General features: G+C 37.4%; 2 protein-coding genes and 1 pseudogene across 3 annotated transcripts; 1 reads left to right on the top strand and 2 right to left on the bottom strand.

The window, feature by feature from the left end:
* Positions 1–17698: 17698 nt before the first annotated feature.
* LOC145099549 (SART-1 family protein DOT2-like) lies at positions 17699–22243 on the bottom strand (annotated as a pseudogene). Its single transcript, XR_013704625.1, has 6 exons — positions 22225–22243; positions 21805–22171; positions 18610–18795; positions 18256–18482; positions 18093–18174; positions 17699–18004 (listed from the first exon to the last, which is right to left on the bottom strand). The product of XR_013704625.1 is annotated as an SART-1 family protein DOT2-like (transcript).
* A 1109-nt stretch (positions 22244–23352) lies between these two features.
* Positions 23353–30103, bottom strand: LOC145097361 (alpha-glucosidase-like). The gene is made up of 5 exons (XM_079034904.1): positions 29678–30103; positions 25865–26562; positions 25531–25761; positions 24497–25143; positions 23353–24387 (listed from the first exon to the last, which is right to left on the bottom strand). Exons 1-5 carry the CDS (start codon positions 29890–29892, stop codon positions 23497–23499), a joined length of 2682 nt encoding a protein of 893 aa, XP_078891030.1. The 5' UTR covers positions 29893–30103; the 3' UTR covers positions 23353–23496.
* A 3425-nt stretch (positions 30104–33528) lies between these two features.
* Positions 33529–36297, top strand: LOC145100695 (protein LIKE COV 3-like). Its single transcript, XM_079037868.1, has 6 exons — positions 33529–33709; positions 34369–34421; positions 34592–34701; positions 34831–34998; positions 35626–35850; positions 36047–36297. Exons 1-6 carry the CDS (start codon positions 33560–33562, stop codon positions 36151–36153), a joined length of 813 nt encoding a protein of 270 aa, XP_078893994.1. The 5' UTR covers positions 33529–33559; the 3' UTR covers positions 36154–36297.
* Positions 36298–72089: the final 35792 nt, after the last annotated feature.

Genomic DNA, 72089 nt, shown 5'->3' on the forward strand with positions numbered 1-72089 from the left:
AGTTACACTTTCCTGAAAGTCAAATAAGAGAAACAGATGACATGGCTTATTACCGTATCGGAAAAATGACTTGTTAGGCCAACGAAGTTTCCCAAACGTTTAAAAAACTCCAATCATGTTTTGATTGTTCAAAAAAAACCCAACGACTTAAACAAAACAAAATTGGGATTTTTTGAACGGTTTGGAACTTTGTTGGACTTTTTAGATAAAATGTTAAGTTCGTTGGGTTTTTTTGAATAGAAAAAACATGATTGGGGTTTTTTGAATGGTTTGGAAACTTCGTTGGGTTTTTAAGTCATTTTCCCAATTAAAAATTATTTGGGGTTTTACTCGAAATCTAGGTTCATTCATGGAGTTCATCCATGTGTACAAGAACAAACACAGAAAATGCTCTCGATAAAACCATGGGTGTTCTCTTCTTGAGTGTGTCTGTGTGTGTCTTTTCTTGAGTATGTATGTTCGTATGTGTCTGTTTTAGAGAACAAAACCAAAAAATCATGTGTGTATGTGTTTATGAATGTGTATGTTCTTGATTGTATGTGTTTGCGTTCGTAAACATGTTTTTGAATGATCATGAAAGTCAAACAGAGAGAGAGGGAGTGTGTGTCTGGGTTTTTCTTATTTTTTTAATAATTAAAAACATTAATATAAATATAAAAAAATAAAAAACAAATATAAGGGGCATAATAGTATTTTTTAAGCTAATAGGGACCAAAATCACAAAAAAGATCTAAAATCCGACCAGTGGTGCACCAACATTTCGCTTTGGACCAAAAGCACATAAATTTGCCAACCATAGGGACCATTTTTGCAATTTCGTCGAAATAGTATTAGTTGAAGTAAGTAAAGGTGTTGAACTCAAGGGGAATTGAAGTGTACTAAATAAATAAGATAATGTTAAATTAAAAAGATACCTTTGATTAGATTTTGGAATCACTATAGAAATATAGTTAATTCATATGAAGTGCAATAAAAATTTGATACATATTCACACTGAAACTTTATTTTTAAAAATTGGTTAAAACTAATTTTCCCAAAAGCAAACAAGTCGTTGTCACACCGACATACTTATGAACAATCTAGTATGCTCAAGGATCATATTAAAATGAGATTGCTATTAACATATGATATTAAAGCGTTACACTAACAACTTGATATAACTGATTATTTGTTAGAAATTGATTTTAATAAATATTCAATAAACTCTTATAACTAAATTAGAAATTATTTATTTCTAAGAAATAATAATTTTCATTAGCATGTAACATTATATATAATTCATATTGTCACGCCCCAAAACCAGAACGGCGGAAACGTTCGGGGGCGGAGGACGTCATGTGCGGTATCACAACAAAACATAATAGTAAACAAGCAACAACATCATCCATTGCATTAATAATGTAATTGAATACAAATGTGTTCTGTGAAGTTTATAAGACACCAAAAATGTAAATCGAAATAAGAGATGAGTCTTGAACGAACTCCATCTTCTCAAAACCTGACATTGGTACCTGTCTACTAGATGACCTGAGAATACAAGTTATTTTGAAAGAGTTTATCAGCTTTAAAGCTGGTGAGTTCATAAGCATTTTAGTGTCATTGTTTATATGAAAATGTTTGTAAATGTTTGATGTATAAGTTTGTAAATGCTTGTAGTAAATGTTTGCATTGCCTAGAAAATCCTATATTTTCTACTAAACGTAGCCTTCTACCAAGGCATCAAATGTTCTGTATGTTTGTTTCTTGTAAGAGTGTGTATTTTCCCAAGTATGACTATCATTAACCAAAAATATAGTTTATACATTACCGTTTATGTGAGAAGATCACAATTTGAATGTAATGGAGAAATAATAATAGTACTGTAGTGTTGTATTATAGTAACTACTGATGTACTAACTACCTTAAACCAATTGTTATTTAATGTATAATGTGATATGATTGCACCATACTATCGACTAATAACACGACGATGAAAGGCATCGGAAGAAATGACATTTGGCACCCGTAGACTTGCAAGTCTCACTGTAGTGAACAGCAAGGTGTAGGATAGTCAATCCAATATAGATCTATACACAAACTCATGCTCTCCCTCCAGGAGACTCTGTTTACAAAACGAGCCATGGCAGTGATGCCATGCCCCGAAATAATGGTTCACATTTATGTTATAGTATTCTTGTATATCTATTGTATGTACTAGTGTAATGTATGTTCTCTCTGTCTAGTAAGTAGTGTGTTCTCTTTGTTTCTCATCATAGTATGTTCTCTTGTATAATATATAGTATGTATTGTTTCTCATTACAGTATGTTCTCTTAGTTTCTCATAATAGTATGTTCTCTTAGTTTCTCATAATAGTATGTTCTCTTGGTTTCTCATAATACTATGTTCTCTTGGTTTCTCATAATAGTATGTTCTCTTAGTTTCTCATAATAGTATGTATTGACTCATGTATGAACTGAATCTTTGTATGTTTCATTATACTAGAAGTAATGAGTAGTGTCTTCCTAAACTATACCTATTATAGTTTACTAGTAAAGTTGTTTGTATAATTGAGAGTATTGAACTGAGATAAAAGCTTTTATGTCTATACTGATGGGTTTTATACAAACAATCTGTAACGCCTGTGTTTCTGGGCCTGTCATTAATGCTGATATAATAGTCTAGGTTAACCTTGGTAACCCGTTTTGAAATAATAGAAGTGTATTATTTGAGTATTATGTGTTTTGTGCTTAATTGCATAATTATGTGGTTGGATTAATTAAGAATAAAAAAAAAATAAGCGTCAAAATTTAAGTGTAAAATAAACTTGATATCTTTGGATAATGTTGTAGTAGTTGAAACGAGGTTTCCGAATATATAAAGAACGCCCAAATCTGACTTCATATGAGGAAGTTACGATTTTCTGAAGTTTCGACTTAGCGGTATGCAGCCTGAAATACTCGATTTGAGATCGAGTGGTTTTTAGCCAAAACAATCTAAACGAGGATCGAAGGTCTCGTTGTTGGTATCGAAGCGATGAAAAGTTAGGCGAGAACGGACGTCAAACGAAGAAGTTATGAATTTATAACGAAGTTTTTCTGTCCCGGCCTATTAAAAATAAATAATAAAAACAAAGTCAAAATTAGCCGACGAAGTCTAAACGAAAGTTGTAGAGCGTAGTCTCACCTACGCGTGGATATAAAGAACATCGAAAACGGAGTTCGTATGAAGAAGATATGAATTTTCGAAGTTTATTAAATAATTAATAATTAAATTTAATTATTAAATCCGGCATTATCCGAAGGGGAGTCACCGGGCTTATCCGAAGTACGCCCAGCGTTGACGACCTTCGCACTCGAGTTCTTCGGATGACGAACGCCATGACGATTTCGGACGAGTACACCCCGCGTACAGGCGTACGCCCCGCGTACTCCGAGGCTCCAGCCTCCTATAAATAGGATGCGAGGGTTCCGGGCTTATTTGCTCATTTCTCCTCGTTTTTGTGCCGAAGCTCTGCGCGTAAACCCCCGAAGCCATCCCGACACCCCGGATCTCATATCCAAGTTAAGAAGGAAGTTTTACGATCCCGAGATCCCGAAAAGTGCGATTCCCGAGCCGAAGCTCTGCCCGCGAGAAGTTCGATTTTTGTAGAGATCTTCCAGATCTGCTGAGGATTACTACTTCTGCAAGTCGTAGTGCTGTCCGATCATCTTCTGATCAAGTGAGTGTATACTACCTTTCATAAACACGATAATAATACAAGTATGGTTTGAGTGTATTAAGTATATTGTTGTTTATGTGTATAATTTTGTTGTTATATGTGTGAATGTATATTCATTCTCTTCTATCTCATAGATCTGATTTATTTCCTATGAAATACGTGTTACGTGGGTGTGCCTCATCTGTTATGTGGAATATGTATTGAATGAAAATGATATACAGGTTTTAAACTATGTATAAAAATATATATTTTTATCTACTAATATGTTGGGTAGAACATGGGTAGATAGTTGGTGTGTAATAAACAGATGAGAGGCCTCGATGTTGTTGTTGTTGATCTAGTTATTCAGCGGAGTATAGATAACGACCACGGACTCTTTCTAGACAGTCCAGTGGAACGCTAGCAGGTTCATAACCTGTAGGTGTTGTGAACGATGTGTTCACCGGTGTACTCTATCCCCCTCATGGTTGCCTTTAGGATATCTATTGTTGAGGAAACCCCTTAGCAGTAATGTCCGTCCCGATGAAAATCCTAGATTAGGTCCCTTGAGATAGATGTTATTTTAGGGACGTAAAGTGAGGATAACGGGAATGGGTAATCGGGATAGTGATTGGTTGGTGAAATTAAATATAATTTATTTATTGTGGGTTGAAAACCCTATATGCTCACCAGGCTCCCAAGCCCGACCCACTCAATTTAATTTGTATTACAGGAAGTGGCACAAGGGCGTAAGATGGATGAATCATCGAGTTGTTTTGTTTACAAGTCTGTATATGTATATATTTGTTGAATGACTTGTAATGTTATCGTTTATGCTTTATGGTCTGTATCGGAACATGACATCCCGAGTTTTGATTATATAATGAAAATGCATCTCTTGATGAAATTCTTTGATAAATATTATTTTATCATGTTTTGTTTTGGGAACAAATTCCGCAACACTTTTAAATCAAAAGGATTTACTCTGAAATTATTTTAAAAAGCATAAATGAATCGGTCTTTTCTGGCCGTGATTTTAGGGATGTCACAGTTGGTATCAGAGCATTAGTTTAAGCGAACTAGGAATTTGTAGGATTTCTAGACTTAAACTTAGAATGCTAAGTGGAATTTTGAGATGTGTGTCTGTTGGATTTTAGACACGAGCACTAGTTTATTTTAGGAAAGTTGCCTAAAATGCTTTTATGTGCTAAATGTTATATGTTGCCATATATGATATTAATTGTTCGGATCTACGGTCTGTTGCCGACCGGATCTGGAAACCTTATGTGTGTAGGATTCTAAGCGTATGTCTACATTATTAGAACTAGCATGTAAACGTTTCGGAGTAATAAGGATGATTTGAATATCTATCGTGAATGAGGATCTAATTTCACCTTATTCGGTGGGTAGATCAAAAATGGTGAGAACAAGGAGTGACGTTGGAAACGCAGATGAAAATAGGAATCAACCGCCAGTGATTGAGCAAATACCTGTTGTAGCAGCAGCACCAGAACCAATAACAATGGCTGGGGTGCAAGACATGATTCGGGCTATGCTAGCCGAACAAAGGGATGAGATGCGATAGATGTTGCATGATAATAGGGACGAACCTATTATACCTATTGAGGAACCCGAATTGATCCCCGAGCAATCGGAGGAAGGGAACAATAGTCGCATTTTGAGTCAAGTTGGGACTCAAGGAGAACGAAGGAACGATCCGGAAAAGAGAAACAACAAGGATGGGCGAATGTACAAGAACTTCTTGGGCGCCAAACCGCCAAGTCTTTCTGGGAGCCCAAAGCCTGTTGAGATAATGGATTGGATCTCCGAAATGGAGATGGTGTTTGAAAGTTGTGACTGTAGCAACAAACAGAAGACTGTCTTTGTAGTCAGACAACTGAAGACTGGAGTCTTGAGTTGGTGGAAGTTGTTGGCAGATACTATGCCACGAGGAGAAGCCCTGAAAATGTCATGGGAGGAGTTCTTGGAACAACTAAGGGTGCAGTATTGTTCAGAGATAGACCTGATTGATATGAACAATGAGTTCCAAAACTTAAAGAAGGGGAGGATGAGCATAGATGACTATGCTACTGCATTCACTAAGAAAATGAAGTTATTTCCGTACCTAGTGCCAACGGAACTATCCAAGATTGAGAGGTTTGTTAATGGACTGCCTGCCGACTTTGGTCTGACAGTCAAGATGGCAACTACTCTGAAAACGGCTGTTCGTGCAGCTAAGAATGTGGAGGCCCAACAGAAGGAAAAGGGTCTGGAAAGGATAGAAGTTGGTGAAAAGAGGAAGTTCGATGGAACTTCAGGGTCCAATAAGAAAAACAAGTTCTCGAAGTCTGGTTCGAGAGGAAGTGGAGGTGAAGCGAAATGGTGCGACAAATGTAAGAAGAAGCATCATGGAAAATGTGAGGTAGCGACCACGTGCTACAAGTGTGGAAAGCTAGGGCACCATGCCAATGAGTGTACCCTAAGAAGGTTTGCTATGGTTGTGGGGAGGAGGGACACATGTCGAGGGACTGCCCGAAGAAGAAGGAGGCAGCTAGACCCAACATTCCGCCAAAGCCAAAGGCGAGAGCATTCCAGATGACATTGGAAGCTGCTAAAGATGAAGCTGATGTCGCTTCAGGTACCTTTCTCGTTAACGAATTTCCTGCCCAAATTTTATTTGATTCTGGAGCCAACTACTTCTTTATATCACATGAATTTGGTAGAAAACTGGCTTTGCCTGTTGATAGACTAGATAATGCCTTATTAGTCGAAGTTGCTAGTGGCAAGTTTGTACCTGTTAGCCATCGTATGAAAAACATCTTAATTGATCTGAATGGGAATAAGTTCCACGAGGAATTATTGCTTATAGAACTTAATGGTTTTGACATCGTGCTTGGAATGGATTGGCTTAGCGCTAATGATGCCGAAATTTTATGCAAGAAGAAGATAGTTAAAGTGAAACCGCCTGGGAAAGATTCGTTTATGGTGTATGGGGAAAAACGCAGAGTAAATTCTGGAATCATTTCCCTAATGAAAGCCAGAAAATGTTTGACCAAAGGGTGTACATCATACTTAGCATTCGTGATCGATGCTAAGAAGGAAAAGAAGGTGATGCAGAGTATTCCAGTGGTGTGTGATTATCCGGAAGTATTCCCCGAAGATCTTCCTGGATTACCGCCTGATCGACACGTGGAGTTTAGAATAGACTTGTTACCAGGAACAACGCCAATTGCAAAAGCACCTTATCGATTAGCACCGACGAAGATGAAGGAGCTGATGATGCAACTTCAGGAGTTATTGGACAAAGGTTTCATTAGACCTAGTTCATCACCCTGGGGAGCTCCGGTGTTATTCGTGAAGAAGAAAGATGGAAGTATGAGAATGTACATCGATTACAGAGAGCTGAACAAGGCAACAATAAAGAATAGATATCCGTTGCCAAGGATTGATGACCTGTTTGATCAATTGCAAGGTTCGAACTATTTCTCGAAGATTGATCTCAGGTCAAGATATCATCAGCTAAAAGTAAGAGAGCAAGATATCGAGAAGACTGCATTCAGAACACGATATGGACACTACGAGTTTTTGGTTATGTCGTTTGGACTGACCAATGCTCCAGCAGCATTCATGGATTTAATGAACAGAGTTTGTAATACGTTCCTTGATAAATTTGTGATAGTGTTCACAGATGACATTCTGATTTATTCGAAAATCCAAGAGGAGCATGGTAGACACTTGCAAGAAGTGTTAGAAGTCTTGAAGAAGGAGAAGTTGTATGCTAAGTTCTCTGAATGTGATTTTTGGATTCGTGAAGTCCAATTCTTGGGTCACGTGGTCAACCAAGAAGGTATAATGGTTGATCCAGCAAAGATTGAAGCTGTGATGAAATCGGAACAACCGAAAAGTCCCACGGAGATCCGAAGCTTTTTGGGATTAGCCGGATATTACCGAAGGTTTATCCAAGGCTTTTCTTCGATCGCTAGTCCATTAACAACTTTGACCCACAAAGGAGCTACTTATGCTTGGAATGATAAGCATAAAGAAGCATTCGAGAAGCTAAAGAAGAAACTATGCGAGGCACCGATACTTTCTCTACCCGATGGAGTTGAAGACTTCGCTGTTTATAGCGATGCGTCTAGGGTTGGATTGGGTTGTGTTTTGACCCAAAGAGAAAAGGTGATAGCATATGCGTCTCGACAGTTGAAAGAACATGAAAAGAACTACCCGACTCATGATTTGGAGTTGGCAGCGGTAGTTTTCGCTCTGAAGATATGGAGGCATTACCTCTATGGCACTAAGTGCAAACTTTTCACTGATCATAAGAGTCTCCAATATCTCTTTGGTCATAAGGAATTGAATATGAGGCAACGACGCTGGCTACAATTACTTAAAGACTACGACTGTGAGATACTTTACCACCCCGATAAAGCTAATGTTGTTGCTGATGCTCTCAGTCGGAAAGTAAATCTTGAAAGGAAAAGGCCAAGAGCGTTGAGAATTGAAGTTGTCTCGACTATTTTGGAAAGTATAAAGAAAGCTCAAAGTGAAGCTTCTGAGAAGAATGACCAAAAGGAAGAACGTTTGGGCAAAACGTTGGTGTTCGGTGTAAACAGTCAGGGACTGAAGGTGTTCCAAGATCGGATTTGGATACCTAAGACAGGAGGAGTTAGAGATCTTCTGATGGAAGAAGCTCACAAAACCATGTACTCAATTCATCCCGGTAGCACAAAAATGTATAGGGACCTGAAACCCTATTATTGGTGGCCGACGATGAAGCTTGATGTTGCAAAGTATGTGGCTGAGTGTGTGACTTGTGTGAGAGTAAAGACACAACATCAGAAACCGTACAAGATTTTAGAACCATTGCCTGTGCCTATGGGTAAGTGGGAAGACATTGCTATGGATTTTGTCACTAAACTGCCTAGAACAAAGAATGGTCACGACATGATTTGGGTGGTCGTTGATCGATTCACTAAGAGTGCGCATTTCATAGCAGCCAAGGAGAAATGGTCTATGGAAAAGCTTGCGAATTCTTACGTGAAGGAAATTGTGAGGCTTCACGGTGTTCCGTTAACAATTGTATCAGATCGTGATAGTCGTTTCACCTCGCGATTTTGGAAAAGTCTACAAGAGGAATTGGGTACCAAGTTGTGTTTAAGTACAGCTTACCATCCCCAGACTGATGGTCAGAGCGAACGAACGATACAAACGCTTGAAGATATGCTGAGAGCATGTACCTTGGAATTCCTAGGTAATTGGGATGAACATTTACCTTTGGTAGAATTTTCCTATAATAATAGTTTTCACTCGAGCATTAAGATGGCACCTTACCAAGCTTTGTATGGACAGAAGTGTCGTACGCCGTCTTGTTGGCTTGAGGCTGGGGAAAAGCAGTTTATGGGACCGGAGATAGTCCATCAAACTGCTGAAAAGTTGAAAATAATTAGGGAAAGAATGTTAGCAGCTCAGGATCGTCAAAAAAGCTATGCTGACAAAAAGCGAAGACCGATGACTTTTGAAGTTGGAGATTCGGTTTTGCTTAAAGTCTCACCGTGGAAGGGACTTATAAGATTTGGTAAAAGGGGAAAGTTGAGTCTAAGGTTTATTGGACCGTTTAAAGTTCTTCAGAGGAGTGGGAACCAAGCTTACAAGCTCGAACTACCAGAAGAACTGAATGGAATTCATAACATTTTTCATGTGTGTTATTTGAGGAAGTTCACGGGGGAAGTTCCCGACATGATTCCACTTTCGGAGTTGAGAATCGATGAGAACAAAAGGTTGATTGAAGAACCAGAGGCAATCGTTGACCGAAAGACTAAGAAGTTGCGACGCAAGATGGTCGAGTTAGTGCTTGTCCGATGGAAACACACGAATGAGCCGAATCTCACATGGGAGACGGAGAGTGACATGATGTGTCGCTATCCGCAGTTGTTTGTTGATGTGTGATTCCGGGGACGGAATCATTCTAAGGTGGAGAGAATTGTAACGCCTGTGTTTCTGGGCCTGTCATTAATGTTGATATAATAGTCTAGGTTAACCTTTGTAACCCGTTTTGAAATAATAGAAGTGTATTATTTAAGTATTATGTGTTTTGTGCTTAATTGCTTAATTATGTGGTTGGATTAATTAAGAATAAAAAAAATAAGCGTCAAAATTTGTCACACCCCCAAACCAAGGATGGCGGAAACGTCTGAGGGTGGAGGACTTCATGTGTAGTATCATAACAACAATGGCAATAGTGATGAAAGTAAACACAACCAACATATATATAATTGAAAGAGTTACATCATTGTATGAATTACATGTTTCAAAATCAATTACAATATGTTGTCAAAATATGATAAGTTTGACGCCTCAACGCCCCATCCTCAAAAGTACTTTGTTACCTGTTTAACGATTTCCTGAGAATACAAGTAGTTTGAAAAAGTGTCAACACAATGGTTGGTGAGTTCATAAGTTTTTGTATATAATTATGAAAAAAAAAAGCTTGTCTCGTAATTGTATAGTTATTCCAGAAAAATCCAATATTTTCCTTAAAATGAATACTGTAGTCTTGTATCCAAAGACTGAAACATATGAGTAATCTTCCTTATTTACAGAAATAACGTGAGTTTATTTCAATATAAACGCGTATGATATTAGTGAAATTCTCGTAAATTCTTAAGTTTGTTAATACTTTCTGTGAGTTATTATAACCATACTTGACATAGACGGCCTCGTAATGCGACGTTCTTCAGGCGTCGCCGTTAAATGACACTTATCACCACAGACCTACCGGTCTAGCTGTTGCAAGCAGCTCTGGTGTGGGTTTGTCAAACCCAATATAGATCTATACACAACTATCACGTTCTCCCTACAAGAGACTCTGGTTACAATTTACAGGACTTGTCGACTTTGTTACTTTGGAAGTAACCCGAAGGGAATGACTCACAAATTTATTCATTAATAGATTTACGTGAACTAAACTGAAAACCTTTGGTAAATAAGTTTGAGAAGTAAATGATACATAAACTATACCTATTATAGTTTATCCAAAACGTTTGTAATGTATAAGAATTCTTTTATGAATGCTTTAATGCTATGAATCCATAAACTATGCTCATTATAGCTTAATATACGTGTTCTAAATGAATGATTAATCTTATCATGAATGACTATATTTCAGTTTATGATGATAAACTAACAAGGAAACACATTCAATATTTAGAACTTATCGTTGTACACTTTGCTCAACATAATACAAGGTGTTATGAAAGTTATAAGTTGTTAACAAAATTTCAACCTTTCTACACTGTTTTTGAAAAGTCATAGAAAAATCATACGAAGTTGAAAACTAAATCCGTAAATTCTGAGAGTTCCCAAAATGTGTCTAGTTTACTCATAATTTTTATCATGATTTTTAATGACCTACAACTTGGGTGAAAAAGTCCATAATCACAGATTGGTCCGGATTGGTGTTTGAAATGATATGCAGTTTTGTAAAAATCACCATAAATTGTAGAAAAATCGTATGGAGATGTGCAAGTAGTCATTTTAAAGCTAAGAACTGGAACTATTTACACCTAAAACAGTTTTTCAAACAAAAATGTTTAAGTTGTCCAAAACAGTCCGTGAATGGAGTCCAACTTTTCTGATGAAAGCTGTTAGAAAAATTTAGTTATGTTCTTGGTGTTTTAACTTGTATTCCCCCCCTAAAAACTTAAGAAAACATAAAAATGTAGGGGTATGAACTCACCTTGAGTGATTTCAGTAGGTAAGTGTTGAAGAAGAGAAATGTTCAACCCAAGAACACTTGAAGAATCACTTGAAGATTCGAAGATCTAACAAGAATGTGATGATGTTTGTGTAAGAAATATTTGATTTTGAGTAGGAGGATGTGTAATAATCATAAGAAAGATGATGATACTTACTAATTGTAGGAGAAGAGTCTTGGAGTATGCCTTGAAATTCTTGAATTAGAGAGAAAAAGATGAGAGAGTTTGGAGTGTGATTCTTGGTAAAAATGAGAGAATGATTAAAGTGTGAGGAGAGAGGATGGATGTTCCAGCCCTAAGAACGTGGGAATAGTTGTAAATAGTGAGAAAGGACCTATGGAGTGACTATGGATGAGCTGGTGGTGAATAGTGACATGGAGTGGGTATGGGAGTGGTTGCTTGTGTCATAGACATAAGTAAAGTCAACACTCTACCTTTGTACTTCACCCACTCTCTTTTGGATAAGGTTTTATCCTTAAAAATGTGATTAATTAATAGTTAAGGGTCCTTATATGTTAAAATAAAGTTTTGGGTGAAAATCCCATGTTAAAACAATTAAAAACGGGCCTAAAATGCGAATTTAGTCGAAAACCGGGAGAAAAAGCGTTCCCAGCGAGACCTCTCGGTCCTAGGCCGAGGTTCGGTCCCTAGGTCGAGGTTCGGTCCTTGCTGGTGCCGAGTCGGAAGTGGGTTGCGAACCAGAGGCGAGATGCGAAGGGTCCTAGGCCGAGGGTTCGGTCCGAAGCTCAGAAGCGAGGGTCAGAAGCGAAGGTGGTCAGAAGGGAAGGTTCGGTAGCCATTAGAAGAGAAGAGGTCAGATCCGAAATGTGCCGAACGTTCGGGTTCGGTTGAGGCATGCGAGGTTCGGGCCCGAGGACCTTTCGGGTTCGGTTCAGCAGCCTTCGACTCAGAAGGGTTCGGTTCCTAAGAGGGGTTTCGGTTCCTAAGAGGGGTTTCGGCTCCTTAAGTCCGTTTTTCGCGTAGACTTCCGTTTTTGGGCAGTTTTCGCCAAATTCGAGGGTCGGGATGCCCCGAGTGATTATAGAAAGCTGAGAGAGATTTTGAGAGAGATTTGAGAGAGATTCCACATACTTAGAGAGATTTGGGAGAGATTTGACATTCTTAGAGAGATTTCACATACAGAGAGATATTTGGGAGAGATTTCATATTCTTAGAGAGATTTGGGAGAGATTTGACATTCTTGGAGAGATTTCACATACAAAGAGATATTTGGGAGAGATTTCATATTCTTAGAGAGATTTGGGAGAGATTTGACATACTTGGAGAGATTTCACATACAGAGAGATATTTGGGAGAGATTTCACTTTCTTAGAGAGATTTGGGAGAGATTTCACTTTCTTAGAGAGATTTGGGAGAGATTTGACATTCTTGGAGAGATTTCACATACAGAGAGATATTTGGGAGAGATTTCATATTCTTAGAGAGATTTGGGAGAGATTTGACATTCTTGGAGAGATTTCACATACAAAGAGATATTTGGGAGAGATTTCATATTCTTAGAGAGATTTGGGAGAGATTTGACATACTTGGAGAGATTTCACATACAGAGATATTTGGGAGAGATTTCACATACTTAGAGAGATTTGGGAGAGATTTGACATACTTGGAGAGATTTCACATACAGAGAGATATTTGGGAGAGATTTCACATAATTAGAGAGATTTGGGAGAGATTTGACTTACTTGGAGAGATTTCACATACAAAGAGATATTTGGGAGAGAATTCACATACTTAGAGAGATTTGGGAGAGATTTGACATACTTGGAGAGATTTCACATACAGAGAGATATTTGGGAGAGATTTCACATAATTAGAGAGATTTGGGAGAGATTTGACATACTTGGAGAGATTTCACATACAGAGAGATATTTGGGAGAGATTTCACATACTTAGAGAGATTTGGGAGAGATTCTCGATAAGAAGAGATAGAGTGAAAACGATTGAGAGCGGTTTCGTGTGTGACAAATGTGAGTGTCCGGCTTCGCAATGCAAGGTCCGTAAACCCCGTTATGCCATGTTTTAGGATCTTACACACTCCCTATGAGTATGCAACATTGTTTTATTATTCTTGTTCATTGTTTAGCACTAAGGTTAAAGAAATTTAAACACACGAACTTTCCAAGTGATGTTTTCTCATTAAGATAGTGAGTTATACAGAAATTACATAATACAAACCCTATTATACAAGGTTTAATTGAGTTGACCGGTTTGACTCGTTGACCTTGTCCGGCTTAGACTTGACCCGAATTTGACTATTGTCACAAAATTTAAGTGTAAAATAAACTTGATATCTTTGGATAATGTTGTAGTAGTTGAAACGAGGTTTCCGAATATATAAAGAACGCCCAAATCTGACTTCATATGAGGAAGTTACGATTTTCTGAAGTTTCGACTTAGCGGTATGCAGCCTGAAATACTCGATTTGAGATCGAGTGGTTTTTAGCCAAAACAATCTAAACGAGGATCGAAGGTCTCGTTGTTGGTATCGAAGCGATGAAAAGTTAGGCGAGAACGGACGTCAAACGAAGAAGTTATGAATTTATAACGAAGTTTTTCTGTCCCGGCCTATTAAAAATAAATAATAAAAACAAAGTCAAAATTAGCCGACGAAGTCTAAACGAAAGTTGTAGAGCGTAGTCTCACCTACGCGTGGATATAAAGAACATCGAAAACGGAGTTCGTATGAAGAAGATATGAATTTTTGAAGTTTATTAAATAATTAATAATTAAATTTAATTATTAAATCCGGCATTATCCGAAGGGGAGTCACCGGGCTTATCCGAAGTACGCCCAGCGTACTGCTGTACGCCCCGCGTACAGCGAAGCATGACGACCTTCGCACTCGAGTTCTTCGGATGACGAACGCCATGACGATTTCGGACGAGTACGCCCCGCGTACAGGCGTACGCCCCGCGTACTCCGAGGCTCCAGCCTCCTATAAATAGGATGCGAGGGTTCCGGGCTTATTTGCTCATTTCTCCTCGTTTTTGTGCCGAAGCTCTGCGCGTAAACCCCCGAAGCCATCCCGACACCCCGGATCTCATATCCAAGTTAAGAAGGAAGTTTTACGATCCCGAGATCCCGAAAAGTGCGATTCCCGAGCCGAAGCTCTGCCCGCGAGAAGTTCGATTTTTGTAGAGATCTTCCAGATCTGCTGAGGATTACTACTTCTGCAAGTCGTAGTGCTGTCCGATCATCTTCTGATCAAGTGAGTGTATACTACCTTTCATAAACACGATAATAATACAAGTATGGTTTGAGTGTATTAAGTATATTGTTGTTTATGTGTATAATTTTGTTGTTATATGTGTGAATGTATATTCATTCTCTTCTATCTCATAGATCTGATTTATTTCCTATGAAATACGTGTTACGTGGGTGTGCCTCATCTGTTATGTGGAATATGTATTGAATGAAAATGATATACAGGTTTTAAACTATGTATAAAAATATATATTTTTATCTACTAATATGTTGGGTAGAACATGGGTAGATAGTTGGTGTGTAATAAACAGATGAGAGGCCTCGATGTTGTTGTTGTTGATCTAGTTATTCAGCGGAGTATAGATAACGACCACGGACTCTTTCTAGACAGTCCAGTGGAACGCTAGCAGGTTCATAACCTGTAGGTGTTGTGAACGATGTGTTCACCGGTGTACTCTATCCCCCTCATGGTTGCCTTTAGGATATCTATTGTTGAGGAAACCCCTTAGCAGTAATGTCCGTCCCGATGAAAATCCTAGATTAGGTCCCTTAAGATAGATGTTATTTTAGGGACGTAAAGTGAGGATAACGGGAATGGGTAATCGGGATAGTGATTGGTTGGTGAAATTAAATATAATTTATTTATTGTGGGTTGAAAACCCTATATGCTCACCAGGCTCCCAAGCCCGACCCACTCAGTTTTATTTGTATTACAGGAAGTGGCGCAAGGGCGTAAGATGGATGAATCATCGAGTTGTTTTGTTTATAAGTCTGTATATGTATATATTTTTTGAATGACTTGTAATGTTATCGTTTATGCTTTATGGTCTGTATCGGAACATGACATCCCGAGTTTTGATTATATAATGAAAATGCATCTCTTGATGAAATGCTTTGATAAATATTATTTTATCATGTTTTGTTTTGGGAACAAATTCCGCAACACTTTTAAATCAAAAGGATTTACTCTGAAATTATTTTAAAAAGCATAAATGAAATCGGTCTTTTCTGGCCGTGATTTTGGGGATGTCACACAATCCTATGTGTGCATGCAACCCTAGATTTGGATCGATTTTTTGACTATTAGTTATACAAATTTATGAACACAAAAAGAAACTTGACATGCTACTATTATTTTTGAAATTCATATATAAAAATAGAATACATACATTTTGTTGTTATATAGTAATAACAACTAGTTCCTTGAATTTCCTTAGCTCTTGAAAGCAAGTACCACAAGTGTAGTACATCTAATGGCTTACAAACACACTAGGTGAAAGGATGAATATGGGAGAGAGGAGAGAAGGGTATCTTGCCCTAGATTTCGTCCCTTTTAGGGTTTCCCAAGGCTTGGACGAAATCTTAGTGCCTTAGGGTGCTATTTATACTTAAGGCTAACTAGGGTTTCAAGGTGTAAACCCTAATCCCTTAGCTTAGGGCCTAAGCAAGTCCATGGACTCCTTTCCTTAATAAAGGTGATCCAATGGCCCAAAGCCTTAACTATTGAATAATTACAAAATAGCCCCTGCACTTTCAGTCAGTTCCTTTAATCCCAAAATTAATTCTAAATTAATTTCTGATTAAATATTAATTAATAATATGATTCCAAATTAATATATTATTCATATAATATATTAAAAAATCATATTTATACCCTAATTCATTATTTTTAACAATAAACCGGCCTCTCTCCTCAACAATCATCCTGTCTAGTCACCGGTGTAAAGACAACCCAAAAGGACCATGTACAATCGGGTCAAGTACATACCAAAATAGTTATGGACTTAGACACTAATCCAACAGTCTCCCACTTGGATAAGTCTAATAACTATTCTGCGTATAACTTCAGATCCTGATCTGCAATCGTAGCTTTCAAAAGCCGCTGTCAACTCTGGTCTTATCAGAAGCTTGTCCTTTAGATAAGGGATCATATATTCCTCCATTCTTGATATCATATAGACTTGAGACATGTATTTTGATCATTCTCTCAGTCTATGTTGTGTTTCCCGATTTCCGATTTATAACGATTGACAACAGACTATAATTGAACACATCAAATTAGTCTCGGCTTGGCCAAGCGCTTATGTGCCATCACTAAATCATCGAGGGGCCCACAGATATCGCTTTCATACTACTTTGGATAAATGGAACAGATAAACTTTGATTCAATGCTTGCTTGCACTCACTCACCGAATCACACACAATAATATGTTTTATGACACCAAGTTACTGGTGCGTTTACATATTATCAATGTGTAATCGACTCGCAAGATACAACTCACACATCTCGGTTTCAAGAATATTAGATATTATCGTCTCACCAATCACTCGTGATAAAATCCATGAAGTGATCCAAGTGAGTGTGGGTTTAATCCAATGCTTAAATCATATTCATAAGCACTCATGAACGTTGCAGCAAACATTTGCTTATGTCTAATACACTTTAGACAATCCACACACCAATTCATGACAGTCTTCATTCATACCTACTTCCAACATATGAACGATTGTGGTCCGTTCGAATAATTTGATTATTCTGAAATAATTAATTATTCAGGAAGTCGAAACATGCAAAGTGAAACACAGGAATAATACTAATACCGTATGGCCCCAAACTCTGGGTATAAATAAAACATTTTATTTAATCACCATATTGATTACTCATTATTTGTTGTTTCGGGTAATCAACTTCTTTCTTGAATTATTACTACACTTCTCCCATGCTCTCAGCATGCACACAATGTTTACTTATGGTCCTTACTTTGTGAAACAGATCAAATGAACACATTTCCAATCATACTCATTTCACAACTCCCAATCCTTATCACAAGTGTGAGAATATCAAATTCTTGCCACTTATAGAATATGCTAGATTCTAACATTTTATGCAATGATCCTTTCGTAAAGTCATAACTCAAAATCATCAAGACTTGGCCAATCTCTATCAGAAACAATTCTATAGATATGATGTCTCTTACTCAAAGTACATTCCTTTGAAAATCCTTCTTGCATAAAAGTTTCTAATCTAGACATAGATTCTCAATAATCAGCTCCCAATATGGAAACATTTCCATATTTGCCATATGACAACTCATTCTTAATAGAATCTTATCTATTCATAATAATGTCGATATGGTCCATCCAATACCATACTTCCAACTACTCACAAGCGACCAATCATCAGCGAGCTTTGGATCATCCATTTGGTAGTGCTTACAAAATTACAGAAACACAAATGTCAGTTCTTCTAAACCAGCAACGATTAATTAATCACGGTTTAGGCGGCTTCTTTGGTGGACCCATATCACCAGGCTCAGACTTCTGCTTTATCCCCAAGAAATGTTCAACCTTAAACAAAACAAACACATTATTTCAGATAAACCATCCAAATTTAAACTAAACTTACACCAAAGAAAAAGAAAAAATGAGTAAAAACCTTTCTGTCACCAAGCATGGGCGTCAAGCTCCCCGAGAAATCCTCCATTGTAGCAAAACCACTTCTAGGATCACTCGTTTGCCTAATAACCATTCAACAAAAATTATTTTAAAATAAAAATCATTGTGCAAAAAAGGAAAATAAAATAAAATAAGAAATGTACATGTACCCTGGTTTGACATGACCACTTAGAACAAGATAAGGTGTCTTCATCTTGGATTGAGCTTCCCTCATTCTCTCCACAGACAAAGACGGCGTATCTGACTTTCTCATTTGTTTCACCTTTAACTCCTCGTGGTATTGTCTCATTCTCTTTTCTTGCTTCATTTTCCCTGGACCCTTTCCATGAAACTTATGCGATATCAACCTAAACGCCTCCTTCGGTGTCAACTACAACAAATAAAAAAAACATTATTATTATTATTATTATTATTATTATTATTATTATTATTATTATTATTATTATACGATCAAAAAATAAATTTTAAAGATATAATATAACGACTAAAGTACTTACAATTCTTCCGTATTCATCTGTTCTTTCAATCCGTATCTCCTTTTTATCATCATTTTCATTCACAATCCCAACGAGTTTACTCTTTTTCTTATCCATATTCCTACCACCCCATTCCACAGTGTCTTTTAAATTCCCTCTGTTTTTAAGCAACTGAAGTGCTCCAGACAACCCTTTTCCAAGTGAACTCTCGTGTGTCACACCCCAAAACCACGAACGGCGGAAACGTTCAGGGGTGGAGGACGTCATGTACAGTATCACAACAGTGTAATATAATAAACAAGCAACAACATCATCCATTGCATTATAAGTAGAATTTTAATACATGTGTGTTCTTTCATTGTAGTAAGACACCAAAAATATACAATCAAAATAAAAGACGAGTCTTGTCTGCTCCGTCTTCTCAAAACCTGGCCATCGTACCTGTCTACTGTTGACCTGAGAATACAAGTTATTTTGAAAGCGAGTATCAGCTTTAAAGCTGGTGAATTCATAAGAAATTAAGTGTCGTTATCTTGCTTATGAAAATCTGCTATGAAGGCCATGTAAACCTTTAAATGAAAATGTTGAGGTAAGTATGAAATCCCTAGAAAAACCCTTATTTTCTATAAGTATGAAATGTAGTCTTCTACCAAGACCCGAATGTTCTGTAAGTATGAAGTGTAGTCTTCTACCAAGACCCGAATGTTTTGTAAGTAAAATGATAGTTTTCCTTTGGTTGTTTAGTACTAATGTACTTAGTCTAACTCATCGTTTATGTGAAGGTATCACAAAATAAAGTAAACAGGAAAATCACTTATGTACGTGTTATCCCGAGGTATTGAGGTTAACACGACGAATGTAAATGTTATCCCGAGGTACTAGGGATAACATATTACATATAACCTAATGAACATCCGAAGATTGTCCACTTGTCCTCTGTAGCAGCAGCAGGGCGGAGGAATGGTTAGTCCCTGTAAAGGTACTCCTAGTATAAGTATTAACCGTAGGCATCCGTAGATGTTCATCACCCACTGTTACTAATAGATGAGTTCCGGAATGGTTAGTCCCGTACGTATATCCCGAGGTACTGAGGGATAGAGGCCCATCTAGGTATCCCGAGGTACTAGGGATAGGGTCCTGTCTAGATATCCCGAGGTACTAGGGATATGCAGGTAGATTTACACAGAAGGTACTAATAAATCATCCTCGCAATTCGAGATACAAGTATTCATGTTAATGTACACAGTTAAGTGTATCTACGTAAAGGCACTCATGTAATGCGTTCATGTAAGCGTGTTCATGTATCATGTAAGTATATGTAAACGTACTCATGTATCATGTAATCAATTGTAAAGGTACTCATGTATCAGGTAATGTACTGGTATAGACTCATGAATGAACTGACTCTTGTGTGATTCCTTGTAATAGGAATTATGTTTGAAATCTCCAAATTATCCCTATGATAATTTACTGGAAGGTAATTGGTTGTTCAAGTATGTTTATACACTCTTACTACTCAAGAGTGTGAAAAACTAAATGAAAGTTGTAAACTATAACATCAATACATATATATAAGAATATAAGTGTACATGCATTAGTTCAAGAGTGTAAAATGGTTTTGTAAGACATCTTATGGATTTTGAAACAATAATTAACAATGACTTGATGTCAATTTAATATACATTTCAAAGGTAAAACATTTGATAACAATGTGTTTTTAAGATTTAAAACCATTTCTTGCGTCACATTTTGCAGTATGTGAAATCTGTTAAATGACAAACACAGTTATAAAATACATATCAATGATTTAATAACATGTTTGTTTCTACTTGTATTCCCCCCCCCCCCTTTAAAGCATTTAAAATCATTTAAAACATTTATTAGGGGTATGAACTCACCTGTAGTTGGTGATTGGGATGAACTGAGCGGTATAGGATTGTTAGGTGTCAAGCGAGGTCTTGTACACACACTACGATCCTAATGGACATATAATCACACATATATGCATTCAATTAGTCTTAAATTACTAATTGATAAATTTAAGACATCCTAGACATAATAAACACTTTATATAAGTGTTTTTAAGCCCTAAGGATTGCATCTAAGCTATTGTGGGACAAGGTATTTGTGTTTAGGGTTCCAAAGGACCCTATATGTGAGTTTACTCCCCATATACCATCACACATGGAGTTTACGGTCGTAAACTCTTGAGTTTACGGCCGTAAACTCCCAACCATGGGGGTTTGGTGTGTTTTGAAGTTCCAAATGATTCCTAGAATTATTCTAACTTGGTGGTTAAATTCTTGGAAGGGTTTAAGGTCTAGAAACACTCCATTTAGGAGTTTACGGCCGTAAACTCTAAGTATGGTGTGTTTTTGATGCTTTCAAGTCTCTTGCACTTATGGTATAGGTTCTAGACTTTTATTCCAAGCATATGAAGGCATTAGGCACACTTTGGTGCCCCTTTTAGGAGTTTACGGCCCAAGAACCATGTCTTGGCCGTAAACTCACTTTGGTAAGTGATTTTGATGTGGTTCAAGCCCTTGATTAAATGGGAACAAGTCTAGGTAATTGTCTAAGGCTTTAGGAGCCTTAAAAGTACCATTTTGAGTTTGAATTTGGAGTTTACGGCCTATGATATTCTTGGGCCGTAAACTCCCTAACTTGGGTGGATTTTGGTTGTTTTCTTGTCCTTAATACACCTACAATTGAGTCTAAGGCAGTTGTATAACACAAGGGTCGGTTTTGGCTTCGTTTCGGGAGTTTACCGCCCAAGAACACCTTGGGGAGTAAACTCCTAGATCTAATGATTTAGCCATATAAATCATGTTATAAGCACATAATAAGCATTCTAACACTACTAGAAAGAGTTACTCACGTTTTGGTATAAAAACTCGAAGATCCGTGAGAGAGAAAATGGCTTTTCTCTAGTTGGAAATGTGAATAATGAATGAATTTGGTTCAGAAATCTATTTATAGTCCTGAAATATTTTTGGCAGAAAATACTTTTATTCCTGAAATGATCTCTAATATAATAGAGTGTTGGAATAATAGTGTTGCACAAAACCCTAGTGCACCCACTCTCCTGATATTTCCTGAAGTGTAAACCCTGAATTACTCAAACTTATGTGAAAAAAGTCTGAAAATTAACAGTGACTACTATAACTTCTATTGAAGTGATATAGGTTGTACATAATGGAAATTTCGGGTTGTCACATCGTGAATCGTTTCATCCGGTTTCACATCTTCCTCTTCCTCCACCATTTTCACATCTTCAATTTCATCTTTCACTTCCTCCCAACCCCCTTCTTTTCCTTTATGTTCCCGTTCCGATGACGTCATCGCCACGTCATCCTCCATAAACACGTCCTCCGCATCCGGGTCGTGCGCCTCTTCGTCAAGCTGAAGACCCCACACAAATTCCTCCATCTCCGTGAACACGACTTTATTCTCTTGCGCCTCGCTGGATTCCACGCCAGCGTTTTTACTAACGGAACTTGCGAATAACGCGATCGACTGGGCCCGGAAGGTGCCACGTCATCTTTCTTCTTTAACGCGAGTTTTCTTGCATTTTTCCTTGAACCTTATGCATTTGAAACTCCCAAAAGTATATAAAATCATTTTTGCTCAAACTACATTCATTTGAAACCTCCATCCTTTAACCAATACAACTCAAAAGTCTTTTTAATAATGATTTACCACTCAAAGGTTTTATAACTTATATTATGATTAATAAGCACTTAATGAAAGTTTACTATAAAAAGATCAATCTTTTAGGAAGACATCCATAAAAATCACATATAAACTTCATAAAGAAACAAACTTAAAGGTTTTTTTTTATTGGTTTGAGGTCTTATGACCACTTTTCAAGATATATTATTGTGTTATAGCTTTTAATTTGTAAGTTTGTTATATACTAACTATTTATATATTTTTCTTGGTTTTGGATTCTTTTAATACAATTGTTGTATGTTGTGCTTTAATTGTTAATATATATTATATCAAATAGATGTTATCGATCATATGTTATATACTGTGATGTAGATAATATTTAATTAGATGTGTTAAATATTATCGTTTGTTTTATATCGCTTAAAAAAAGTAACTAAGTAAAAGTCGTGAATATTTTAAATTTTTCATAAATCTCAAAGATATATTTTTCTTTTTACCACATGTATTTGAAATTGTCATTACTTTTCAATTTCTTTATAATAATCATTATATATTGGTTAATAATGCTAAATAGGTGTAAAATGCTAATTGTAATCCTAAAATTAACTAAATTTGAATATTAAATTAACATATGTTTCTTATACTTAGTTTTGATATGTTATTTCTTAAATTGTTAGTTTAAAGTCACTTTGAATAATTTGTATAAAATACCTAAATTATTAATTTAAATACATTGTTAAAGTACTAACTTAAATGAAAAATTCAATTAAACTTAAAGAAAATCCAATGACTATTTTGTAAATAGTTATAACTTATAAGTTATAGTGTTTAATGTAAAAACTAAATTGTAATCCCAAATCAATTAAAATATTTCCTAAAACTATTTTTATAAACATTAATAATTTCTAAATAAGTATTTTAAAAATAACTTATAATAATAATAGTTAAAAATAAAATTATTATATTTAAAAACAAAAACAATGTTTGATGTTTTAAATAACTACAGTAATAAAAATAAAAAAGTTAAACAAATAAAAAAGTTAAACAAATATAGTTTTAAAATGACGATTAAGCATATATAATTTTAATAGATTTAGTTCAAAATAATTAATATTTTATACTAAATTATTATATCAAAGTTAATTATTATATCAAAGTTAATTATGACATTTTTATATTTAAACAACATATATTTTAAATTTTATAACTGTGCATTCGCCCAGTATTTTTATAAAACTATAATTTTCTTCTTGTTTCTTCACCGCCGCCGCCGCCAAGGTCCAACGTGAACTCGAACCCTTCACCTATCAACATTGACAAACCCATCATCTCCACCGTACGGAACTTCCCAGCACCACAAATCTTCACTGTTCCTGTATGTCCCACGTCGTCACAACCAGTCTTCTCTGAAACATTTTCCAACCCAATAAACGTCAGCTTCTCGATAATCCACTTCCGACTCAACGCAAATCCGCCATTGTCGACCTCTGATTTTAAAATCACAACTTTCCCCGCAAATCGCGTCGAAAATCTCACCAATGTCCAGTTCCCACCTTCCCCTCCAAACCCTAATTCCTCCCCATCATCCAAAAACACCTCCCCGCTGCTATTCTCACTCCCACTAACCGCCACCAGTATGTGAAACGGCGACTCCTTGACTATTTCCGTGGTCAAACCTTCTCTCTGCAACGCGATTATGTTCCCTTCGCGAATATGAACGTTTATATGGTCAGCAGGTGAATCGAGTGTGACATAACTCCCGGATTCTACACTCACCGAATTGGAATAGTTGAATAGATCGAACCAGTTTCCAGATGGAAAGTATGCGTCGATAGAAACTGTATTTGGGGTCAAAACAGGGGAGATTAATACACCTTTTCCGAGGAGAAACTGTGTGCTGATATCGTAAGTGTTGGTGTCTTCCGGGAATGAGAAGAAGAGAGGTCTGGCGATGGGAGTGCCATTAAAATGGGCTTCGTACATTAACGTGTAGAAATAAGGGAGCATTTGGTAACGAAGGCTGAGGACTTTTCGAGATGTTGCTGCTACTGAATCCCAAAGGTAAAGCTCTTGTCTTGTGCTTTGTTTGTCTGAATGGTCTCTTGCAAAAGGGTAAAAAGCACCCAACTGCAAATCATCAAACCCATGTTAGTATTCTATTTGAATTTATTTGTAATCAAGTTGCTATAATTAGGTAAATTTTTCAAAGTAAAATACTCTAATTTTCAAGACTTACCTGAATCCATCTCTGGCAGAGTTCTTCAGTAGTATCTCCAGAAAAACCACAAATATCGGCCCCCACCATCGGAATCCCAAATAACCCGGAATTCAAAATACTCGGAATGGAATACGCCAAATCGTCCCATGTGGCAGCATTATCCCCAGTCCAATGTGCTGTAAATCTCCCGGACCCCACAAACGTCGATCTCGAAAGTATAAACGGCCGTTTTCCCGTTATTTTGACCAAAGATGCCTTTGTTGACCTGGCTTCCATAAATCCATACAAGTTATGTGCATCATAAGCAGTGATGTTCCCAAAATGCAAAGAACTTGCGGGAACGGTTTTGTTATTAATAGGCATTTGGGTTCCAGAATTGTTGATTTTATATGGAGGGTTGTCGAGTTTTGAAGTGGGAATTGGAGGGGAGGAAATGAAATTTGATTCTTCATTCATGTCAAGCCAGATTCCATCGAATGGAAGAAGATTGTGGAATCTATTGATTTCATTGCCCCAAAAGATTCTTCCTTTTGGATTTAAAAAATCGGGGAAATTAACAATTCCAGGCCAAACCTCGCCTACGTATGATATGCCTTCATGTTTTATATAGATATCGGCTTTTTGTCCTCTTATGTAAGTTTCATATGTTGTGTTCACACTGATACCTACAAGAAAACCATAGATTACATGTACGTTAAACTAATATTCAAACTTTATTACAACACAACATTGCTTTATATACAATTAAGTGCAAGAAATAGTAATGTAACTTCATTGATTTGTTTATTATATTTATGACATCCTACTTTCATTTCTTTTCATTACAACATTGTATTTTGAAATATCTACTAAATTATAGCAATGTCATGCAAATATAAAATCGATGTGTGTAAGAATAATAATTAAAAGTACAATTGTGTAATTGAAAGAAAGAAAAGTAAGATGGTATAATAAACAAATATGTGAAAGTACATTTCTATTTCTTGCATCAGCCTTTTTTTTTGTCTAAACAGCCAGTTCTGTTAGAGAGAGAAGATGATGCGGATAAGTACCTGGATCTAATATGAGGACATATTTCTGACCATTTTGGTGAAGCATTTTAACAAATGCTGACATTTTATCCAAAGGAAAATTAATAGGGTCTAAAGTGAAATCTTTATAAGCATCCATATAGTCTATATCTGTCCACATAACCTCTAGCGGGATATTGGCTTTTGCATATCCAGCAACAACACTCTCAAGATCATCAACATCTTTGTAACCCCATCGACACTGATGGAACCCTAAACCCCACCAAAATGAATATTATTAGCTTAATTTTGTAAACAAAACATGTCAATTTTCAAATCGGAAGGGAGAATCCAACTAAAACGTAAATGAACTCACCGAAGGACCAATAGGGCATGGGAGTTGGTCGCCCGATTAAACGAGTGTACTGATCCATGACTAATTTAGGCGAAGGCCCACTAAAGAAGTAGAAATCAAGAACACCTCCAATTACCTTATACGTAATACTATCACCTTTATACTGAACATCCATCCCGTTGCTATTGAGCAACAGTACACCGTGGGTAGTTCCCGCCACCACTTTACCATCAAAATCCGGCGATCTGACATCCATATAATACGGATGTGAACCATATAGATTAAGATCAGGGTTAGCGCTTCCGATATCAGCATTCCAAAGGGTTAGGGTTTGATTGTGCGTTAATTTGAACGAACGCTTGGTGTGCTCTCCGATGCCGTAGATGGAGGATCGGTTAGCAGGAAGGGAAGATGTTAGTTCAAGGTATTGATCTTTGAAGATGAGGACATTGCCAGATGTGTCGAAGAGTATATCGCCGGTGGAACGACGGGTGATTGTGAATCCAAATTGGGTGGTTGTGCCGGTGGTGGTGTTGTGGAGGGTTAAGATGAGGTCGGAGGCGGGATCTGAGAGGAGAAGTTTTGACGGAATTTTTTCGTCGGATTTTGGGGGAAAATTGAAAGTCCGTGGTTGGCGTGGAAGGACGTGGGTTGGAATTTCCCATCTTTGGTGCTTAGCATCGGTGATTCGAATCCTCAAACAATCAGTTGTTTCAAAGCTTTACAAAAACATAAAATTTGAGTCATTCTGTGTTATGTGTTATACCATGAGGGAAAAAGAGAGAAAAGAAACAAAAAAGGACATAGCATTAGGGCGTTTGGGATTGTTTTATAAAATCCAAACATGTTTTTAGACAAAAATACTTATTGACGTATGGTGATGGTAAGAAAAGTTTTTAAAAAACTTTTGAATTAGCTTTTGTGGTGGAAAGTATAATAATTCAATAAATTAAAAAGTGTTTAGCTTAAAATCTTATTTATGAAGTTATTATAGTTAAAAAGGCAAAGATGATATGTACACAACAATTTCTTTTTTGTACGGATAATTTTTTTTCGTTTCTTTTTTGAAAAGTTATATAGGAGATGCTTTTCAAAATCTTATTTTTAATGTGTATTGAAAAGTTATTCTAGAATGTGCTTTTAAGATTGCCATTTATTTATTTACTTTTATTTATTTTATTTTTTTTACTTTACAAAAGATTAATAAATTAATAAGTTGTTTTGAAAAACAATCTCAAATCTTCATCATTTTACCATTTTACCAAGTATGAATCTCAAATCTTCTTTATTTTACCAAGTATGAATGTAGTCGTGGCTTATCACTACTTTCATCTTTGATAGAAAAAAATAATGACATAAAAATACTTCATCCAGTTGAAAAACTAATGATATTAAAAATTACGTGCTCTAAAATCTTACAAATATAAAATACGAAAAATCCAATATTACAAAAAGAAAAAATTACGACATGTCGAAAAATATATTATCAGTTCACTATTGTATCGTCATATCCCTATCGTATCGTCGTATGATGTGAAGTGGAAGAAAATCAAGAAACTCTAAAATTAAATAATGTATTGTCTATATATATATTTTTATAAGACAAAATTGAAAAATTGTCCCTCTAGTTGGCAAATTTCTACAGTTTTGGTCCAAAACGATACCTTGATGCATCATTGGTCCAATTTTGGATATTTTTATTGTTTTTGGTCCCTACACACTTAAAAAGACGATTATGCATTTATAATTTATATTTTTCATTTTTTTAATTGTTGAAATACATAAATTAATTTAATTTATATTTTATTTTTTTTTTCTCCCTAAAAAAACACACAAACGGTGAAAGACACGAAGAAAGAAACAGGGACAGCCAAGGACTGCCACCCTCAACCACCCACCGTCGTCAACCACCACAAACGGGCACCCTCTCTCCCTTGCTTCTTTTCTCAAATAACAATAGCCCTACCAGAGGTGGCATCAACTAGGGGTGTTCGTTTGGATGGATCGGTTTGATCCGATCCAATTAAATAAATCCAAATTGATTTCGGTTTTCAAAATATGAATCCGAATTGTCCAAACTAAATTCAAATCCGATCCAATCCAATCCAATTACAATTCTGTTGGATCGATTTTTGTAATTCGGTTTTCAAAAGTCAAAACAATTTAAAACATATAATTATAATACTATCCAAATTTTAATGAAGAAACAAAAATAAATTATGTAGTTGTGATTTAAAATTTATAAACAAGTAAGAAGGTACATTATAATTTAATATTTAATAGATAAAAAACTTTTGAGAGAAAATGCATATTAAATTGTTTATTATGTGAAACTTTTTGAACTTTTTTGAAAAAAATAAATTATAAAATTAATAAATAACTATAGATATATTAAAAATAAATAAATAATAAATTGTTATTTGGTTTTTTTGGACTATTCGGTTCTTATTTCATAAACCAAAACAATCCAAAATAATGATTCGGTTTTGGTGAAATCCAATCCAAAAATCCGAATATCCGAACCAAATAGTCCAATCCAAATTGTCCAATTGGAAAATTCAGTTTTATCCAAATAGTGAACAGCCCTAGCATCAACCTCCCAAGAACCACTGCTGCCACCCCGTCTTTCCCCCAGTGACGACGAGCAAACACCAACCCCTACCATTCGCCAACATCGATACCGCCAGAAACCTTCACACCCCACCGATCTATTCACACATTGGGGAAGGAGTGATGAACTGGGTCAATAGAGACATCAAGACCTCTTCTTTACCCACCACCAGCTGACTGCCACAACCAAACAACCTCCACCAAGCTTCAAGACCTCTAAAATCTACTGAATCCCCTCGCTCTCTCTCCTCTCGTTCTCTACACCACTACTGACTTTTAATTTTGGTTCCTGAAACAAGATTGGAAATGATTTTCGGATTCGATTTTAGAGGAGAATTTGAAATGGGGACTTCAGTTTTGGATTTGATTTAGGGATTTAAGTTCGTTTGGGGCAACACCATCTTGAAGGCATATGAGATGGAGGTCTCAGAGATGTAGGAACCGGAAAATGTCCTCCATCATAAAAAGGTGGTCCGATGAAATCATGCCTATGAAGCTAGTGTCCCAGTAGGTATGGTGGTGGTGTTGTGGGTTTGATTTTATATTGGTGGTGGAGATTCCGGTTGGGAGCATGACACACAGAAGAGAGAGAGAGAGAGAGAGAGAGAGAGAGAGAGAGAGAGAGTTGGGTTTATTTTGCTTTTGTTTTTCATTTTATTATGAGAATAAGAAAATAAATAAGAGAAATTAAAATATAATTATTTAAAGGGCATATTAGTCATTTTAGGTGGGATGTGGATCAAAAGCACAAGAAAATACAACCATAGGGACCAAAACCACACAAGGTATCTAAAATTGGACCAGAGGTGCACCAACATTTCGTTTTGGACCAAAATTGCAGAAATGTGCCAACCACAGGACCATTTTTGCAATTTAGTCTTTTTATAATAAATATATACATTTCATAATAAATGAATGATACTTCACATTGATATTATTTTTATATTATTAGCAATAACAGTATCTTTTGTTAAAATAATTTATTAAAATACAATGTATATTTGTAATGATTTATATCAGTCTTTTAAGTTTTAATACGACTGTATCATGAATAACAATTAAAAAAATAACAAAAACTGTAAAAAAATGGAAATCAAATTTGAAGTAAAAATATTTTAAAACCATATCCAAATAAGAAAACAGAACTTAAGATTGTTCTACACTTCTACCGAATGGAAAAAAAGCGGAATCGTAGGAAGCAAGATTTGACGAAATCAGAAGTACCTTGCGAAGAGTTTAAGCTCATCGATGTCAGGTCCAAACAACGAAGATTTCTTGTTCAGTTGAAGATCAGCGACCAATGATTTTCCCGATGAACCTAGGGCAATAGATCGGAGAGAGTACCCATAACCAATCGCTTCCGGCTGTTTAACGGAATCAGCGAGGGTTTTCCGATCAATCGAGAGTAATATCAACAGTATAACTGCTATCGTCGCCATTGTTTCCGGTAGAGTCGGTGCAGATTCATAGGGATGAACGTTGCCCCATTTTGATGGGTTTAACAAATAGAGAAATTGGAGTCGTCCTCTACTGTGAAGTCTACGCCAGTCATTGCTTGTTCTTAAATGCTTAATTTTGTATCATGTGTTCCATCAGCCGGCTGAAGGGGAAACGGCGATGGATATGCCGTGATTTAATTTTCTTTCAAACATAGTGGTCATTGTCAATAGATAAGAATTTGGATTTGTAAGTGTTCTATCAAAGGTTAGTTTTTTTTTTTTTTTTTTTTTTTTTCTTGATCTTTTAGCTTTTTTTAACGAAAGATAGTTTTAAAATGTGTTTGGTTTATTTGTTGACTTCATGACTTTTTTCAAAAGCGTATTTTTATTTTTGCCAAAAAAATTGTTTTAAAAACTTCTTGAAATACCTAAACATCTTTTTGAACTTTTAGTTTTTTTTATAAAAACTAAAAGTTTTAAAAATCATTTTAAAAGATTTTCCAAACACCCTCTATATATGGTATCAATATGTTTCATAATTGTTCTTTGATTTTTTTTTAATGATACTAATCATTTGATTTTTGTTTTGGTTAATGACATAAAGGCCATTATTTATATGGTTTAAATATGGTTTTGTTTTAATTTAATCTCAATTTTTATTTGTGTTATGTAGTCTTTATATTTTAGAAAAGCCTTTTTTAAGCAATTTGCCAGTCACCCATTAATTTATCTGACGTGTTTTTTTTTTCCGAGTTTCGAATATTTACATCTTAGTTTGTGTTGAACTTCAATATTTTTTTCCTCATTTACCATTATTTTTTGATTATTTATTTATTTTTTAGCCCCTTGACTCGTCACCATAAAATATTTAATACTATATTTTCTTCGTTCTATTTATAGAACTTGTTTTTATGTAAAGTTGTTGGCAAATTGGCTTTATCAATTTCTAAAAATAGGTTTTATCTAATTTTTTAGCACAAATTTCGAACTTTAGATGTAATCAAAATGGACAAACGATTACATATTCGTGTTCTCCTCCGTAACACCTGTGTTTTGATATATTATACGTTCAAAGCTGATAAAAGATAAATGAGAAATTACATGTTAAAGTGAAATGTTTGGAAGAGTATAAACAAATGGTTTATTGGGTTTACTTCATCCCATATTAGTGAGAGTATGAAAAGGAAATTAGTTTATAATTACAAAGCCTAGCTAGCTTTGTAAGGCTTATGGAACCAAGGCTTTCTTTTGCGTGCACATGCAAGTGGTGCAAATGCGAGCAGGTTTGGCTTCGGTCCAATGAACTTGCGAGCCGTGTGTTGCTTGTACGAATGCACCACTGGTCGACCAGAAAAATTCAAGGACCTTCTTGCAAATATTTTCTTTACGTTTAAATAGTTACTATAGGCCACGATTTCATATTAATCACATTTTTTTACCTCTATTATTTCGAGTGTAAATAGAAGCTTGAGGATATTGATGGAACAAACCGAACGAAACGAAACACTACTCTTCCTCTCTTACATCTTTACTTCATCATCTTCCATCTTTTTCTGCAACCGAGGTATTTTCCGGGCCAAGTGAGGGTTCGGGTGACCTAGAAGAGTCACCTTTTGTTGTTGTATCATGGGAAACAAACACACATATATGATGAACTTGTTTTAAGGAAATTGTGTTAAACACAGGCCTCAACCAAATTTTCTTTTCGTTTGTTCTGTCGTGCAGTTTTGGGTGATACCCTCCTAACAATCTTAAAACAAATCATTTATGTGAAATGAACAATTGAAAAGAAAAAAAAATTAACTGCTTATGTCTTCTGTTATAGTTCTCAAAGAAAAAGCAGAAATTTTTCTAAAACAACTTCTGATTTCTGTTTGTTTTAGTTTCCAATAATATCGTTCATGGTTTGCTTCTGTTTTCATAAATTCATTTCTAAAACAAATTTCAAAACCAGCTGTTAACAATTTTCAGAATCTATTTTCTGAAGCACCACTCATTTAACAGTTTTACTTGTTGTGAGTGAGTACTAATCTTTAACTGTTTTATTTTGGTTTAACTAAAACTGTTGTTTTTTATGTGTAGTATGACTGTTGAAAGCTCCTAACCACCAAAGCCGAATGGTACTCCTATTGCTCAAGGAGCTCCAATGATGACCATGTCGGTCAATCATGCTGATGATACTTTCAGTGCATTTTGTGCTAATAGAGTCTCCAAGTTCTTTTGCTCATCAGGGGACGATCTTCAGTTTTCGACATATGAACTTCCATCAACATACCTTCAGATTAACTTAACTAGAAAAGCTTTGATAGATCATCTTATGTAAGTGTATTATTTACACTTGCTTAGATAAGACTCGCTATTTATAATGAGCAGATACATTATATATATTTTTCATCATCAAATCTATACAAATATGTGACCCAACAGTGTCATATATTGAGAAAAATGTCACTTCCACCCCCTTTATCTTTTAAACTTCCATGTTTATCCCTCGTAGTATATGACATTTTCCACCCTTCTACTTTATAAAATGTCACTTTCACCCTCTCAACTTTTAACTTTCACAAATTTCACTTAATTTGACCCTCTCAATTTTCTAATTTTTTTGTGTCCACCGTAGTATATTTAATTTGATTTTCCTATAGTTACCACCCCTCAATTTCATAAAATATCATTTTCACCCCCATTGACTTTCTAAACTTGTGGTCAACGTCTCGATGTAAATTTAGAAATTTTATGTGTTAATTTTAAAAAAAATTACTTTCCTTTTGTTGAAGTAAATTTAGAAATTTCGTTCGTAATTTAAAAAAAAAAATTACTTGCGTTTTTCGATGTAATTTGTTTTTTACATCTTCTTATTTTTTATGTACGTTTTCTTCATGTAAGTCAGATTCAAGTTTCTTTACATTTGGATGTAAATTTTGTATATGTTTTCTTGTTTACTTTTATGTATGTTTCTTACGTATGAGTCATGTCATATATAATACATTATTATTCGATAGTATAAATTGGAGTTGGTCAATGGTACGAACCTTGTATATTTATCTATCAACAAATGCAATGATACCTAACTTCTATCAATACAATCATCAAAATTCAACCTACAAAACAAATTGGCGTTGCCGCAACACACATTGGGCAAAATCCTAATTTGTATGATACTCCATTATTAAATAGAGAGAGGTTGAGTGAATTAAAGGAACTAGGTGACGAGCACAATAACAAATGTTTATTGGATCTTTGGGTTTATTAGGTTGAGAATATACATATATACCCTAATATGGCATAAGAAGAGAATGTGAACATATACAAGTGCATAAAGAAGAAAATGTGAACATAGTTCATCTAGGGTGGTGGGGTGGTGTTATTGTTAGCGAGGAGACAAAGAGGAACAAATTCGCATAGGTCCACAATTGTGATAAATCAAACATTATTGTAGCCAATTGACAAAGTTAGCTAAATAATGGATTTGAAATGCAATTCAGCTAATGTAAAAGGAAACAAGTGTCAAAAGTTAGAAGGGTTGGACCATTATCATGATTGATCAATACTTAAGGGTCCGTTTATGTAATTTACTCTTATGTCAAAAAGAGAATGCATTTAGATTTTTAGAGTTCGTAATTACTCGCAGTCCGCCATAGCTTCGCGGGAAGAAACGGAACGAGAAATGGGATCGAGAGAGAAGGACAACGATATGCAACGTTTGATTCCTCTAAAAGGATTAACTTTACCGGAAACTAATGGCGACGCGAGAGCTTCATCGCCGGCGGACACCCCTCCGGGAGCTTCCTCCTCTGCACGTCGTTCCGGAAAAGAGGTCTCCGATTTTCAATCAATCATTTGTGTTTGCGTGTCTGTTTGTGGCCCATTTTCTCAATTTCTTACGTGATTATTACATATATCTTCGATTTCCATCCGAAACTGTGATTTCATTTACGCCAAAACATTTGTTGTTCATCCATGATCTGATGGATGCTAATGCTACGTTTGTGTTGTTAAAATCTGTTTATTTTACTTGCAATATCATAATTGTATTGATTCATTGATTCTTGTTAGATTTTATTTTTGTCGAACTTCAATTATCTCTCCCCCTATTTCAGAAAGCATTTGGGAAGGTTTATTTTTGTAATTTTGTGTAAGAGGAACAAGTGAATCATTCTGATATCCTCTAATAAACTAAATACCATAGATCTCTCTTAATTAGGTAAATTGAATTTCACTTCTTACAATCTTAAACATAAAATCTTGTGTGAAGGCAATCATCTGTCAGCAATTTTTCAAATTGTTTCTTGGTTTATCATTGTTACTCAATTTGAATTGCCAATGAGACCCTACATGTGAAATAGTAGTAGTTTAAATTAACATATGTGGTTTTGAAACATTAATTTATGTCGATTATGTTAAAATTCAATTATATTATCAGAAAAAATTGTATCTTGTCTTTAAAAAGTTTCTCCTTCTTGCTTACTTGTACAGGCATTAGTCAAAGTTATTCACAGTTGGGCTTCAAAAAAGTTCATGAGTGGATGGTTTGTTTTGTTCTCCTCTTTCACCAAATCTTATCTCATAGTATTTCAGTTTAATAAGCACTTGAAGATTTTGTCATAGCAATTATAAAATAAAGCAAATCTTATCTTATATCACATTACATCCAAACTTAACATATATGGTTTATTGCTAACATTTAATTGTTTTGCAGTGTCATTTTATTTCCTATAGCCATCACATTTTATGTAACTTGGTGGTTTATTCATTTTGTGGATGGATTCTTCTCCCCAATCTACACACTTCTAGGGATTAATATATTCGGTTAGTACTTACCACATCATCATTCTAATTAATGATTCAATATTAGTATATACATTCAACAACATATAAGGATTTGCTTATACAATTTATTATTTGTGCATCAATATATGAAAATGTTTTTATTCACAGGTCTTGGATTTGTGACCTCTATTTCTTTCATCTTTTTGGTTGGTGTGTTCATGTCATCATGGTTGGGAACAAATCTTCTTAGTTTAGGAGAGTTTATAATAAAGAAGATGCCTCTCATGAGCTATATTTACACTGCCTCTAAACAAATCAGTGTTGCAATATCACCAGGTAAGTCACTTGAGCAAAATTCAATACAAATATTTTCTGGTTAATTCAACAAATAGAAAATTACTTAAATGTTACAAGTCTATGCAACTATCTATAAATAACAATATAGAGTTAGGATGATATGAGAATGATAAGTATTGTGAGACACATTGATAAAATCAATAATTCTGATTGACTCTTTGAGTATTTTACATTTTTCTAAATTAAAGGGATTTAATTATGCATAAGGATTGATTGCAATTCTTATCAGAACCATTGATTTGTTCGATCCGACGCTCCATAATCGCTCTTACATTCTTATGATAGGTGTGATTCTCAAAATAAGTTAACCATAACAATAGATAGAAATATTTGCGTAAATTACATTTTATGTCCTTGTAATCTGTTGAATTTTACATATATGGTCAAAAAAAAAAATTCTTCATATTCAACTTTTTCTATCCATAAATGGAAGTCTATTGAATTTTATAGAGTATAATAAACTATAGGAATTAAATAACAGTTTTATGAAAAGTAGAATATTGAAATGACAATCCATATAGAGTTGAATTGATTGTGCCAATTATGTGTTGGTTCATAAACAAATTCAAGATATAATTAGCATATTTTAAATTCCGAATTTTCAAGGTCAAAGTTCAAATGCATTCAAGGAAGTTGCAATTATAAAGCATCCGAGTGTCGGGGAATACGCTATTGGATTCATAACATCGACTCTCATTCTTCGTAAGAATTCAGGTGCTGAGGAGCTTTGTTGTGTGTATGTGCCAACTAACCACCTTTATATGGGAGATATAGTCCTTGTCAATTCAAAAGACATTATGAGACCCGACATCTCGGTTCGAGAAGGTATAGGTAAGTAACTCAAAAGCATATTATATTTTCATTAAAACCATGAGTCCAATCAGTCCATTCCACATTGTGTACAACATATGTATTTGCTCTGATATCATGTTAGATATGTGAAGTTTTTAGGTTTTCTGTTAGACTCCAACATATATACAGATGAGATTGTGTCTAGCTGATGTGTGACATTGATGTTTTTATGCAGAGATTGTGATTTCGGGAGGGATGTCGATACCGAAGGTATTAACTACAACGAATCCACAAAGTGTTATTGCACCAAGAGTTGGGAAGTATGTGATACCACAAGTATGATATGAACGTAAAGTCCCGTGACATCCATTTAACATGAACTTCAAGCTTTTGCTTGTAAAAACTAAAATTTTAGGGATTTGATTTTGGAGGATATCTCTTTTTATTTGTAACTTGTAATTATTTAATGGGTTTTTTCTTTTTTTCTTTTCTTTTCTTTTATTTATTTATTTGTATTGCTTTAGCTTAAAAGTATATAAAGAAAATGAAAAGGATATTCTGATTTCTCTTGTGATTATATGTGTTGGTATAAGTACATTTATTTATTTTGTTATATTTTATACAAGCCCATTTATATATAGCCCATTGGCAATTCTTGTAATCTTAAGTATATTCCGATTAATGAGATGAGATAATATGGGAAAATACAAAGCGCACATGGTATCAGAGCCCTCCTAATTTCTTTCCAACCCTAATCGCCGATTCTTCGTTCTTGATTGGTTGCCTTCTTCTCATCTCCCTGCTTTCTGTTTTCTTTCTGTTATCTGCTTCCTCTTTGGTTACAATGGCTCCAGGCGATGAAGCAAATAAGACAACTCCTCTCACAGAGAAGCCCTACGAGATTGCTAATAATTAAGACTCCAAAGATCTACAACTAGATACAGAACTTCGCAATATCTCCATGGGAAAATCTTTTAACACTGAATATTGTAGTAAAATTCAAACTCTAGCTGATCTTCTCGAGAATATAAGGGTGCGTTTAGTTGCGGAAAAATGAGCCGTTTTGCAGAAAAAATTTCCAAGAAAAATGAGAATTTTGAAAACACGTTCTATTTTTCTAAATTTTTCATGGAAAATGAAAATTTTCCGTTTCCTAAAATTACAAATAGGTTGGAAATTTTTGGAAAACTGATAATCATTGTTTTCTATATTTTTCTAATTAAAAATTTTTCTAAAATATAAACACACACCCACTCCCACCCCATTCACCTCTACCTACCCCCACCTTAACACCCTTCACCCACACACACATACATACCCACCCCCCCACACACCCATCCGCGCGCGCACACACACACACCAACCCACAAACACACACACACACATACATACCCACCCACACACACACACCCACCCGCACACACACACACACACACCAACCCACAAACACACACACATACATACCCACCCATACACTCACCCACCCGCACACACCAACCCACAAACACACACACACATACATACCCACCCACACACACACACCCACCCGCGCGCGCGCGCACACACACACACACACTAACCCACAAACACACATACATACATACCCACCCACCCACACACCCACCCGCGCACACACACACCAACCCACAAACACACACACACGTACATACCCACCCACACACTCACCCACCCGCACACACCAACCCACAAACACACACACATACATACCCACCCACACACACACCCACCCACGCGCGCACACACACACACACCAACCCACAAACACACACATGTATACCCACCCATCCACACACACACACCAACCCACAAACACACACACATATACATACCCACACACACACACACCCGCACACACACACACACACACCCACCCGCACACACACACACACACACCAACCCATAAACACACACACATATATACATACCCACCCACCTACACACATACCCGCACACACACACATACATACCCACCCACCCACACACACACACCCGCACACACACACCAACCCACCTACACACACACCCTCCCGTACACACACACACACCAACCCACAAACACACACACACACATACATACCCACCAACGCAGCCACACACACACACACAAACACACTCACACACATACCCACCCACACCCCTACAAACACACACCCACACACACACAAACCCACACCTACCCCCACCCCCACCCCCACCCTCACAGACACACACCCATACACACACAAACCCACACGTACCCCCACAAACACACACATACACACACAAAAACACACACTCGCACCCCCAACCACCCAACACCACCACCACAATCACCGACCTACCACCACCACTACTAACCCGTCACTAGCACCACCACCACCGCTGCCGCCGTCATCACCACCACTACTGACACAATTGCCGCCGCCACCACCATCGCCTGTCATCACCACCGCCGTCGTCAACCCGCTACCGTCACCGCCCCCACCCACACCCTACCACCGCTACCGTTTTCTAAAAATAAAAACCGATGGAAAAATACACATCTAAACATGTTTTCTAATTTTCTAAAACTGAAAATGAAAAACGAATAAGTTTAACTAAACGCGTTTTCTAAATTTTTCAATGAAAAATAAAAACGAAAAATGAAAATCGAAAAGGGAAAACAAAAAACGGAAAATGAAAATTGTTTTTCCGTAACTAAACGCAACCTAAATGTTGAAGTCCCGTAGAAAAAATTGTCATCTACACAATCAATGGCCTCTCTCCAAACTATGATTATGTAGCAAGTTTAATTCGTCACCAACAGCCTTTACCATCGGTACGGATACCCGTGCTATGCTACAAGTAGAAGAACAACGTATTCAGTTAAGTGAGCAATGAAATTCTGGTTTTAATCAACATGATCACTCGTCATCGCCTTCGACTCTCACTGTTACTCAATCTCAATCTGGGCAATCTACTGTTCATCTAGGTCGTTGTGGTCGGGTGGTCGTGGCGGACGAAACAACAACAGGGCCATGGGTGGTGGCAGGCACAACAACTTTTCAGGCGGCAATGGTTCCTCAAATTTCTCTCACTCGCCACAGTCTATTCCCGTTGGATGGGGGTACGGCTGGTAGCCTCGCAACAACAGCCCTATTGGATCCTCTTCAAACTCGCAACAAGCTGGCCTGCTTCCCTCTCCAGCTCACTTACAACATGCATATCAACAACAGTCCCTCTGGCCAAATACATCGTAGCAACAATAGTTCCGCCGGCAGACTGAACCGACTCAGACGCACCAGCAGGCCTTCACAGCTTCCGCCCCCAACAGCCCACTCCTCCTTGGGCCTGGTTTGGTTCGCCTTCTTCTAATCAGCATCATAGTCAGCCCACTGCCTTGCTAGAACTCTTTAATACCATGTCCTTTAATAATTTGAGCAACAACAGAACAAATAGATGACGATGTTTCATCTCCGGTACCTAGTAATTACTCACAAGCATTTAGGATCCAAACAGGCATAGTGACTATGAAGGAGGAATATAATGCCCTTATCGCCAATCAGACATGGGTTCTTGTTCGGTGACCGGCCCGTGTAGATATTATTAATTGTATTTGGTTATTTAAAAAGATTCAAAATGTGGATGGTTCTTTGGCACGCTATAAAGCTCGACTTGTAGCTAACGGTCGTGCTCAACGATCCGGTATAAATTATGATGAAACTTTCAGTCTAGTGGTTAAATCCACTACCATCCGCACTATTCTCAGCTAAGCGGTTTCTTATGCTTGGCCGGTCCGTCAACTTGATGTGAAGAATGCATTTGTTCATGGTGATCTGCTTGAGACTATTTACATGCACCAGAAACACCGGGTTTTAGAGATCCAGATCAGGTATGTTTATTGCAACGATCTTTATATGGTCTCAAACAAGCTCCCAGGGCATGGTTTCATTGGTTTGTTGAATATATTTGCAAATTCAAGTTCTCTAACAGTCGATGCGACTCATCTATTTTTGTCTATCGATAGGGATCTCACACTTCTTACTTATTATTATATGTGGATGATATTGTTCTCACCGCATCGTCTACAAATTTGTTACAACATATTATCTTAGCACTGAGTTCTTTATGACTGACCTGGGTGACCTTAACTATTTCATTGGCATTGTAGTCACATGCGACAAGTCTGATATGTTCTTATCTCAACGACAATATGTCTTGGAAATCCTCGAACGTGCTCATATGTTGAATTGCAAGATCTCACGCACTCATACCGATACATCATCCAAGCTTAACCCAGCAGGTCCTCTAGTTCTTGATCCAACTTTATATCAAAGTCTTTTAGGTTCTCTTCAGTACCTCACGTTTACTCACCATGATATTGCATATGCAGTTCATCAGATTTATCTTTACATGCATGATCCATGTGAACCTCATTTCACTGCTCTCAAGCGTATTTTACACTATATTCGCAGCAATACTGATTATGGTCTTCAGCTCTATGCTTCTCCTACTCCTGACCTTGTTGCCTATTCTGATGCTGACTGGGCTGGCTGTCTATCCACACGATGATTACTGTGTTTTTCTAGGACAAAATCTGATTTCATGGTTATCCAAATGTCAAGGGACTATTTCTTGTTCTAGTGCAAAGGAAGAATACAAGGGGGTGGTAAATGCAGTAGCTGAAACTTGTTGATAAGAAACCTGCTTCGTGAACTTTTCCAACCTTCTACGCATGCTAAGATTGTTTATTGTGATAATATAAGTGTTGTATACCTATATTCAAATCCTATTCAACACCAACGCACAAAACATATCGAAATTGATATTCACTTTATTCGAGATAAAGTAGCCTTGGGTCAAGTTCATGTACTCCATGTGCCTTCATCTTCGCAATATGTTGACATCTTCACAAAAGGCTTACCGCTTACCCTCTTCTTTGTTCTTGGAGTTTAGGTTAAGCTTGAACATCAAGCTTCTATTGTTACAATTCTTTAATGAGAAATCCTAAAGCTTCATTGTTTATTATATACTACCTCCGTCCCAAATTAATTGTCCACGTTTGACTTTTGAAGTCTTTATTCTTCCACTTTGACCTTAAATATTTTTCTGTAATATCCATAAAATTTCGGTAAAATTTAAACTTTTCAAAACAATACTTTATCTATAGAAGTGTTTACTAAACCGTTATTTCCAAAATATTTATTAAAAACCAGAATCATAGTTTTCAAAATATAAACGTTATCAGAGTATCCCCAGAAACCATAAGTTCAAAACTCGAGGATGTGCACGGTCATGCCTTCGCCTTGCCAAAACATCTGGAGTACCTGAAACAATAAACTGAAACCGTAAGCATAAAGCTTAGTGAGTTCCCCCAAAGTACCATCACACAAACAGATAACATATACCAACAAACAACATACTATGAGTCCAATCAACCATCGAGTTGGAATACCCCAGGCCCTCAACCATCAAGTTGGAATGCCAACAAACTATGAGTCCAATCATCCTTGGGATGGAATACTCTAGGCCCACAACCATCGGATTGGAATGCTCACATACTATGAGTCTAATCATCCTCGGGATGGAATACTCTCGGCCCACAACCATCAGGTTGGAATGCCCCGGTCTGTTGGCTTACGCACAAAGAAGTAAAGCCTTAAACACCAATCACATATATGCACATATACTAGATAATCACATAACAGTCTACAGACAGTCAAACCGATCTACATATCACTAAGATAGCAACATCCTAACCACTAGGATACCGATCTAACAGATCATAACCACATAGAAACATCCTATCTACACGGATACTGATCTAACATATCACAATAGCAATAAAGTAGGATAACAATCCAAAGGGTTGGCCTTGGTGCCTTCGACCCTTGAGTACAATGAGGAAAACTCGCCTCGAATGCTGAAGCTCACTACACAAAGTCCTTAGCTGCAGCCATGCCGACTCCCCGAGCTATCAATACCAAAATGTCACCCGAGTAGCAATTAGGTTCCAAACCATGTTCCATAACCCTTACTTGGGGGTAAATTAACCACTTTACCCCTGGCCCAACAAGATTCATAAATAAGGCCCAAAACTATCATATCCATAAAAACCCATCAATGGCCTAATTTTCCAAATTGGGCCCAAACCCTTACATGGGCCTTCCCTTAAAACCCATTTACTTTTCTGAACCAATGATTTTACGATGACTCAAAGGTCCAAGTCCATTGGGTCCAATCAAGGCCTAACTACATTAGGCCCATTAAGGCCCATTTCATCATCCAAGGCCCATTAGGGCAAGTCCATTACTTCTAAAATCCTTGTCCATTATGAGCCCAAACCAAAGGATAAGTCTAATACCAAGCTAGCCCACAATCAAAGAGCCCAAAACTTGCATAGGTGATGCTCACGTCGTGAGCACCTTAGGCTCACGTCATCAGGTCGTGAATTTGGCCCAGAAACCTCCTCGAATACGCTCTCACATCGTGAGGCTTCATTCATCACGTCGTGAGTCCAGATCTGACCAAAAATGAGCATTAAGCTCCTAATCCATTAAGCCTTAACATGGGACAGTATAGAAGGTCTTCCTTGGCCCCAAGGACCATAAAAATCTAAGCTTTTCAGTCACATATGTCCAATACATGACTTAAACACCAACTTAGATCAAAATGAAGGAAAAAGGGCCAAGACTCAAACTTGGAGTCCAAAACCATGACCAAAGTCCAGATCCAAGGATTCTAATACAGTAAATGACTCAATGGTCCATAAAGTTGCTAACTTTATGGACCTCATGCATGATAATCCAAGATCTCATGCAAAGAAGGTAACCATAAACTAGATCTAGCAAGATTAGAAGAGAAAGATGGGATCTTTGAGACTTACAGAGGCTTATGAGCTCAGAAGTGCCACTAGGAGGAGCTTATCTCGCCAAAAGGAACCACCAGAAGAGCTTCTTCTTCTTCTTCTTCTTCTTTTACTTCTTCAAGGAAATCAACCACTATAACACACCAATACCACCAACAATGGCTCAAGGGCTAAGAAGGCCGAATCTAGGGTTTTTTAGTGATTTTGGGAGTGAAAGAGGCTGAAGAGAAGCAACCATAATCATCTCATACCTTTAAATACCGAAAAATTGGGGTTTCCGTGCATCAGGCGCTCCTCACGTCGTAAGCACTTCATGCTTACGTCGTGAGCCTTAAATGGGCTTGGCCAACAAGCCAACGATCGCTCACTCGAACTACTCCAACTTCAAACGGCCATCACTTCTTCATTTCAACTCTGTTTTTGTCGTTCTTTATATCCACGGAAATGTGGAGAGAAACTCTACACATCTATCAACTTATCCTCACCTCAAAACCTTCTGAACGAAAATCCAAAATTCATAAAGAGCTCGAACTGCCACTTTACCGATATAACCCTTGGCTCCAAGGCACAACTCGAACTCCCGTATCACCTCAATTACATTATCTATACCTAAATGGGTCTAGATATCTCTTTTCCAAAGGCCCTAAGTCTTATGATAACCTATCTTCAAGGCCATAATCCTGAATTAGGAAAGCGATTTGGAACATGGCGTTATATTTTCTTTTTGATAAATAATACTTTATGCAAAATATAGGAATGAATTGTATTTTAAATATCTTTTCATTGTTATAAGTTTCATCATGTAATATATAACACAAATAAAAATATTCAAGGTCAAAGTTGAAGAAAAAAGACTTCAAAAGTCAAAAGTGGACAACTAATTTGAGACGGATGGAGTATTTTAAAAATATGATATATATTACAAAGATATGATATATGTTTTGTATGTGCAATTTATTTAAGAATAATATTTTTTTATTAAAAAATATTTATATAAATAACATTTTTTTCTTTGTTTATTAGATTAATTTTATTTACTTTTTAATGATACATATCAAGCAAATATTTTTGAATGATTTATTTTATTGCTTCAAACAAACCAAACTTGATAATAAAATATAATGATCTATTCAGTTGTACTATTCATTTAATTACGTTTTCTATTTCATTTCATTTTGATTTTATTCAAAGTTGTTAAGATCGAGATTTTACCTAAGATCGTTTTGTTGTTTGCAACATTTTGATCGTTAGATCGGAAATCCAACCAAACTAATTTGTTCACTGGGTATAGTTTGATCAAAATGTTATTACAACTTAGTGTTGATTAGGACATCGACGACTGAATTAACTTTAATTTCTTAAACATTAATCATCATTTTTGTTTCTGCAACGAAATTAGGAAAAAGAACATATTAAGCAAAAAAAAACAAGATCCTCGTGACTATGCATTGCTTAATTTGTGATAAATTAATGAAGTGGTGATGCTTTATAAGACATCTGCCACATGCGGTGGTTGATTTCACGTTGAATGAACATATTTCTAAGGCTCAACAATATAATTAAGACTAAAATGTGGTATTGGATCACGTTAAGATCTTAAGATCCTAATTGGGATCCTATGATCTGAGTATAGATCTTACTTGAAATAGATCATGTTGGAAATTATGAAGCCATAATAACAAGTTGGCTATTTTCCTTTATTACACATTGGTAGGGGGAGAAACCTTTAGTGGGTTGATAAACCATTTATGTTGATAGGCCTTCAAAGGATTTAGTGGATCAAAGGAATAGGCCAAGCCCGCTCACTCGTCTAACCTAGCCTAGCACTAGCCGACGCCATGAGTGCACGAAATGGCATGATTTAGGCGTACTTGGCACTTCGCACGACGCATCGGTCGCTGGGAGCTGAGGAGCTTTTATTTTTGATGAGTTCGAGTCAAGTCGATTTTGACCGATCTGGTCAAACGTTTGACCGTCGTTGACTTCGTGGAGGTCAAGTCGGAATATTCTTGAAGGCCCAGAAAATGGCTTGCTTGGACAGCAAGGAGTCGCCCTAGGGTTTCTAGGGTGTCAGACTATAAGGTCCCTTTTACGGCCTTCTAGAGTTTCGACACCTATAAATACAACTCCTTAGGAGCCATATTTTACACACACAAAAATTCGAAGCTCTCTCTCTCTCTCTCTCTCTTTGCGATTTCTTTCCAGTTTCTCAGTATTCACTTTGCGTTCATCGTTTTCCATTGTTGTTGGAAACTCGGTAAATCTGCATTAAATTCTGGGGTTTTACTTTGTTGCTTACAACCGATAGAAACAAAGTAAAAATCTTTAAGGACAGGAGTTTGATCCGTGCAATTATTCCACAATCAAGATCCAAGATCAGCCGTCAAAAGGTTTGTTTTATATTATTGTTTTGTTTGTTAATTTCATCCAACAACAGGACACTCTTCTTCTACCTTTCTTATAATCAGATTTAATCGATAAGGATTAATATGGTTTCTAGTTGAAACTTCGTAATCATATTAATAATAATTGGATCTATTATTCGCAACTAATCGACATATAATTCTCAATATTATTTTGTCACACCCCAAAACCGGAATGGCGAAAACGTTCTGGGGTGGGAGACGTCATGTTTAGTATCACAAGACATGTATCATAGTAAGCAAGTAATGAACAACCATTTCATTAGAATGAAAGTGTTTACAAAGTATGTGTTCACAAAACATAGAGTACATAAGCAAATAACAAAATAAGACTCGAAGCTATATTGCTCCATCTTCTGAATTCCCAGAGCGAGTACCTGTCTACTAGTTTCCTGAGAATACAAGTTATTTGAAAGAGTTTATCAGCAATTAAGCTGGTGAGTTCATAAGATTTTAGTGATGTACGTACGTTGTAGAAAGTTGTTGAAAAATGTAGTTGAAATTTAGTAAGTTATACGTTCTGTTTTTAGAAGAGTTCGCATGTTCCTCTAGAAAATCCTATATTTCCTAATTTGATGAAAGATACATAAAATGATTCTACAATCCTTTCTATGAGTACTAAATGAATACAAATTATATAAAACTCAGAGTAAATAAACAATTGGTTGTGCGCATCTGCCCTAAGTCCACAACTAAACAAGGAACAGGAGGTAAGGCGGATAGCACACATCCCATTGTTTGTTAGGTCCTCATTGTATATAACCCTGGTGTATTCACTTGTTACTCATGGAGTTAATTGTAATAGTTCCTTTATATTTAATGAAAAGATCCTTTAAGAAAACCCTTATTTCTTATAATAAAATCGTGACCAGAGTGACTACTTCTACAATCACTTAGTTTATACTGGCTATATATAATCTAGTATCGAATAGATAGTTGATTGGATGAATCTGCCCTAAGCCCACGACCAAACAAGGAACATGAAATAAGGCGGAAAGCACGTATCCAACTACCTGTTGGGTATTAATGATATATAACCATGATGTATAAACTAAGGTATTATAGCTTCAATCACCTAAAGTCCTTTAAGTCTACACTAGTTTAATAAAATGGATTACGTCATGTACTGGTAAGTTTTTAGTTTTGTTTACCAAATGTTCTGTTTGAAAGGTATGTTCTGTACTAGAAAATAGTGCATTGAATTAGTCTCCTATGACTTGACCCATACCTGGTACCCCTTATGATGACTTAATGTGTATGGAACAAATATATAACTAAGATCGAATAGATAATAGGCTGGGTGAGTCTGCTCTAAGCCCACAACCAAACAAGGAATAGGAAATGAAGCGGAAAGCACACATCCTATTACCTATCAGATCCTATTAATATATATATATATATATATATATATATATATCCTTTGATGTATACATTAAGGAATCATAAGATTAGCATTATGGTCCCTTTCTACTGGTTGTACTAGACTCGAATGTTCTGTTTGTCATTTGTAAAATGTAAGTTTTCCCTAGTTTATAACTATCTTGACTCCAAAATAGTTTACGTTGACTTTCAAGTGGTACTGTCACTTTATGAAAGAAACGGGATAATGTAAGTGCTGTAGTATTGTACATAGTAACTATTGTTGTACTAATTGCCTTAAATTGATTATTAAGGTATAATGTGATTGCTAGATCCCATACTAAACGCTCTCCCTATCAAAAGATTTTGGGATCCAAACGCGACCTCTGCAAATAATTGCAAGCCGTGAACATCCACATTTAAAATTATATGATCATGTATACCCAATATAACCATCACCTTTTGTTTAGAACAATGCGTTAGTGATTCACTGGTATACTTAGATCCTGTAAGTGTTCCATGCTATAGCAACTTATTATGTTCGTTCTGTTATAGTACTTTAGTATCTTCTCTTGATATAGTGTCTTAGTATGTTCTGTCGTATAGTATGTAGTATGTATGCATAGTATGTACTAGCGTATAGTATGTTCTCTTTGTTATCGTGTATTGTATCTAGTATGTTCTAAATCCCTGAACTATACCCATTATAGTTTACTAGTATTCTACTTGAACTGTTATTAAAAAGACTCATTTTACTACCAAGTTATGCTTGTACTTTTAAAACGGAGTTTTGTTAAACTATAAAGCAACATAACTGTAAAATAGTTTTTGAAATGTTTTGACCACTTATAGAAGACATAAGCAACATTTTGAAAGATGTTTATAGCAAATAGTTACACAATTATCATTTTGTTCAACTTGAATTCCCCCCTAAAAGCATTTAAAACAAATAAAAGATTCATTACGGGGTATGGACTCACCTGATGTGGGTGATTCAATGAGTATGCGTATAAGGATGAGAAGTTCCACGAATGAAGTCCCGAGACTTAACAAGTCCTAAATGACATATAATGACATATACTGACATAAATATAGCATTTGGAAACAACCAGATGCAATGAAACACCTTACGGGACTAGGAAACACTTTGACCAAGTGTTGGAATCACACGTGATTCACTAAATGGGAGTGTATGGCCATATTGATGGGTGTGCGGCTAGGGAGTGTGCGGCCGCACACTCATGGTAAAGAGTGCACCAAACGTTTTCCAAATGGTAGGGAGGCTTGTGGGACTAATGCTCATCAAGTTTTGAAGCTAGAAAGGTACTTTGGAGGCCCTTAAGCACTAAACAAAGGGGTATATGGCCATATGGAGTGTGTGCGGCCACACACTCCTTGATGAACATGGTTTGGACGTTTTCTAAGGCTCATATCTAGTAAGTAACAAGCTTAGGGAATGGCACCTACAATATGGAAGCCTTTAGAGGTGTTTGAAGGGTGTTTTGAGGGTTGTTTGAGGGGTGTACGGCCACACACACCATATGTTCTTGAGTTCTGGTCAGTTTCAAGGCTTTAAGCAAGTGTTCTTAACAAGTTCAAAGCTTAATGAAAGAGTACTTACGATTCGGAAGCTCGAGAAGGCCCAAAATCACCAAGTCTTGGTGTTCTTGGTGAAATGGTTGAAGATTTGAAGATCTAGCCAAAACATGATTTCAAATAGATGAAATCAAAGGATGTAACTAGTTTAAGAAGATTAACAACAAATCAAGGGAAGAACACTTACATTCTTGAAGATCTAAGTTGAAAATCGGATGATAGTTGAGAGAGAAATCGAGTTATAGGCTTAGGAGGGTGAAAAGTGATGAAAAGAGGCTGATATCTATACTTATACACGTGAGTGTGCTTCCAGGAGAGGGGTGTGCGGCCGCACACCCATGTGTGCGGCCGTACACTCCTTGTGTTGGAGTGTAAGGCCCGGTTTTGATGCTAGAAGTGTACGCGATCCATTCCTATGTTCAATTCTTGAATGTACTAACCTTTGGGCCTTTAAATGAACTCTAAACAAGGCTAAATGATAGCAAGAACGAGTCTGACACTCAGTTGAGTTGGCTGGCGGAGCTTTACCAGGCAAAAATATTAAAAATTTTCGGGTTGTCACATATTTGTTTGTTTACTTACGTATCTATTGGTTTTATTTACAACAATCTTAAGGGTTTTTATTTATGTTTATAAATCAACAGACTAATAGAAACCCAAATCCCAACTGCTAGTCTCCACTACATGAACCAAGTGTTTGCCAAGCTTGACCGATTCGATGGTCAGAACTAGACCCGTTGGGCTGACAAGGTCAAGTTCATACTTCATGTGCTGAAGCTCGACTATGTTTTGGACCCAAAACTATCCCCAATTCCTGTTGATCCAATTCCCAATGTGGGGAAAACTATGGATCCAACGATCATCTCTGATCTGGAAATGCAAAGGGCTCTGCGTAGAGAGTCTGAGGAACTGTGTGTGGGTCACATCAAGAACTCATTGTTTGATCGGCTCTATGGTCTTTACACGTCGGTCAAAGATCCAAGAGAGCTGTGTAGTGCTTTGGAACTCAAGTACAAGACACATAAGGAGGGTACCAACAAGTACCTAGTGTCAAAGTACCTAGAGTTTCAAATGGATGATGACAAACCTATCATGGAGCAAGTGCATGAACTCCGGGTCATGGTCAATGTAACGCCCGGGTTTCGAGGCTAAGCATTTTTGACAATGTAATAGTCTAGGTCAACTATTGTAACTCTTTTTGAAGTAATAAAGATGAAATATTTGAGTATTATGTGAATTATGTGTATTTATATGCTTATTATTTAATTATAAATGTATAATTAATAAAGAATAAAAATAAGTGTCAAAATTAAAGTGTGAGATAAGCCCGATATCTCTACATAATGTTGTAGTGGTTGAAACAAGGATTCCGGGGATATAAAGAACACCGAAATCCGAGTTATAACGAAGAAGTTATGACCCGTCGAAGTTTCACGACGGAACTGACGCGACACCGGAAAGCGTAAAAAGTGAACTTACGATAGAGCGACTTTTAGCCTTAGAAATCTAAATGAAAGTCGTAGAATATGTTCAAATGAGAGTGTCCATAAAAAGAACGCCCAAATTTGACTTCGTATGAAGAAGTTATGAAATTTTAACGGACCAATCCTGTCCCGGCCTGTTAAAAATATAACTTTAAAAATAAAGTCAAAATTAGCCGACGGAGTCTAAACGAAAGTTGTAGAGCACGTCTCCACCTACGCGTGGATATAAAGAACGTCAAAAACGGAGTTCGTATGCACGAGTTACAAATTATAATAGCATATTTACATATTAAAATAAAGTACAAATCATGTATACGTACACACACACACACACACATATATATATATATACATATGTATATATCATTAGAAAGGTATCGACGATGCGGTCATTATAAGACTAATGTTGAGTTCTTTCGACATTATTTTAGTACAAGTATCATTAAATCCATTTAAAATAGTATTATAGAGGGGTGTTTGATTGTTTATATAACTAAAATGTCATTAAGTAATTATGGAGGGTAGTTTTTGAAAATTCAATTAGTATAAATAAGAGCCTTGGGCTCTCATATTTCTTACACCATTCTCTTGATTCAAGAGTCTTTCTCTCCTTATCCCCCGAGCATTTCGGTCCCTCGTGATTCGACTTCTCTTTCTGTAGTTTAGTATAGCAAGGTGAGCGCTGAAGCGCTGCACGAATCTTTCTTAGAAAGATTCAGCGATGAAGTTCTGCCCCTGCAGAGCCCGACTCCTAGCTAAAACCCCCTTGTAAGTAAGTTATGCTTACCCTATTTTAATATAGCTTATATTTAAAATTAGTATTGTTATTATGAACTTATAATAAATATTTGAGCTATTATTAAAACTTATATAAGTGTCGTTATAATATTTTTTTTAACTACTCGCGGTACGGGGAATCTGGTTTAAAGGTCCGCATAGGGTTGTTGGATTTTAGAAGTGTTATATGCCAAAATGGTCCTGCCCTCCGGTGTTTTATGTCTGGCCCCTGTCTGTAGATAGTGGTTGGAAAATATTGTTTAACGCTTATATAATAATAATAATAATAATAATAATAATAATAATAATAATAATAATAATAATAATAATAATAATAATACTAAGACTAATAGTTGGTTACGGTAAATATTAGACTAAAATTTAGCGATAATAATGCTAGGTTTCGTCGAAGGAAAATAGAATTGTTAGAAGCAAGCGCTGCCCGATTTTGGAATCATCACTTTAACATGTGAGTGCATAGTTACTTTCAGCTTACACATAGATATGAAATATTTTATATAAATTAAGTGCTATGTGTGCATATTATCTGAATACTTGCTATCTATGCTGGATGAACGTTTTCATACATGTTTTCAATGATTTAAACTGTATACGTATTTTCTATCTACGAAAATGTTGGGGTAAAACATGGGTAGATGTAATAGGTGATGTGTGATAAAATGATGAGAGGCCTCGATGTTGATGTTGTTGATTCTGTCATCTAAAGGAGTATGGATGGCGACCACGGGCTCTTTTAGATAGTCCAGTGGAACGCTAGCAGGCTCACAACCTGTAGGTGTTTGTGAACGATGTGTTCATCAGTGTACTCCATCCCCCACATGGTTGCCTTAAGGACATTTATTGCTGAGGAATCCCCTTAGCAGTAGTGTTCATCTCGATGATGATCCTTAGGCTAGGTCCCTTATGATAAGTGCTTAGGGACGTAAAAGTGAGGATAACGGGAACGGGTAATCGAGTTATTGTTGATTGATGAATTTAATAAACTTATTTATTGTGGGTTGAAAACCCTATGTGCTCACCAGGCTCCCAAGCTTGATCCACTCAGTTTTATGTATTACAGGTAGTGGCACTCGAGCATAAATGTGATGTTTTGGATGAGGGATTACGGATATAGGCCTGTAGTTATGAAATAATGTAGCAAGGCTTATGTTGTATTGTTTATGCTTATGATCTGTATCGAACATGACATCCCGATTCTTTTTAATGAAATACATTTCTATGGAAATGCTTTTGATAAATCTTTATCATATTTTGTTTTGGGACAAATTCCGTAACACTTTTATTTAAAATGTTACTCTGATTTTCAAACAAAGCATAAACAAAATCGGTCTTTTCTGGCCGTGAAAATGGGGATGTCACAGTCAACAAGCTGATCGTGCTCTACATCTCAATACCAGAACTCTTTCAAGTTAGTGCGATCATCGCAAAAATTCCACCCTCTTGGAAAGACTTCTCTAAGAGAATGATGCACAAATATGAGGACTACTCCTTGGATGATCTGATGAAACACCTTCACATCGAGGAGGAAAGTAGCATCAAGGACAAGCATGGTAAATTTGGATCGAGTGTGCACCATGTATCAGATGGGGGTTCTAATCACAAGAACAAGTTTGGGGGACAAAACAAAAGGAAATTGGGAGCCAAGAAACAAAGCTTCGAGAAATCAAGTCATCAGAATTCTAACTCAAAGCCGAAGAGGATCTGACCCTTCCACGTCTGCAGAGAGTTTGGGCACTATACAAGAGAATGCAAAGATCGCAAATTAGGACCAATAGCACATGCAGTTGAGCAAGTTGCTTATATGGTGGCAAGTGTGAACATTGGAGAGATTTTCATGATCTCTTCGCTTACCCAAGCAATATGTGCTCGAGGATGGTTCATAGACACTGGAGCCATTGTGCATGTTTGTAGGCAACGAGAGAGCTTCCACACTTACCGTCCAATGCCACCAGGAACGGTAGTTGTCTGTGCTGATGGTCACATACCTGAAGCTCAAGGAATAGGTGATGTACGTCTGAATTTCACACGTGGTGAATGGTTTACCCTTCAAGATGTTCTTCATGTTCTACTATCTCAAAGAGGTTGCTTTCTACAGACAAGTTTGACAAGGGTGGGTTCAAGATGATGCTTGAGAATGGAAAAATTACGATCACTAAAGGCAGATGATATGTTGGGAGGGTGAACAATTGTTTAGGGATGTATCGTTTGTGCCTTAGTGATGAGGGTAGTGAGAGTGGGCCAAGTGTTGAGAGTAATGGTGCTATTGCAAGTGTTGCAAGTGTGTCTAATGTTATTGGTAATGATGTAATTGGTGGATTGGTTGTTAATTTGAATGAAGTGAACTTTTCTGGTTATTTTGTTTGCTCAATTTCTTTATGGCATAAACGTTTAGCACACACTAATGTTAAAAATATTGAAAAAATGCAAACTAAAGGAATGCTAAAATATAACTCAAAAGATTTTGAAAAATATGAAACTTGTGTAAAATAAAAGTTAACAAAGAAACCATTTTCATCAGTTAAGAGAAATACATCATTACTTGAGTTGATTCATTCTTATATATGTGAATTAAATGGAATACTTAATCTAGGAAGAAAAAGGTATTTCATCACATTCTGTGATGACTCCAGTTGATATCTACATGTTTATTTGCTGAGATCAAAAGTTGAAGATTTTGGTGCATTTAAACTATATAAGGCTGAAGTCGAAAATCAAGTTGAAAGACACATCAAAATTCTACGCTCAGAAAGAGGCGGAGAATACTTCAACAAAGAGTTTGACACATTCTGTGAAGAGAATGGAATCAAACATGAGAGAATTTCACCATATACTCCCCAACATAATGATTTGGCTGAGATAAAGAATAAGATCATTTGTGAGATGGTTGTTATGATATGGTATAAACGATTTGATTGAGGTTGCATATGGGCTCCGTGCAGGTTCCGTCTCCTGATACCACAGTGAAAAAGAGAAAAACGATCGTTAGTCGACGTCCGGGAGGAATTCCCGAGACGAAGCTCCGACGATCAAGTTAGAGTGAGATCTGAGAGAAGTAAGGGTAAATTAGAAGAAAAAGATTTTGTACCCTCTTCGTGAGGAAGAAGGATCCTTTTATACCTTTTAGAGAGTCATGTTCCCCTCAACTGATTTTGTTGAGCATTCCCTCGTGAGGTGCGACGCAGCGGACCCATATTGGAGGATCCTCCGTCACGTCGTTTGCCTCATCCCCCAATTGGCTAGAGGGGAATCTTATGATATTATGATGATCATGGCTATCATGAGATGGGCATGTGGGACGTGGAACACTCTGATTGGTCCCACATGTGTCGGGATGTTATTCCTTGGAGAAGAGGTTAAGACACGATTATGTACATTAACCTTCATGCCAGTGATCTTTACGTTGGCGAAGGCCTGGCCTTGGACTCGGTCTAAATCTAACTGGGCTCTAACCTGGCCAAGCTTGGCGTTAGTTAGTCTTTTCCTTTTTGACATTATCCCTGAGGGATACGGTAACAATTCCCTTAGGCTTGTAGGTGTACACGTCGGCTTGATAGCGTCACCGTTCGAGCCTATATATCAACACGTGTATGTTTGAGATTGTTTCTAGCATTTGACAGGCTTTAGACAGCGCTGTCAGTGTGTGTCAGATCCTTCGAGAGACGGTTCATGATGCCAGTGTTGCCTTTAAAATCCCCCCTTTTCCCAAGACTTTTCGTCCTCACATCCCTACTTTGCCTTCACTATATCAATCCGGGCATTCTGTGAATTTTTCTTTTCGATCGCTCATCTTTTTTCGACAATGGACTGTTATGGTAGAGTCGCTACTACAGAGGGATTTTGACTTCTGCGACATCGCTTCGGCTTCTTACCAGAGCATGGTGTGATGATTCCGGAAAAGGGTGTATCGATCTATGATTGTCCTCAAGAGAAGGTGTGGGTTCCGATCCCTTTATTCAAAGCAGGGTTGCGCCTACCCAGATCTAATTTTTTCAACATAATTGTGGATCACTATGACTTTCCATTGACGATTTGACCCTGCGCGTTGTTAATAAGATTGTAGGCTTTGAACTGATTTGTCGATCTTTGGGTTGTATACCCACTTTTTGGGTTTTGATTACTTTTTCTGTTCAACTACGAATTCTGGCTTCCGCACTCTAGCAAAAAGGCGGGGCATTCATCAGTTGATCTCTAAACAAGATGCTTCAGAGAAAAATTGGCAGAGACAATGGCTTTGGGTTAACCGAAAACTTTTAGGGCATAGATTTCACAAAACACGAGACTTTCCTGACCGTCTTCCCAAACTGTTTGGGAGTAACCTAACTCTAGGCAAACGACTAGGAAATATTACTGTCATTGGGGAGAACTGGGAAGATTTCGTTGTTGTCGTGGCCGGTATGAGTGCCGCCTGGAGAGGTTGTGGGAAGATGGCATAGTTATACGTCGTGAGATTCAGTATTCACTCATCTCCTTCTCCCCCCCCCCCTTAAAAAAAGAGAGAATTGGAACAAGGTATCTTGTTGGCTTATGAGTTCTAATACTTGGAGCTTATTTGAACAGGTGCTGAAGCTGAGATTTCTTTAGAGATGGCGCTGCACGGTCACTATCGGGGTACACTTTATCACCGGGAGATCGATCTTGTAGAGGCTCTTCCCCCTACTGTATCTGAAAGGCGCATGCGGGAGCTCGTCGGATTGCTCTTGGTAAAAGGAAGAAATACTAGTTCAAGCGGGCTTGCTTCGCCTTCCCGACCGGCGGCTGGGGTCATTTCTCTAGTTCATTTACCGGTTTCGGCTTCTTCCACCATGCCTGCGGGGGTACAAGCAGAAAATGGTACTGCCCCTACTCGGAAAGGATGAAGTTTACGAGTGGTGCCATCGTTGGACGTGGAGATTGAATCATATGATATGGGCCTCCGTCCTCGTAAGGTGCGTAAGACTGTGTCCGTGGCCTAGCTTCTTGGAGGTATCGGAGATGTTCTTGGTGATAGGTTTTCTGTGCCTGGGCAGAAGGAGAGAGTGGTGGTGTCTGGTTCTTCAATGACAACACCTTCACCGTTGACTGGTTCACTTACAGTTGATCCTGATTCTGACTTTATGTATGGGCGTGGACGGGGTTCACCTGGAGGTTCTTTCCAGTCGGAGAAGCCTTCCTTATTTGACGAAATGGGGACTTCGTCTCATTCCTTGTCTTTCAAGGCCTATGTTCTATACTGGGCGATTACTAGAGATTCCTTATTGTCGGAAGACATCAAGACCCAGGAGTGGAGCAATTGTGCTCACCCCTGACTACAATGAATTTTCTTGTGGGCCAATCGAATGCTCGTATGGCCGGTGACCTTCGTTATTCCGCGGCCCCGGCTTCTGCCCTCATGGTTTCCATCACCGACCGGGTTAGTCGTGTCGACATGAATGAAACGCAGGTAAAAACTTTACAAGGGGTCATGGCAAGCATAAGGAAGGAACTCTGGGATTCAGAGGCAAAGCGCCAAGTACTCTCTGAGCAGAATTGCATTGTGGCCTGCAAAAAGGCCGCTTTGGAAGATCACGTGTCCACTTTGAAGGTTCAAACACAGTGACTCGAATGTCAAGTGAGTTTTCTTACTCGGGAAAAGGGTGTGCTAGCGAGCGAGTTGGCTATGTGCCAACGTCAACTGGCTCGTGTCCGTGTTGATGGTGTTGTTGCCCGAGGCGGTTTACGATGGATGTTGGGGAAGGGAGTGGCTTGCGTAATTGATAAATTTATCGAGAGCGCGGAGTTTGCCAACGGGATTCAGGGTGTTTGTAGGGCATGTGAGGCCCTTGGGGTTGAGAAGGGGAAACAACTAGGTGTTTGTTCCACCATTTCCAGTAAATCCGAAGCCCCAGATCCTAAACGTGTCACGAGGAGGGCTGAAGAGGTGGATATTGCTCTTATGTCGCTTGCTGAAATGGATTTTGCGGGCCTCTTCCGTCCGGGGGAGCTGGATTATGATAGCTTCCGCCAGTTTTGTCGTAGGCCGGGTCCAGGAAGCTCTTCCTTGGACTTCGAGGACTAATTTCTATTTGTCCCTCTTGTTAATTCTATTATGTATTCGCATCCCCTTGTACTGTTTGTGTGGGGAAAATACTAGTTGTTAATAACTATGAACTGTATATTTTGTTTTGTATTTGGCATGGAAGTGTTCTCTTCCTTCTCTTTCTTGTATGTATATATATATATATATATATATATATATATATATATATATATATTTGGATTAGTGTCTAAGTGTCTAAGTCCATAACTATTTTGGTATGTACTTGACCCGATGGTGCATGGTCCTTTTGGGTTGCCTTCACCAAAGCAACTTGATAGGATGAATTATGGAGAGAAATGATTAAATATGATTTATTAAAATATTATGAGAATAATATATTAAAGGAGAAATCATATTGGTTAATTAATATTAGTCAAGAATTAATTGGTAATTAGTTTTGTGACTAAAAGAGATTAAATAAACTTAAGGGACTGGAATTGTAATTATAAGATAATTGCAATTTGGGCTATGGATTGCCTTATATTAAGGAGTGGACGAATTCTATGGGGAAACCCAAGAAGAAATCGTCCAAGGCCTTAAGGAAAGGAATCTATGGGTTGCTTAGGGCTTAAGCATCCAATTTAGGGTTTCCTTGTTAGATAACCCTAATAGCCTCCTATATATATATATATATATATATATATATATATCCCTTATGACCCAAAAACGTGGCTAAGCATCCTTCTAGGGTTTCACACGTTTTTGGGAAGCCTCCATCCTCTCTCCTCCTCATCCTCTTGCTCTTGGTGTTTGTGAACCATTAGAGGAGTGACATTTGTGACTCTAAGCTTTCTAAAGTCAATACAAGGAGGAATTGAGATTGTTATTGCTACATAACAATCAAGGTATGATCTAAACCCATTCTTATGTTAATATGATTACTTGTATGCTAGAATTAGGGTTTATAGTCTTGGATAACTTGCATGTACAATAGAGAAACCTAGATCCAAGCATTAGGGTTTGTATGAGCACATAGGATGTTCTTAGAACCAAAAACCCATCATATATATCTTGAATTGGCATGTGGTCTCTTTAGGCTAAGGTTATTCGATGTTTATACTGTGATTCTTTTCTGCACAATCTTTTGTTCTAGGGCTCGCATTAATTGGTTAATGTGTGCTTCAAACGACGTATATCCGCTACTTTTGACTCATATTGCATTGATTTGTATGTTGTAATCATGATTTTTTATATCAAGTCAAGATGTGTTGGTTAATTTTCTTGACTATATTTTGAGGTCTAACTGCCTGCATACTGGCCGAGATCGTCACCTCAAGACCTGTTATTGTTCTATTATCAGGGGAAAGGTTATGAATATTTTAAAACCCCTTTTTCTATGTGATTAGTAAGGATTTATATATTCTAAGCTCTGAGATGTTATTGGCACATTGTAGGTAAAGATTATGACTCTTTTAAGACCTACGGTTGCATCCTTGCATAGATTTTGCTCAATTAGCATAGGTGATCAGCCATTGTTGCTACTTGGAAAATATGCACAACCTCTTTACTTTGCCTTTTTGCAATTTGTTAAACAGAATTCTAGAAAGCTCTTTCGAAATGCAAATTATATTAACTCTTAAGAAAAACAAAAGAAGTAAAACATAAAACAATAGACTCTGAATGTCTAATTATCAGGGCACATGTCTAGTTTTTATGTTAGCACCTAGAGTATGCTTATCTTGTGTGAAGTTTGACCATACTCCTTTTTCTCGGCCTCCACTTTATTTTTCATTGAGTGTTCTACTATGACTACCTCATCACGGTTGTGCGCTTTTTCCTTGTTTGTTGCCAGTGCTTCTTGACATGTTTGGGTCTCCTCTTGTTTCTACCACTGGGGCCCAGCGTGAGAGGGCGGAATTTCGTCTTTCCTGTTCTGGAGGCGCTTGCACTTTCCCTTCTTGTTGACTCGGGGTGTGTTGGGACCATGGGGAGCGTCTCCCCTTGGTTGGGCGAGGGTACCACCTATGATTTTCTACGCGCGTGTCGACCCTGCGTGTCACGCTGTCACCTGGGGTGTTGTTTAGTTCATCAGAGGCCCTTGTCCGTTCTCTTCTATAGGAAGGCTTGTTTGTTGAAATGAGTGGCACTTTGCCTCTAATTTTGTTGTGCCATGCGCTTATTTATTTTGATCCACGAGATTTTGGTTCACATTCGACATCGGCCAAGATCTTCTTCGAGTCTTTAATCGCTCCCTGGTTGGGCATGGTTCGGTCGTCGATTGTGGGCCAGGCTGGTACTCTTGCTCGTGGATAGGCGCTTCTTTGCTTTGTGATTTTGGCTCCATACTTTGGTTGAGCCATCCTCAGGTCAACACTCATTTCTTTCTATGGGGGAATTTGGTGATCCGACTGAACACATCTCTTTGTCTTTTCCTGGACTCGCGGTCCAACACTTGTGCTGTCGCAGACCTCCACCGTGGATCCTCCACCTTTTGGCAACATTCACTTTTACACAATTGGGTTTCTTGCTTCCTTTCTCATTGGGCATCGCGTCCATTGTCTGGATTGGTTGCTACTATCGTTGCTAACTCGTCACTCGTGTTGAATTTGAGGATACCATGAAGAGTAGCCGGAATTGCTTGTAGTTAGAAAAGCGTTGGCCGGCCTAGTAGAATGTTGTGTTCAGCTGGGCGATCAACAACCGAGAATTCAAGAACCCATGTTATTTGTTGTGCCCCATCATGACTAATCAATGTAAACGGGAGTGTAATTGTTCCTGTTGGCCAGATGTCGTGATCGGTGAACCCAACTAGGGGGCCCTGGCATGGTGGCTGAAGGTGCTTTTCCATTCAATTGGTAACCGCCGAAGGCAGTGTTCATAAATAATGTTGACCCTGCTTCCTATATTAATGTACACTTGATCAACACGGTTTTGGCTAATGAATTCGGTGATGTGCAATGGGTCATTTGGATCCCAGTGCTCTGGCCTGGGGTCGCTCATCGAAAATGCTATGTTGAGGATGTTTTGATGGCGGTTGTTGTATGAGTGGGGCCTTGTGATGGTAAGTATCTCTGCCCTCCTTTCGTGATCCTTTCCCCCATCCTTTTTATTTTTGGGTTGGTTCTTATTGATGGATTATGAGCATAACATCATTCCTGTGGTGTTCATGCAACCCTAATTGCTTTGATCTAGGTTTTTCTAATTTGAACATACAACATTGAATACCAAAGCAATAAACCCTATGAACTAGCATATAACTCGAAATTGACATATGATTAAGGTTAGAAACATTACCTTGCTTGTTATGTAGCAATAACAATCCCAATCCTTCTTGATCTTGACTTCCGAAAGCCTAGTGCCTCAAATGTTGCACCTCTAATGGAGTCACAAACACCACTAACAACAAGGAAGAACAAGAGAGAGAGGAGAGCCTCAAAATTGGTTATGGAATCCATCTAGGGTTTCTCATGGCCGATTTTGGCATGCCCAAGGGTTCCTTATATAGCAGCAATTAGGGTTTCAGTTAAAACCCTAATCCAGTTGCTTAGTCCTTAAGCAGCCTAAAGGATCCTTCTAGAAGGCCCCTTGGACGATTTCTATATGGACTCCCATATAGAATTCGTCCATTGCTTCCTTATGGATCCTAAGCCCAACTTTGTAACTATCTTATAATTACAGTATCAATCCCATTGATTTAATTAATCTATTTTGACCATAATACTAATTCTAATTTAATTCTTTATCAATATTAATTAAACCATATGATTTCTCTTTTAATATATTATCCACATAATATATCAATAAATCACAATTAATCCTTTTTCTCCATAATTCATCCTATCAGTTGCTAAGGTGAAGGCAACCCAAAAGGACCATGCTCATAATCAGGTCAAGTACATACCAAAATAGTTATGGGCTTAGACACCTAATCCAACAATCTCCCACTTGGATAAGTCTAATAACTATTTTTCAAGTACGACTTCAGAACCTGATCAGCAATCGTAGCTTTCAAAAGCCGTTGTCAACTCTGATCTTATCATAAACGCATCCTTTACATATGGGATCATATATTACTCCATTCTAGATATCGTATAGACATGATACAGGGATTATAATCATTCTCTTAGTCAATGTGTTGTTTCCCGATTTCCGATTTATAATGACTGACAATAGACTACAATTGAACACATCAACTTAGTCCAGGCTTTTCCAAGCGCTTAGGGTGTCATCACTAAATCATCTAGGGCCCACAAATATCGCTAATATCCCTCTTAGGGTAAAAGCAACGGATAAACTTTGACTCAAATGCTCGCTTGTACTTACTCATCAAATTACACACAACAATATGTTTTTTTAACACCAAGTTACTGGTGCGTTTACATGTCAATGTGCAACCGACTTGCAAACTACAACTCACATGTCTCCGTTTCAAGAATATAAGATATTAACATCTCACTAATCACTCCTGATAAAATCCATGAAGTGATTCAAGTGAGCATGGGTTTAATTCAATACTCAAATCCTATTTCAAGAGTACTCATGAACACTGCAACAAACTTTTGCTATGTCTAAACGCTTTAGACAATCTATAGTCAGATTCATGACAGTTTAGCTTCAATAGCTACTTTCAAAGTATTTATCGACTATGGATGGTTTGAATAATATTTTTATTCGGGAAGTCAAAACATGCAAAGTGAAACCCAAGAATAATCGAATCCAATATGGCCCCAAACTTTTGAGTATAAATAAAACACCTTTTATTTAGTCACCATATTGATTACACATTATTCATTGTATAATGTTTCCGATAATCAACTTATTACTCAAATTATAACAACAGTTGTCCCATGCTCCAAGCATGCATACTATGTTTTTCTATGGTCCTTACTTTGTGGAATAAATCAATTGAACACATTTCCAACGATACTCATTTCACAACGCCTAATCCTTATCATTAGTGTAAGAATACCAAATTCTTCCCACTACTAGAATATGTTAGATTCTAATATTTTATGCAATGATCCTTTTGTAATGTCATAGATTTAAAGTCACTAAGACTTTGCCAATGAAATCACAAAGTGCTCTATTAGAGATTGTTACAAGACAACTCTATAGACATGAAGTCTCACATTCAAAGTACATTCCTTTAAACATCCTTCTTGCATAAACATTTACATATTTGCCATACGACAACTCATTATTAATAGAATCATATCTAATCATAATAATGTCATTATGGTCCATTTGTTACTATACTTCCAACTGCCCACAAGTGACCAATCATTGGCGAACCTTAGATTGTTCTTGACAGTTGTTTAATTATTTTAGTCATATCCGGTTCTGGTCCTTTTCCCTCTTAATGCCCTAGGCATTTGGAAAATTTAGAACGGTCGAATATTACAGCATATGCAATCGATCCTATACAGGAAGCGTATGGGACACGATTCATAAAAAAACGTGATACTTTACCGGTTTCTTGCTATAATATTGCCATATATAGAATTCTTTTAAGTTGAACCTTTTCAGCATAACATCCATATATGTCCTTTGACTAAATTTGATCAAGATTTCTCGATCCAAGTTTTTAGATTTTGAAATGAAGTATAATATTTTCTCCCTTAATTGTAGCAAAAAAAACTTTTCAACCCCTGCAACTTTGCTAAGTGAAACTTTTGTTTTCTATAATTAATATTGTCAGCTTGCAACATTCAACATAATAATCATGCTCCCACTAACAGGATAATTATATCCTTATCAACATAACACTTATGCTCCTACTAGCTTTGACATGTATTCAGAAATTAGTTGGACTTCTAGAGATCAATACTTATTGACTTCCTTAACCAAAGTTCATATTTCTGATACGAAATGCTTTGATAAGCTTTTATCTAAGCACATACACCTTTTAGAAAGCTCGTATGTGTGTCTAAACAATTTCATAACTTACAACAATAAGTTTTAATTGTTCAAACTAATTGCCAAATCTCACAATTCGAACTATGAAGAGGGATGTCGTAATCATAATCGAATTTGAGAATGCAATTTACATAATCGCTATCTCCTTAAAATCTTCCTAGTGAAAACGTTTCCTCACAATCATTTTCATGAAATGGAGAGAAACCTTATCACTTAGATTTTATGGTGTATGTGTTCCTATCCATGTGAATTTGTCATAACCATGATCAAAATACAAGGTTTGTGACAAATCCAAACTCATATGGACTGAACTTGTTCAATCTTAATTTCTTGCCACCTGGCAGCACAAGGGCCTACCATTGCTTCCAAGTAATTGAGCAACTCGCCTATACAGATCAATGAACTTTCATTGATTAAGGTGCTTTGCCTTTATGCATTCAAATGAGAACTCATAGGACTCACATGCATAGTCAACTTTAAATGGAACGGGCACAAAAACAAGAATGTGTCAACACGATAGGTTACAGACCTCAAGTCGTGTGCTAGTGTTTAACAATAAGTTTACTCTTGATTAGTTCTTGAAACTTTTCAAGATCATTTAGACTCCCACTGACTTCTTGACATATAAGATTCTCTTGTCAAGAAACATTCCTTGACAAACAAATATTCAAAGTTAGTGTGGGTTCTTATCAAGATAAACACTTTACACAATTGGTCTTAATTGGTCTTTGTCTTATCCAAGACATCACAACTTACCAACTTCAAATGTGCAAGAGTATGAAACTTTTCTACTCCACATTTGATGAGTGTTATAAACCTTCTTAAGATGATGTCACTCAAGTCACAATCTTGGAGTACGACTCTAAGATTTGATTTTGGAACAAAGTATGGTTCACCTTTTGATTTAACCATTCCAACAACTTCTGATTCCTCTTCCTAGCCATACTAGTGCATTAGAGGATCAATTGTGACACGGTTTCATAATCACTAAGCTAATCATAAAATACGATACTTAAGTACTCTCCCTTCTTTTTAGATTGGAGAAACTTTTATCTTTCTGCCTAATTGATTCTTCTTATTCGTTCTGCTATACATTGAAACTTTTTCAATGATTCAGAATTACACTTAATCTTGTAAGCATAACCATATATACTAAACTTTTAGTAAATAATGACGGATATCCTTATTGTTCTTTGTGGTGGACTTGACCTAATGCACAACAATGAGTACTAGATCTCCTAGTCCTTTACTTGACTCACATACTTTTGTGAACAAGGAATTAGTCTTAATTTCTCAAATACGAAGCTTCTTATTCATCATACAATACTAGTTGCATGATTCCAAGTTTCTATCCAATTGAAACTTGGGTGACGAGAATCACTCCTTATTTGGTAAATTTTTGACATTACCACAAATAACATAAATAAGAATCCTTTTCAATATTGCTATCAATAGAAACATACAAACATTAATTTTCATAAATGTCATTGCAAGGATATATATATATATATATATATATATATATATATATATAAATAAGACAAAACAAAATTTATTTTATTTATAAAAGTGCAGAAAAACTTGTCCTTACAATGCAATTACAAATGAAAACTATGTTACTTAAACATTTTAAAGCAATTTATCCTAACTCTTAAACAGCAGCTCAAAAATCCGATCTTCAAACCATGCGATCGAAATTTATTTCTTCGTGATCAGACTCAGCTCACTCTTCTTTTAAGCTTCCTTTCTTTTCTTCGATCCTACAAAACATCAAAATGCAATCTTATCACATAATGTATTGAGAATCTATAAATAGGAACTTAATAGAGTTAGATAGTGAATTTTACCTGAATTAGAGTCATACAGCTTGACTCTCCCATCTTCGCGATCCTTCAGATAACTTCGGCAGCTTCGTAACCAATGCCCCTTCTCTTGGAAATAGAAACAAGTGGACTTCTTTGAAATAGCACACTGGACAATATCATACTTAGCCTTTCTCTTGCGTAGAGAAAACTTTTCTAGACTTCCAATGTTGCCATCATCAATGTCCATAGAAGTTTGGGAGGTTAACTTACCAGACACATTTGCTAGACCAGTGCGCCAAATCATTACTGATTCAGTAGCAATAAGCAAATAGGTAAGATCAATGAGGTTCACGTCGTGGTCCATCATATAGTACTCTCTAATGAACTCACTATATGAGTCAGGAAGTGATTGAAGAACCAAGTCAACAACCAACTTCCTTGAGACAACGACACCCAACATTCCCAACTTGTCAATATGTAACTTCATCTCCAAAACGTGAGTACATGTAGACTTTCCATCTTCGTGTCTGCTAGCCAATAAGGATTGAGTGACCTTGAACTTTTCAAGTCTTCGAACACGTGGGTCAAGGAGAATTATTGAAGGAGGTGGAGGAAGTGAAACATGATTTTCATTTCCATAATCCAATCGTGAAACATCATCTTCATGTGGAAAACTTTTTCCAAAGAATTCAGGAAGACCATAGTTGTTAGATTTTGACATCTACAAAACGGGAGAAATTCAAGTTAGTTGATTCAATCCTTAATATAACACTTAAATGAAATATTAAGGTTAGGACCCAACATAATATTCTATAACTCGAAAGAGGGATGCCATAATCCAACTGCAGAATATTTGAAGGTAGGTAAACAACGATTTACCAATTTCCACCATGAAAAATGAAAATGAGAATTAGGTTTTAAATGAATTGAAATTCCTAGATCTTTTGAGATTTATTGCACTTTTCAATGGCATGTTTAATCTCGATTATGCCCTTCAAGTTTGTGACTGGGATGCCGAGGATCACAAACAAGGTGTGGATAACCATGCAAATTAGCTTGGTACTCTCAAAGATGTCTATCACCTAATCAACGTGTCGGTGAACCACACACGCTCCATTGATCTATGATAATCTACGAGCTACCCATTTTCATCTTTCATTGGTCCTATATTGTAACGCCCGGGTTTCAGGGCTAAGCATTTTTGTCAATGTAATAGTCTAGGTCAACTCTTGTAACTCTTTTGAAGTAATAAAGATGAAATATTTGAGTATTATGTGAATTATGTGTATTTATGTGCTTATAATTTAATTATAAATGTATAATTAATAAATAATAAAAATAAGCGTCAAAATTAAAGTGTGAGATAAACCCGATATCTCTACATAAAGTTGTAGAATATGTCTCAAGGTTTCCGTACATATAAAGAACGCCGAAATCCGAGTTATAACGAAGAAGTTATGACCCGTCGAAGTTTTACGGCAAAACCGGCACGGCACCGGGAAGCGTGAATAGTGAATTTACGATAGAGCGATATTTAGCCTTAATGATCTAAACGAAAGTCGTAGAATATGTTAAACTAAGAACATCGATAAAAAGAACGCCCAAATCTGACTTCGTATGAAGAAGTTATGAGATTTTAAACAGACCAATCCTGTCCCGGCTTGTTAAAAATATAACTTTAAAAATAAAGTCAAAATTAGCCGACGGAGTCTAAACGAAAGTTGTAGAGTACGTCTTCACCTACGCGTGGATATAAAGAACGTCAAAAACGGAGTTCGTATGAACGAGTTACAAATTATAATAGCATATTTACGTATTAAAATAAAGTATAAATCATGTATACGTACACATATATATACATATGTATATATCATTAGAAAGGTATCGACGATGCAGTCATTATAAGACTAATGTTGAGTTCTTTCGACATTAGTTTAGTACAAATATCATTAAATCCATTTATAATAGTATTATAGAGGGGTGTTTAGTTGTTTATATAACTAAAAGGTCATTAAGTAATTATGGAGGGTAGTTTTTGAAAATTCAATTAGTATAAATAAGAGCCTTGGGCTCTCATATTTCTTGCACCATTCTCTTGATTCAAGAGTCTTTCTCTCCTTATCCCCCGAGCATTTCGGTCCCTCGTGATTCGACTTCTCTTTCTGTAGCTTAGTATAGTAAGGTGAGCGCTGAAGCGCTGCACGAATCTTTCTTAGAAAGATTCAGCGACGAAGTTCTGCCCCTGCAGAGCCCGACTCCTAGCCAAAACCCCCTTGTAAGTAAGTTATGTTTATCTTATTTTAATATAGCTTATATTTAAAATTAGTATTGTTATTATGAACTTATAATAAATATTTGAGCTATTATTATAACTTATATAAGTGTCGTTATAATATTTTTTTTAACTACTCGCGGTACGGGGAATCTGGTTTAAAGGGCCACATAGGGTTGTTGGATTTCAGAAGTGCTATATGCCAAAATGGTCCTGCCCTCCGGTGTTTTATGTCTGGCCCCTGTCTGTACATAGTGGTTGGAAAATATTGTTTAACGCTTATATAATAATAATAATACTAAGACTAATAGTTGGTCACGGTAAATATTAGACTAAAATTTAGCGATAATAATGCTAGGTTTCGTCGAAGGAAAATAGAATGGTTAGAAGCAAGCGCTGCCCGATTTTGGAATCATCACCTTAACAAGTGAGTGCATAGTTACTTTCAGCTTACACATAGATATGAAGTATTTTATATAAATTACGTGCTATATGTGCATATTATCTGAATACTTGCTATCTATGCTAGATGAACATTGTTATACATGTTTTCAATGATTTAAACTGTATATGTATTTTATATCTACGAAAATGTTGGGGTAAAACATGGGTAGATGTAATAGCTGATGTGTGATAAAATGATGAGAGGCCTCGATGTTGATGTTGTTGTTTATGTCATCTAGCGGAGTATGGATGACGACCACGGACTCTTCTAGACAGTCCAGTGGAACGCTAGCAGGCTCGCAACCTGTAGGTGTTTGTGAACGACGTGTTCACCGGTGTACTCCATCCCCCACATGGTTGCCTTTAGGACATTTATTGCTGAGGAATACCCTTAGCAGTAGTGTCCGTCCCGATGATGATCCTTAGGCTAGGTCCCTTATGATAGGTGTTTAGGGACGTAAAGTGAGGATAACGGGAACGGGTAATCGGGTTATTGTTGATTGAATTAATAAACTTATTTATTGTGGGTTGAAAACCCTATGTGCTCACCAGGCTCCCAAGCCTGACCCACTCAGTTTTATGTATTACAGGTAGTGGCGCATGAGCATAGGTGTGATGTTTTGGACGAGGGATTACGGATATAGGCCTGTAGATATGAAATAATGTAGTAAGGCTTATATTGTACTGTTTATGCTTTTGATCTGTACGAACATGACATCCCGAGTCTTTTAATGAAATACATTTCTATGGAAATGCTTTTGATAAATCTTTATCATATTTTTGTTTTGGGACAAATTCCGCAACACTTTCATTTAAAATGTAACTCTGATTTTTAAACAAAGCATAAACAAACCGGTCTTTTGTGGCCGTGATTTTGGGGATGTCACAGTTGGTATCAGAGCATTAGTTTAAGCGAACTAGGAATTTGTAGGATTTCTAGACTTAAACTTAGAATGCTAAGCGATGATTGTGAGGTGTGAGAACTAGCTTATTTTAGGAATTGTGCCTAAAATGCTTTTATGTGCTAAATGCTTTGTGCATAATATGCTGTTAATTGTTCGGATCTATGGTCTGTTGCCGACCGGATCTGGAAACCTTATGTGTTTAGAATTCTAAACGTACGACTACGATATTAGAACTAGCATGTAAACGTTTCGGAGTGATAAGGACGATTTAAACGTCTATCCTAAATAAAGATCTAAATTCACCTTATTCGGTGTATAGATCAAGATGGAAAGGACCCGTAGCGGAAACGTGAACGCGAATGGAGATAGGAACCAACCCCCAGTGGTTCAACAAATACCTGTTGTAGAAGAAGTTGCACCTGAACCAGTCACGATGGCCGGAGTGCAAGCAATGATCCAGGCTATGTTGGATCGTCAAATGGAGGAAACTAGACGTTTGCTCCAGCAAAATCGAGAGGAAGGCACTATTCAAATCGAACAGCCCGAGTTGAACGAAGGGCAGACTGAGGAAGGAGACTACAGTGGAACTGTTGGTCAAGTCAACCAACCAATAGTTCAAGAAAATAACCAAGATGACGGATTCGAGAGAAATGGATGCAAGTACAAGGATTTTCAGACTTGCAAGCCATCGACTTTCACGGGAAAGGAAGATCCAATCGGAGTCATGGATTGGATCTCGGAGATGGAGTTAGCTTTCATGACATGCGATTGCAGAGGGAAACTACAGACCACGTTTACAGTGCGTCAGTTTCGAGGAGGCGTTGTACGTTGGTGGAATACTTTGGGGAAGACTTTAAGCCCCAACAAACCCCTGGAACTGACATGGGCAGAATTTCTGGTACAATTCAAACGAAAGTACTGCTCAGCTCAAAACCTGCTCGAGCTAGAGAACCAGTTTCTAACCCTAAAGAAGGGGAGCATGTCAATCGATGAATACACGAACAACTTCACAGAAAAGATGGAATTTGCCTTGCGTCTTGTTCCGGATGAGCTGACGAAAATTGATAAGTACGCAAAGGGATTACCATGGGAGTACGCAGTGCCAGTGCGTCAGGCACCTACTTTGGAGGCAGCTATCTGGGCTGCCAAGTCTGTGGAGGATATGATTAAGGGAAGAGCTGCCAGCAAAGTCGAGGTTGGCGAGAAAAGGAAATTTGACGGATCCTCAAGGTCCAGTAAGAAGGGTAGATTCTCGAAGTCGGGTTCGAGAGGGGGAGGATCAGAAGCGAAGTGGTGTGACAAGTGCAAGAAAAAGCACTCTGGGAAGTGTGACGGAGGGGTCACTTGTTACAAATGCGGAAAGCCTGGGCACTATGCCAATGAATGCACGTTCACTAAGAAGGTCTGTTATGAGTGCAACGAGGAGGGGCACATTTCAAGGGATTGCCCGAAGAAGAAGGAGACGGGAAGACCCAACATACCACCGAAGCCGAAGGCAAGAGCCTTCCAGATGACGCTCGAGGCTGCAAAGGAGGCAGCAGACGTCGCTTCAGGTACCTTTCTTGTAAATGGTTTGCCTGCAAATATACTATTTGATTCCGGAGCCAACTACTCCTTTGTGTCGCATAAATTTGGTGGGAAATTAGCATTGCCTGTAGAAAAACTAGATAATGCCCTGATTGTAGAAGTTTCCAGTGGCAAATTCGTACCTGTTAGTAATCGTATTAGGAACATCGTCATTGACCTAAACGGAAATGAATTCCACGAAGAGCTATTATCCATAGAGTTAAACGGTTTCGACATCGTTTTGGGTATGGATTGGCTTAGCGCCAACGATGCTGAGATTCAATGCCGAAAGAAGATAGTAAAGGTAAACCCACCCGGAAAGGAATCATTTATGGTGTACGGGGACAAACGCAGAGTGAATTCTGGAATCATCTCCCTGATGAAAGCCAGGAAATGTTTGTCAAAGGGATGTGCATCATACTTGGCATTCGTAATCGATGCCAAGAATGAGAAGAAAGAGGTACAGAATATACCGGTTGTGTGCGATTATCCGGAAGTCTTTCCCGAAGATCTTCCCGGATTACCACCTGATAGACAAGTGGAGTTTCGTATAGACTTGTTACCAGGAACAACACCAATAGCAAAGGCACCTTACCGATTAGCACCGACGGAGATGAAGGAGCTCATGACGCAACTTCAGGAGCTGTTGGACAACGGTTTTATTCGACCTAGTTCATCACCCTGGGGAGCTCCGGTGTTATTCGTGAAGAAGAAGGACGGAAGTATGAGAATGTGTATAGACTACCGAGAGCTGAATAAGGCAACGGTGAAGAGCAAGTATCCATTGCCGAGGATTGATGACCTATTCGATCAGCTGCAAGGTTCGAGCTACTTCTCAAAGATCGATCTTAGGTGAGGATATCATCAGCTAAAGGTGAGAAAGCAGGATATTGAGAAGACTGCATTCAGAACGAGATATGGACACTACGAGTTCTTGGTTATGTCATTCGGGCTAACCAATGCTCCCGCAGCATTCATGGATTTGATGAATAGGGTTTGTAAACCATTCCTCGATAAATCCGTGATAGTGTTCATCGACGACATTCTCATCTACTCGAAAAGCCAAGAGGAGCATGGCAAGCATCTACGGGAAGTATTAGAAGTGTTGAAGAAGGAGAAGCTTTTTGCAAAGTTCTCCAAATGCGAGTTTTGGATACGGGAAGTCCAATTCTTGGGTCATGTTGTTAACCAGGAGGGAATAGTGGTTGACCCCGCAAAGATCGAGGCTGTAATGAAGTGGGAACGTCCAAAGAGTCCCACGGAGATTCGAAGCTTTCTAGGATTAGCTGGATATTATCGACGATTTATCCAAGGCTTTTCTTCGATAGCTGCTCCATTAACAGCTTTGACTCATAAAGGAGCTACGTATACGTGGAGTGAGAAACACGATGAGGCATTCGAGAAGATAAAGAAGAAGTTATGTGAAGCACCGATACTTTCTCTACCCGATGGAGTCGAAGATTTCTCGGTTTATAGTGACGCTTCTGGAGTCGGGTTGGGTTGTGTTTTGACCCAAAGAGAAAAGGTGATAGCATACGCATCTCGACAATTGAAAGAACACAAAAAGAACTACCCCACTCATGATCTAGAGTTGGCAGCGGTAGTTTTTGCCTTAAAGATATGGAGGCATTACCTCTACGGCACGAAGTGCAAGTTCTTCATTGATCATAAGAGTCTCCAGTATCTCTTTAATCAGAAGGAGTTGAACATGAGGCAACGACGCTGGCTAGAACTTCTCAAGGACTACGACTGTGAGATACTTTACCACCCAGGTAAAGCAAATATTGTTGCTGATGCTCTCAGTCGGAAAGTCAATCTGGAAAGGAAAAGGCCAAGAGCGTTAAGAATTGAAGTCATTTCGACGATTGTTGAAAGTATCAGGAAAGCTCAAGAAGAAGCTTTAGAGAAAAATGACAGAAAGGAAGAACGTTTGGGAAGAACGTTAGTGTTCGGTACAAACAGTCGAGGACTGAAGGTATTCCAAGATCGAATTTGGGTACCTAAGACGGGAGGAATAAGAGATCTTCTGATGGAAGAAGCACACAAGACCATGTACTCGAATCATCCCGGTAGCACTAAAATGTATAGGGACCTAAAACCCTACTACTGGTGGCCGACGATGAAGCTCGATGTTGCGAAGTATGTGGCCGAGTGCGTAACATGTGCGAGGGTTAAGGCACAACATCAGAAACCATATGGGAGTTTAGAACCTTTACCTGTACCCATGGGTAAATGGGAAGACATCACCATGGATTTTGTGACTAAACTGCCCAGGACGAAGAACGGTCACGACATGATTTGGGTAGTCGTGGATCGTTTCACCAAGAGTGCACACTTCATAGCAGCCAACGAGAAGTGGTCTATGGATAAGCTCGCAAATGCTTACGTGAAGGAAATTGTAAGACTTCACGGTGTTCCTCTTACGATTGTATCAGATCGTGATAGTCGTTTCACGTCAAGATTTTGGAGGAGTCTACAAGAGGAGTTGGGTACAAAGTTATGTTTGAGTACTGCTTACCATCCGCAAACTGATGGCCAGAGCGAAAGAACGATTCAGACACTGGAAGATATGCTGAGAGCATGTACCCTCGAATTCCAAGGAAATTGGGACAAGCACTTACCTCTGGTAGAATTCTCCTACAACAATAGTTTTCACTCGAGCATCAAGATGGCACCTTACCAAGCCTTGTATGGACAAAAGTGTCGTACGCCGTCTTGTTGGCTTGAAGCCGGAGAGAAGCAGTTTATGGGCCCCGAGATAGTCCATGAGACTGCCGAGAAGTTGAAGGTGATTAGGGAAAGAATGTTAGCAGCTCAGGATCGTCATAAGAGCTATGCTGACGAGAAAAGACGACCGATAACCTTCGA

Source organism: Lactuca serriola, chromosome 4, assembly GCF_051521515.1.
Source record: "Lactuca serriola cultivar US96UC23 chromosome 4, Lser_US96UC23_V15, whole genome shotgun sequence".
Lineage (NCBI taxonomy): Eukaryota > Viridiplantae > Streptophyta > Magnoliopsida > Asterales > Asteraceae > Lactuca > Lactuca serriola.

Bases quoted from the DNA above. Each gene is read 5' to 3' on its own strand.
- LOC145100695 (XM_079037868.1), top strand. From the start codon at position 33,560: ATGGGATCGAGAGAGAAGGACAACGATATGCAACGTTTGATTCCTCTA. The intron at 33,710-34,368 runs GTCTCCGATTTT...TTACTTGTACAG, and splicing joins CACGTCGTTCCGGAAAAGAG to GCATTAGTCAAAGTTATTCA. The intron at 34,999-35,625 runs GTAAGTCACTTG...CGAATTTTCAAG, and splicing joins CAGTGTTGCAATATCACCAG to GTCAAAGTTCAAATGCATTC.
- LOC145097361 (XM_079034904.1), bottom strand. From the start codon at position 29,892: ATGGCGACGATAGCAGTTATACTGTTGATATTACTCTCGATTGATCGG. The intron at 25,762-25,864 runs GTGAGTTCATTT...GGTGGGGTTTAG, and splicing joins CATGCCCTATTGGTCCTTCG to GGTTCCATCAGTGTCGATGG. The intron at 25,144-25,530 runs GTACTTATCCGC...GTTTTCTTGTAG, and splicing joins TGTCCTCATATTAGATCCAG to GTATCAGTGTGAACACAACA.